The sequence below is a fragment of the Furipterus horrens genome, unplaced genomic scaffold, assembly GCF_987537825.1.
Source record: "Furipterus horrens unplaced genomic scaffold, mFurHor1.1.pri manual_scaffold_9, whole genome shotgun sequence".
NCBI classification, from domain to species: Eukaryota; Metazoa; Chordata; class Mammalia; order Chiroptera; family Furipteridae; genus Furipterus; species Furipterus horrens.
Genome location: NW_028327179.1, coordinates 6,498,200 through 6,570,288, shown reverse-complemented (window position 1 = coordinate 6,570,288; position 72,089 = coordinate 6,498,200). Strand labels below are relative to the sequence as shown.

The following is a 72,089-nucleotide window of genomic DNA, read 5'->3' as shown; positions in this document are numbered from 1 at the left end:
GCCGACAGGCTGCAGCACCTTCAAGTGGGTCCTGCTGCTCTCTGAAGGGAGATGATAAAACATCAGGACATGAGATGAGCAGGAGTCTGCTTCCTGAGATTCTCCTGACGTCCTTTTCATACCCCTGTACCAGCCTGTCTGTACAAAGTCCTCATTTTCGCAGGGAACCATACATATGTGTGTGCTTCTCAGAGATGGGACTCACAGGGCACAATCCCTCAAAGCTTCTTTCTTTTCATAACTAAAGTTACAGACCCAGACGCCGCTGCTTGGTATTCCAAACACCAGTGCTGCCTACCCTACCCTCAACAGAGTAAATAGGAGCCACTCTTCCCCCTCCCGCCCCAGCCGCCTTCAATGAGGGCTCAAGATCATGGAATTTTCCTCTATTTATCAAAATCACTTGTAAGTTCAAAATTGTTCTGGCAAATACTCTGATTAGTGGCTGCAAAATACAGATCGATTGATTGATTTAGACTTAGATTTAGAGGTGCTGAGAGAATACAGTAATGACCTGTAAATGGGACTCTAAGATAATGTCAAACTGAACAAGTTTCTGTGCCCAATATACACAGTAATTTCACAAGGCAGCATGGTAAAGCAGACCAAGACTTGGCTTTTTTGCTTATTAACTGTGCAACTTTTGAAAATTATTTGACTTCTCTGAGCCTTGTTTTCTGCCTTAATAAAATAAGAACAGTATAACTTGCCTTGAGAAGTTTTGGGGAGGCTTACGTGTAATATATTTAAAATGCCTGATAGTGCCTGGGACATAAAGGCTCAAAAATATTTGTTGAATGACTAAGTAGTAGATGCTCAATGAAGATAGTTGCTATTATTTATTACAGTGTTTGTCAAGCTGTATAGGCCTTAAACCTGTCTACCCCGCATTCTCTGAGGAATAATTTTAAAATTAACGGTTTCACTTTTAGTTATTAAACTAAACACATCTGTTACAAAAATTCAAATCATTTCAATATATTAGTATGCAAATAAAAAATGCCCTACTACAAAGCCCATGCCTTAGATGTGACCACTGTTAACAGTTCGATATATATCCTTTCAAACCTTTTCCCAGGCCTATACCAATATAAAATTTCTAAACCCGAGTTTGTACCATACATTGTACTTATAACGTAAGGATTTGACATAACATCTTTCCAGGCCTAGTATTCTTTTTGTATGATGAGACTATAATTTATTGTACAACTCTCCTGTTAATGAGCAATTGGGTTACTTACTGTTTTTGCTGTTTCAACTGGTGCTGCAGTGACTATCCTAATGTCAATATCATTTTGGTATACATACTAGTTGTTTTTCTAGGATAAATTTCAGGTAGGCAAGTCAGAGTTCACATGTGTAACGAGACTCTGCCAACTTGCGGGGAGACTATATAAGTGGGCTGAACTGCGTCCCCTCAAAATTCATATATTGAAGCCTTAATACCTAGGACCTCAGAATGTGACTGTATTTGGAGGTAAGGCCACTAAAGGGGGTGATTATATTAAAATGATGCCATTAGGGTTGGGCCCTACTCCAATCTGACTGCTGTCCTTGTAAGAAGAGGAGATTTGGACACACACACAGAGAGACAGAAAAGAAGAGCGTGACCCCAGGGGTGCGGGTGCAGAGGGCAGACCACGTGAGGACACCGAGAGAGGACAGTCACCCGCAAGGAGAGACCTCAGGAGAAACCAAACCTGCCGACACCTTGACCTTGGACTTCGAGCCTCAGAACCACAAGGCCATACATTTCTGTTGTTTCAGCCACAAAGGCTGTGGTATTTTGTTATGGGAGCCCTCGCAGACCAACACAGGGGGTTATTCTCAAAGCTCTGGTGGCCCTTCTGCTTTGAGTTGAGGTCCAAGTGGTGTTCTAGTCACTTGCCCCCTACTTCCTTGATCCCCGGCTCTCTCTGTCCCTTTTGTCATTGTCCTTCTGCCCTCGTTCATTGCAATTTATTTAATAAGGGGTGTTTACTGTGAACACTGGGGATTCTCGCGGATCTTTGGGTGTTTGCGAACAATTGTTTTTTTTTTTTTTTTTGATGTGCCTCATTCTAGCACAGCATTTAGATAACAGGAAGAAGCTAGTAAGGTATTTACCCATGGAAATATCCTCCATTTTCATGGTATGAGCTATGAAACACTGCGAAGAAAATCTTTCCCATGTCATTTCTCTCACGTTTCTGGTCTGATTGATGGGGGTAAATAGCTCACCTTCGTAAATGATTTGAAATTCATTAGCTAAATCTTCAGGTTAAGATGATTAGGTCACCCTCGACCAACCCAGTGGCTAGGCAGAGTGAACACATCCCCTGAAGCTTCTGTGCCACATTCTCGCTTCCTGACCACCCCCGTCCCTCAGCCTTCATGACATGTGATATCTGTGCTTCTGTGAGAAATTGTAGAAAGGAAACCTGAAATTATGCAGAATGATGATTTCCACTTTGCTCCGCAGCATCTTCCCATAGTTGACATCCCTTCTAGCTCCTGAAGAAGACTGGCTCACCAGAATGACTCGGTCATGGTACCTGGAATAATCGGCGTCAAGGTCTCCTCATATTTCTTCCTTCCTTCAGCAATTCCTCTTACGTGTAAAATGAAAGATTGCTTCGCTGGAGGTGGTTGGCTGCATGCTGGTAACAAAAGGAAAGGAAGAGGGAGGGTGTCAGCCAGTGACTGAGACGAGGGTTTTCCCTTTGGAATCTCTTCCTTCTCTTTCTCTCCAGAGTTCCTTTGGTTGCGTAAGCGCCATAGGTCCGAGAAGGCTTCTGCTTCCTTTTCCCCCCCGACAGGTTCGGACATCTTGGGAAGCAAAGGGTCAGGCGTGCCTGTTACCTGGAACTGATCAGCAGGGAGGGAGAAGAATAAGCAGTGGCTGCACGGAAACTAGAGAAGTCAGGTGGACCTGCTCCCTTGCCCCAACCCCGCCAATGGCAGGACCAGCTGAGCCTTTCATGTGACTGTCAAGGGGATGCCAGCCTCCTCCCTCCCCCGCAAACACACACTGAAGTCTCAAGGAGATGCTAAAGAAACAAAGAAATCTCTGCCTTTTGAAATTTGGCGGGAATTGGGGGGAGGGTATCACATGGAAAAGGGCTTTCCCCCCTTTCTCCTCAGTGTATTTGGATCTACGTGTGTGTGTGTGTGTGTAATGGAAGTTGGGAAGAAATTAAGGAGCAAATATGAAGATAATATAATACTTTCTTCATATTTCCAATACTCAAGTTCCATTTTTTTTCTTTTGCGCTTTTCTGGTGGCCCGAGCTACGGATGGACCGTAAAAGTATGTGCAATTATTTCCAAAAAAAATGTAGGTGCCTACTATGTGCAAGGCATTATGCTAGGTTTGAACAAGATGAAAAGAGAGCGAAGATTTAATCCACCTTCAAGTCCACAGTCTCATAGCAAAGGTAATTCACGGTCATGTTTGCTCACAAGTGTGCAAAACCAGCTACATTTTACAAGAGAAAACATTTTAATTGTCTAGTGCTCATTGACAGCATCTAAATGTCACTGACATTTAGCTCAAACCAAAAACATGTTTTGAAATAACAAACAATTCAATGAACACTTTTGTCAGAAACAAGGATTTCAGAAGAGTTTGCTCACTGTGTATCATAAATTATAAAGAGTTACACCCATGCCAGATGTGAACTACAGGACTCCAAAGTAATACGGTATCATCTGCAATACATATGCTTCATTTAAATAAAAATTTTAGCATTTACAGTTTTAATAGTTGGTATTGTGGCCTTATATATGACATGAAAAAAAGTAATAGAGAAAGATTTTGAATTTGGTAGGTAGCTGATTTATAGAGTCTCTCCCAACTCTTAAAATATTAGGTTTTATTAGGACACACATGTAGCCTTTTGGAATAAGAACTCCAAGGGGAAAATATCTGTAGCTCAACATTAGTCTTTAATTCTGTATTCCTACCATTGGGGATGATAAAGATGGCCATTGTTTTGGTTTCATAAAATCTATTTATGTTTTTAGTGGTTGACTGGAAAGTTGTTATCATTGACTGTCAAATTTCTGGAAGCGAATCAAGGAAAGGAGAGTATCAACTAAAAACCATAAATACACCTCACTCACGATTCCTTCCATGAAATGGATCACATCATGGGTAACAATTAACATCACCACTATTTGCTCTTTTATTTTTTATTAGATGCTTAACCGTCTCCCTAAAACAGGAGCCAATCGATGCCAGCTGATCAGAGACAGCCTATGAGAGAGGGCCTGGAAGCATTTCCCCTCCGCCCGCCAGTGTCCGTGGTACTCCGACGCGACCGCTTCATCTACAGCGAGCGTGTTCGTGCGGCTCAGGCATTTGTTTCCTCGCTAAACGTCTTATTTTCCTGGACACGAGGTCCTCTGAGGTGAACTTTCTGGAGACGGCCAGTCGCTCCCTCGGAGGTCTGCCTGGCACAGCGACTAGGAGAGGGTGGGTTCCAGCTGCGTGCCGACACGGTGGCCTCGCTCTAACCTAAGGCACGCCATCTACAGTCTTCCTGACGTTCAGCGCAGCTCCCTTTCGCTGGCCTCTTATATAGCAGGAGGTATTCAGTCATTGCCAAAGTCAATACATGAAGCCTGGTTGTTGAAGGCAGCTGGTTTCCCGTCGAAGCATGTGTCTCTATTTCCTACTTCAGTCGGTTTATGATTCAGTGGTGGAAAATGCCAAAGGGGGTTGGCAACAACCGCCTTTTCCACTTAGAATAGATTTTCTTTTATGTACTTTGGATTTTTCTCCAGGATTTTGCTCGGCATTTTTACTGCGTAATCAGATTGGATCGCTCTACAACAAGGTGCTGATGGGCAAGAAAACCTCAAGGTCAATGGCTTCCCCTCTTCCCTCAGTCCCAGAGGCCACTGTGCTGCCGGTCGATTACCAAGGACCTGGGGTCCTCGGAGGGAAGCGGGGCTCTCGTCTGCGGAAGAACTGGCTTTCCTGGAGAGCCTTGGAATTTGAAAATTCCTTGAGCCTCCAGTGATAAGTTGAGATAAATCAGGCCTCCCAGGGCAGTCAGGAGTCAGACATCCTATTTCTGCTCTGCTTTCTCTCCCACTCCTTCCTTGGCTGGTGGGAAAAAGCAAATTCCCTCCTTCTAAGGTAAAGAATTTAAGAGGGGGAGTTATTTGTTATTGGAATAGCTATTTTGCTGTTTGGTTAAATCTCTGGTCTTCAAGTTGCATGGTTCTCTCATTTTCTTTTCCTTTGTTTGTTATTACTACTATGTCTTTTGGCTTCTCTCCCTCTGTGGGGTGAAGTTTGATCTTTACAGAGGAAGAGGAAGTAGCAGGCTTTATTTTTTATCTACTTTTTGTTCATTAGTTGTATAACCTTGCAAATGTCACTTGACTTCCTGTATGGTATAGATTCTTAATCTATAAAAAAGCATGCCAATATCTATTCCATTTGCAGAACATTAACACTATCAAAATATTTCAGTTACATCTTTTGATCTCAACAGAACTTCCTCTACTAACTATCCTGTTTAATTATAAACTTAATACTAGTATGCACTATTCATTTTCAAATATTTAAAAGTTAACTACAAAATATTTAAACCATACTTTGCTTGATTCCCTGTATTTGTATTTCATGGCACCAAAAAGAGATTTTGTGGATGGTAGAGTATTTCTCTTGAGAAATGTCTTGAGTTATAAGGTTTCATATTCTAAATTTGATGTGATCATATACTCCAATATTCACTCACATCAAACTAAATTAGTTTCAGCTTTTGCGTAAGTTATATATTTTTCAATTTCATAAGAAAAAAATTTAGTTAATGGCTCTTTATTTTCCACATCGTTTTTCAATCCCCTCCTACTGTCCTTCAAAGGAAGAATGAAAAGCACTCAAGGGCTTTTTGAATATTACTGTTAACAAAGAAATATTGCAGATCGCCTAATCCACTTCATAAAATACACATTTGAAATCTCAAACTTCACCCCTACCACCCAACCCGACTACATCTGCTAAGTCTGTCATCATAAAAAACAGGACAGACTTGTTCTGAGAAGGGCCATCTCATTTACACTGTCAGTAGGGAGTTGGCCCTCACAGAAAACCTTCGTGTAGACCAAATGCCAACCACATGTCCTTCCGCTTGCACTAAAGGTATAAGTACCTGAAAACTGTGAAAACCAACTTACCCTTCCACCAGACCAGACACCCAGCAAATGACAAATGAAGAAAACAGAAACAAGTCTCTTCACCTGAGGTCTTGTGTGTTGGAAAAGCATGAGGTCTTTGAACCTTGTCTCCGGCTCTTAAAATTCTGAGGTCTTGAATAAATCCCTTCACTTCTCTGAGCATTAGTTTTTCTCATTTAAACAATGGAGAGTAATACCTAATATCTTTCATAAAATTGTTTTATAAATTATATAAATTAGATTTTTGTGCCATGGCTGGCTATAAAAATTCTCATCTTCAAGTCAGCTATCAGATTATAATAGGTAATTCTGGTTCTGCTACCAAAGCTAGAACATTGGTCGATGTTTATCATAGACAATTACTAAAACAACAGGATTTGTATAATATAGCATGGTTTACAAAGAACATTCACCTAGATAATACTTTCACTTATGCATATTCAGATACTAAAGGTATATTGTTGCCTATTCAGATATTCTGGGCATTTGGGGGGAAGTTCTGATTAGGAAACATTTAAGTAGACATGTGCCAGAGTTTTAGCAAACTGACATCACTCATTCTTTACCACATCTACATCGGACATCCATGTAACATATAACCCATGTTAGTGCAGCAACCCTCAAACATTTGGGCTCAGAGCCCTTTTACATTCTTATCAGCTACTGAGGACTCCAAAGTTTTTGTTTGTGTGGAACATATTTAATACTAGAAATTAAAACTGAGCAAGTTTAAAAATATTCATTAAAAATAACAATAAAGCCATTACGTTAAAATAGCACATTTTAATGAAAAAATAACCATACCTTCCAAAACAAAAACAAATTAGTTTGAATAGTGCCACTGTTTCACACTGTTGCAAATCTCTTTAATATCTGCTTAATTTGAGCTGAATTATTTGTTTCTGCATTCAATCTGTTGCAGTTATCACACTTCATGTAGTCTCTGGAAAACTCCACTATATGCTCATGAAGGAATGAGAATCAAAGTTGTTGTTTTTTTAAGTCTTAGTATTAGAATTAAAAATAATTTTTACTTCATGGATTTCCCTGCTCCTCAGAGACCTCCCCCAAGGGTTCCCCATTCCACACATTAACTGCTGTGCTGGTGCCCAGTACCCGGTTATGACTTAAGAAATATGTGCTGAATGAAATCACAAATACCAGCCCCTGAGCTAGGAGCTGGAGATGCACAGCTGAACAAGAGTCCCTGCTCTTAAGGAGCTCAGACCCCACTGAAAGACATAAGTATGGACACAACTGTACAAGATACTATGGGGGAGGGGGGGCAGGTAAGCGGGTATATTGCCCGATCTTGGGAGATCAAGGAAAGCTTTTAGAGAAAAGGATGGCTGAGCTGAGACTTGAAAGGAGGAAGCCAGGAAAAAAATGCAAGTGCAGAAGGAGTGACGTGGCCAAGACAGAGGGCGCAGCAAGGCTTGCTGGTTTATAGAGCGCCAGGCAGGGTAGATGGGCCAGAAATGTATCAGGTCAGTTTCCTGGGGGAAAGCCCGAAGACCCGAAGCAGGAGGCTCACACACACAGTTCAAGCTCAGAAAGGTGGTTCCAGGTAAAAGTCAAGAATGAACTGGAGCAGAATCAGGCTGAGAGGTGAGGCAGGAGGTGATGTCGGCCCAGCTGGAACAGGAGGAATGGAGATGGGGAGAAAGGAAGAGATCAGACAAACGTGAGAAGGAAAACACTGACGGGACGTTCCGAGGGCGGCAGGAGGGGCTGGGTACAGAACCCCCACTTCTGGCGGAGGCAACTGGATTGATGATGATAGCATTTGGAGTCGGAGAACAAAGAAACAATTGTACTGAAAGTGAGGACTGACTGTGGGATGAATCGTTCTGAGACTCCTTGGAACAGGAGGATAGATATCCTGAAGGTAGCCTGGTATGCAGACTTGTCTAGGAAGGGAAGAGTACTAGAATTTTATATTTAGGAGTCGTCAGCATAGAGATGGCCACTGAATCCATGGACGTGAACGGGATCACCAAAGGAGGGTGTAGGAGAACAAGGACGAGGACCCCAGTCTGAGGGGCGTGGACATTCACAGGTCGGGCAGAAGACAGAGGTCCTGGAAGTGCAACGACCGCACCAGAAAGGAGCCAGAGGGAAACCAGGGAGCTGGGGTTTCCCAGACCAAGGGGGGTCAATGCAGCAGGCCAGTCACTGGCATCCGATGCTGCGGAGGGGTCCAGCAACACAAGAAAGGGGGTCCCCCGCGTTGGCAAAGAGGTTGTTGAGGATTTTGCTGAGCATCTCAGTGGAGGGTAGGGAGGGAGCCCAGAAGCACGGAATAAATCATCCACAGAGGGAAGTTCCTGGGAAGACGGGAGGAGACAGAACCCAGAGGACAGGCTGGAAGAGATGAAATCAGGGGAATACACACAGAAATCTGTGCCTCTGGCAGGGCAGATGCGGATCCCCTATGACCTGGGACAGGGTGGGATGGGGGTGGATGCAGGTGGCCAAGGACTGAGGAGTCATTGCAGATCCTCCCCAATGGGTTCCACTTTCGCTGAGAAGAAACGAGGCGGCCAGTGAAGACTTAGGAAACAGCAGATACCAAGACACAAAATGAGCGGTTTCCTTACGTAAAATGTCCTCCATTAAAAAAAAAAAAATGCTTTGGAAACATTTCAAGTGTACAGAGTAACATAGAAAGTCATGAGACTTTAACACCCACGTGTCTTCCACCTGGCTTTAAGGTTCTGCCACAGGCTCGGCAGGAAAACACTGTAGATACAAGTGAACCCGATTCCATTCCCTTCTCCTCTCGGAAACACAAAGCCGTCACTTGGTGTCCATCACTTCCTTATAGAATTCTCCGTGTTTCAACTTTTATTTATGGTACACCGTGTACGTCTTTCTGCAACCCTCGTTCCGCTCGCAATAGTAAGCCCTGGCTGGTTTAGCTCAGTGGATTGAGCGTCGGCCTGCGAGCTAAGTGTCGCTGGTTCGATCTTCCAGTCAGGGCACATCAGAGAAGGAAAACTCTGACTCCAAAAAACCTCCGCTGCCTTGCGGCATACCTCTTCAGGGGAAAGGCTAAGGGAGTAAACCCCGACAGAAAATCCGGAGCCGGAGTCCCTAAGGCGGTTTGACGTTGTAGTCAACACCGGCAACTCCTGCGGCGCACCTGAAGCCAAGCTGTATTGACTCGTCTTTCCCTTGGACCCTTCAGCTGCGAAGAGAGGGGGGGTCTGCTGCATGGGCAACAGCAGACCCTCCATATCACCCTGCCCAGGCTCTGTAGCTTCAGCTTCACTGGAGAGGACACTCCAGCGTCATCGCAAGATGTCGATTCAACACGGGAGGAGACAGATACCGTGTCACTCCCGAGTCGGACTGCACAGCCATTCTCGGTGGTGCAGATAGACTCTTAAGAAGCTACACCATCGTCTCTCGAGACGGACGGCTGCCGACGACGACTGGAGGACGTTAGTGATCTCTGCATTAACACCCGTAGCTTTGGCTCATTGATATCCGTGCGGTATCCTGGGCATGTCGGTGTGCCCAGTCACGTAACTGACTCATCTCTTCTCCCTTATTGGGTATTTAGATCGTTTCGCTAATGTAGGCAATGCTGCTATGAACACAGTTATGCCAGCTCACACATGTTTTATGTATCAGGTAAATATATAATTCCTTAACATGTAGCTTAACGAGGAAGGTAATCCCTGTGCAGGAATCATACAAGTCATTCGTTTTCAGGAAAGGCAAAGGGCTGCTGTGAGCAACGTGACGCTCCTGCCCCCGAGAGCATTTGGAGAAGGGACACTCACTGCTCCTCCAGGCCACAGCACTGCAGCCCTCCCCTGCTGTCGCCCAGTGCTGTCACGTGTGCCCATTCATTCCCCGAGCTACGGTGCGAGCTCCACGGGGGCCGACCCGGGAACCGCCAGGTGGGACCACAGGGCGGCCGCGGGCCGGAAGCTGCAGCAGCCGGCCCCCGAAGTGACAGCGCCAGCCCAGGCGCAGGTCGGGGCAACCGGCGCCGCATCTCACGTCCTCACTAACCCGAGTCGAGGACGCGGAGGGAGCGGGGCGGACGCGGGCAGCGACACTCGCCTCCCGGCGTCTCTTCACTCGCAGTCACAATGCCGCCAGGTCGGACGAGACCCCGCCCGAGCGCCGCTCCCCAGCCGGGCCTCTCGCAGCGGCGCCCCTCTGCCTTACGCCAACTCCGTAAGGAGGTGCTACGGCCAACCGGGCGGCGTCCGCACCCCCAGACGTGACGCGAGCTCGCGCGGGGCGGCCCTCGCGGCGGCCATCTTTAACTCGGGCAAAGCCCCACCCTCGCGCCCCACCGGCCATTCCTTGTCAGCGTCCCCAGGCTTTTCCCTGACGAACGGAGCGTGGCTGACACTTAGAGACACTGCTGCAGAGACTCGCACAGAGGCCTGCCTCCCCACGACCCTCGAGGTGCCAAATGCCGCCACTTTAAACATGGCGGCCGCACCCGAACAGCAGAAGAGTGCGAACGCCCATGAAGTCATGCTTGCCGCGGAGCCGGGCAGCGAGGCGGGCAGGGCGTAATCTCGCGAGATCGGAGCCAGCCCCGTCGGCCCGGAAGCCTCGGCGGAGGGGGCGGGGGCAGCGGGCGCGAGCCCGAGGAGGAGCCTGCCCGCTCTGCGCTGCGTAAGCGGGGCAGCGACGCCGGGCGGCTACGCCGCGGAATTGGCGTAGGCGGCCTTGGAGAATCCGCGGGCTGCGCCGCTCCCGGGCTGGGCGCGGAGGGGGAGGGGATGTCGGTCAGTGCGAGATCCGCTGCTGCTGAGGAGAGGAGCGTCAACAGCAGCACCATGGGTGAGCCTCAGCCTCGGGCCGCCGCGGCTCGGGTCGGCGGCTCCGGCCGCGGGGGAGCTCTGCGGCCGCGGGAGCGGGCTGGGGGAACGCCCAGGCGAGGCGGGGGCAGCCGCGAAAGGAGGTGGGGTGGGGGCGACGGCGGGCCCGGGGCGCGGCGGCGGCGGCCCCGGGGGGAGGGGAGGCGGCGGCGGTGACAGTTTGAATTGAACGTGAGCAGAGCGGCGGCGGCGGCATTTCCTGTGCCGCGGCGGGCAGGCCCGGGAGCGGGGAGAAGCGAGCCGCGGCCTCCGGCGCCGCGGCGGGAGCGGCCCGAGGGGGTCGTCCTGGCCGGGCCCGCCGGCTCCCGCGGCCCTCCTTCTCCCGCGGTCGGCCGCAGCGGCCGCGGCTCGCTTCCCTCGTGGGCGCGGACCTGGCGCGGAGGTCGGGGCGGGCGGGCGGGCCCCTGGAGGGCGGCGGCGGCGGCGGGCGGGAGGAAGAAGGATGCGCCGGCTGGCGCCGCGCTGGAAGCGGCGGGGCGGCTGCAGCGCCCCGGCACCCGCGCCGCCTGCTCGCGCCCCCGCCCCGCCGCTCGGCGTTTCCTTTCCGCGGGCGCGGCCGGGGCGCCGGGTGGATGGCGGGCGAGGCTTGAGGACGGAGGATCCGCAGCCCGGTCTGCAGCTTGATTTTTAAGGGAACGGGGGAAGAACGCCGGGAAGGGCGCCCTCCCGAGGAGCGGAGAGGTGGGAAGGGTCGCGGGCCGAGGGAGGGACCCTGTCGGGGACGAGGCCCGGGGAGGCTTGCGGGAGTTGGGTTTGGGAAGGGGTTCGGTGTTTTCGGTTACTCTCGTGGGAAGCCCTTTGCTTTCCTGTCCGCCCCCGCGTGCTGGACAGAGCGCGAGGCCACGTCGTTCAGTTCCCGCCGCGCGCTCCGGCCCGGCCCGTGTCCCGCGCGCGGGGCCTCTGCACGCGGGCGTCCGCCGGGCTCCGTGGGGGGACGGCCCGTCCCAGGTCGCGGTGTTCGGCGCGTCGGCAGTGGCCTGTGCGTGCCTGGTCGCGGAGATAACCCGCTCTGGCGAGGTGAGTGTTCAGCTTGAAGGTTAGGTTTCTGGTGGCTTTATTTGTGCCCTCGAGACTCAGTGACAGGCAGGCTGCGCTCAGAAGCGTGCGCTTGTTTACATGTTTGTGTGCCTGCGGGTGACGGATGTGGTCGCCCCCCGCCCCCCACGGGCAAGTCGAGGGAGAACTTTGGGGGCGTTGGGCGGACAGGCACAGATAGGATGGAGTGAAGCGTGGGGCATCCCCACGGACCGAGGGATGTGAACAGTCACAGCTGCCTGAATCCCTCGTTCCAGCGCATAGCAGGCGGGAGGCAGAGGAGGGACAGGAAGCCGTCCCCACCCCCACCCCCGGCTGTCCCGAGGGTGCGGCTGAGGACCAGCTGTGAGGGCTTTACGGGGACGTCGCGCCAGCCTGGGATGAGACCTGGGATGGCACCGGGGATGGGACCGGGTATGGGACTGGAGATGGTATCTGGGTTGGGACCGGGCATGGCACCTGGGATGGGACCTGGATGGCACCTGGAATGGGACAGCGGTGCAAGCCAGGCCTGCTTAGTGCGGTCAGTCAGCCTGTCGCCTGCCCTCTGAGGCTTGCAGAGGACAGAGATTCACGTGGTAGGGGTCACACAGACTTTCACTCGCAGAAAAGATACATATTTGTCATTTAGTTAAAGATTCTTAGTTTCTGGTTCTTTTTCCGAGATAAGGCACTCAGCGCGCTAACTACACGAAAGGCAGTTATCAGTAGACTGTTTCAGAAGTTTGTTACAGAAGTGGCGTGGATTTACGAAGTTTCCCCACGGAAGTCATCTTACATGAGTCCCCGCCAGAACTTCGAGCTGGTCTGAGATGAGGTGGGGCTCCTGACAGGCCCTTAAGTGTTGTCAGGACCCCCCCCCCCCCACCTGTGGTTCCCGGGCTGTGAGCGCCCGGCAGATGACAGGGCCACAGGTGTCAGACTTCTCGTGACTGGTGGCATGGGGACACACTCGCTGCGCCCTCTCTGGGTTTTCCAGTGGATAGTTTTACCTGCTGGGTTACCAGCTGAGAGCCCCGTTTCACGTTCTGACTTGATAAGCCATCTTCAGTGTTTGATGAGAGGTTGAACATTTTTATTTATAACATTTATGAATTCTATTAAGTTTTGAGACAAAACTTTTGGTATGTTTTTTAATGTACTAACTTTGAACTGTAAAAGACGGAAGGTTAGTTGTACAGTGAAACTGATGTAGAAAAAATGCGTTTTTGCAGAGTTGAACTTTAAGGTAGCAGATTGTAGGTTAAGCCTGCTGGACTAGAGCATACAGTTAAATGTAGACTGGTCTCTATAGGGGTGTCCTGCACATTGAGATCTATTGGTCGGTCTTGAAATCAGTTTTGTGGCTTTCTATTGATGCTTTTTAAAAAGTAGGAAAGAAATGTAAATTAGCAATACAGTGATCCCTCACTTATCACGGGTATTTCGTTCTAGACCCCCTGTGATAGGTGAAAATCTGCGAAGTAGGAACCTTCCATTTATTTTAATACTTACGTGTATTTTAAGGCTTTATAAGCCCTTCCCACACACGTATAAACTGTTCCCAGTCCCTTATTAACCTTTCCCACTCCCTTATTAACCTTTTTCACACTTTTATAAACACTACTTATGTTCTTAAACATATTCTACACTCTTAAACCTATGTAACTTTAACAACATACATACACAGTACCGCAAAATCCCGCGATACAGCAATAAATAATTAAATATAATATTTTTAAAAATCCTGCGATAACAGTGAGGCTGCAATAAGTGAACCGCGATATAGAGAGGGACTGCCGTACATTGCACTTTGTGTAAATTTCAGCGGGATTAAATTTGTTTTATAAGTATTGTTTGGGATATAATATTTCTTTTTTATTAAGGATTATGGTAAAAATACAGTTGGTAAAAACACTTGGGGGGTATGCAGTATGGGGGATATGCAGTATTTACAAGAAGCTGGAGGTCTTGGTGCAAGGAAAAAAGACTTGACATGTTGTTAAGTCCATGCGGCTTTGCCTTATGTGGGCTCTTTTATTCTGCACTCTGTGTAGCTAGTGTGAGCAGAGAGATCTGGGGCCTCCTGTGTGAGAGGCGCTTGTCTGGAGCCACATGGGGAGCCGCTGCATGGTGACGGAGAGCCATGGAGGGATCGCAGAAAATGGAGAAGCAAGAAGTCCTCCTTAGCCAGCTAGTCCGTTCTTCTTCCTAGAACTCCTGCCACTTAATACTTAGAGTTTTTCAAAGTTGGGAATCAGAATCACCTAGGTAGCTTGTGTGTGTATGTGTTTATCATTTAATTTTTGCAAAATGTGGTCAGTAATTACTGGACATACAACATTACATAAAACTAGGTCAGTATTTTCCAAAGTATAACAGATGAAACTCATACCTGAGGGTCAATCAGGACCCCTTATATAAGTGCAGGTGTCATACCGTGTTTTTACTGTAACTTTTCCGTTCGGATGCTTAGATACACAGTTACTTGCCATGTGTACAAGGCCGACAGCAGTCAGCCCAGTAGCGTGCTGTGCGGGTTTGCAGCCTGGGAGCAGTAGGCTTAACCATGCAGCCTGGGCGTGCGGGGGGCTGGGCCGGCCGTCCGAGGCTTGTGTGAGTGCACCCTGTGGTGCTCCCACAAGGACAGAACTGCCTAACCTCGTTTCTCAGAACACATCCCCATTGTTAGTGGCACGTAGCTGTATAAGGGTCGGCTGTGATTTAACATGTCCTGGTATTTTATTTAACGTGTCCAATATTTTGATACATAAACCATGGCATGAGTAACTTGGGACATTGATCTTTTCACATGTGTTAGTATCTCAGAGCTTTGGAACTCTTGACACAAAACACTGTCAGTTAAAGTGGCAACATTTGATGATGTTAAGTCATGGCTTGCAACGTCAGCACTCAAGTTCATTCATTTAACAAATACATGTCTTACCAGGGAAAGTGAGTTAAATGCTGTGACGGTAGAAATGGAAGGCATGGTGATCAAGAGCTTAGATTTTGGAGTCAGGCCTGGGTACATGTCCAGAGAACTTAACTGAACCTTGGGCAAGTAACAAAACTATTTGTTTACTTCTCTGTAAAGCAGGATCTAAAGTTACTGAAAAATTAAATGAAGATTAAATGAGATAATACATGGCATATAATGAGCGCTCAGATCTTAGCTTTAGAAAAAGTTGTCAGAATATATGGCTGTTGACTGTTTACTTTTATGTCTTTACTGTAAGTTTCTAAAAGTCAAGGACTGTGTTTTGTTCACTTTTATAGTCCCAACCTGGAATTTACTTAGTATTTTATTTGTGATAAGATTTAAAGCTATGTGTACAGTGGGAAGAGTAGAGAGAGGGACACCTTTTCCAAACTGGGAAAGATGAGTCTTTGAAGGTGGATGTGAGTGATTGCGCAGAGAAAGGATAACTTATTCTAAGCTGAGGAATCATGGTAGTGTAACTTACAAGGCTGCAGAGGCAAGCAGAGATCTTGTGTACTATGTTGAAGATTTTTTTAAAGTCTTTATTGAAGGGTTTTAAAAGAAGGCTTGAAACTGTGAGCATCGTGATAATTCTAGTAGGGAAAGCTAGAGCACCGAGGTGGGCCAATGAGTTAAGGAAGGTTAATGTAGCAGTTTTAGTACTAGAAGGCGGACTTTAGGGCCATGGCAGAGGACGTGAAGTGTAGGGGATGGCTGAGGCATGTGGTGTGTGAGGGGATGCAAATGGTGGGTAATGACCCCAGAAGTAACTGAGCTTTCTGGAGTGTGTGGGTGATGAGGAGGTACCATTTTTTGAAACAGGTAATTTAAAACATGAAATTGAGAGGCTTGGGGACATTCTAAGTGGTCATGTGAGGTAGTCTCAATATTAGGAGAGATCTTGGGTGGAAAATAAAGGTTTTAAGATTATTATAAACTTAACTCGTTTGTGCTTTGAATTTTTATGTTTGATAATTAAATATGCCGTATCGAACAGAAGCTATACTGTAGTTTGGTCAATTAATTTGTTGGTACTGTTTTTTTTTTTCCTTAAATTTTCTTTTAAAGACTTGGTTGATATTTGTGTTTTGGTGAATAGAGTTGAAGGAAATTGGGGAAAGAATGATCTGTGTGAAACTTCTGCACTCTTCAAAGTTAGACTGAAATCACTGATTTCTTGAGTAGTATTAAAATATTTACTTATTTAAAATTTCTACTGGTCTATTTCACAGCAGTAGCTATTTCAAACCAAGGGTCACGCTAGTATTTCTTTACACAATGACATTTTCTATCTTTATATATTCAGATTTGTATCCTATGTCCATTCGGTTTGTAATCAGAGTTCTTTTTTGTGAGGAAGACTTTGGTATAGATTGGCAGTCAGTTTTAGAGAATACTGTAAGTATTTTGAGTGAGATCGCTGTTTGTTAAGAGGAGACAAAATAGTCATAGTAATTTTATCCTAGTGCCTTCTGTTTATATTATTAAAATAACCAGGGTACCACTTCATTTATTACATGTAGCATTCTGGGATGTGAGGTGACCTCAACAAAGAAAGTTTTTTCAGTAGCTAATATATCGAATACCTGTAAGCATCAGCATTTTAAACTTGCAGTTTTAAAAAGATTCATAAGTATATTTCCTTCCTTTTATGATTAACTTAAACAAATTAACCAGAAGGGGAAAAAGTCATCAAGTTATTCCAGACGTTAATTTGTGTTCTTTTTAAACTACATATATATTTTCCATGGTTGTAATTAGTGTATATTTGTGGTTAGCAGTTCGTAACCGTGGTCAGGCATTGGAAACGCTTCCATTGCTTAACACTGGGAGGCTCATTAATTTACCAGGTGTGAGGAGGGGGTTCAAAAATGCGCGTTTTCAGTGTTTTAGTTAATTATGATGAACCAGCAGGGTTGGTAGCCTCTGGCGTGAACTATGTATTATGAGATAATATACGCAAACGTGCTCTGTAGGTTCTTTTAATTTGATACAAAACCAAGATATTCACGTTAATGTAGTTTTTGGTGTAATAACCTATATGAATTAAATACAGATTAAACATATGTCTTAAATATGTATATGGTGTTCAGTGTTGATATCCCAATTTGTCTAACCATCTTATTGTAGTTTCAGTAGTTTAGAATTACTTTAAAGAGTATCTTTAAGCATAGTGCTTCTGTCTTCCCTCGTTACTTTCCTAGGGTATTTGTTAGTTTAGTACATTGACTTGTTTTCCTTTAAGTCTCTTGTATTACTGGAGAGAGTTTATTTATGAACTGATTAGCTTCCTTATTTTCAGGGGAGTACACCGAACTTCTTAAAGTCACTATCAGGAATGTTTGGTTTTGTGCTGTGACTTACGTAATATGGGACTATTAAGTAATGCAGTATGATAGTTGTTTTGCTTTTTAAATATATATACATTACTTTTCACATTTTTCTGCTCAATGAATGTACCTCCCCTCTTCTGTCCTTGAAGTTTGCAGCTGTCCAGTTTGCTGTTACAAATCTTGGTGTTTTGGTTGCTCAGCTTTTATTTCCTGATTGATTTCTGTGTTGAAGGTCTGCTGCCTGCTAAGCATTGAGTTAGATTTCCATTTCTGTTGTCCAGCTGTATTCTATATAGTTGATACACTGAGTGAAAACAAAGTACAGTAGAAGTGTTTCATGTTTTATGGGTGTATAAAATGTGCAAATAGAAAAGGACCTCAAAAACTAAAATACGTAGTTGTTGTATAATTTGCAAAGCCCACACATGCTCAGAGGACAATTTGTAGTCTTTCAGTTTTCTCGTTGCTGGGAAGGGTGGATCTAGTAGTTAACGTATCTCTAACTTAAGTTTGGAAACCCGATAATTTGGCAGAATGGATGAAATTAGTAATCCTGGATAGAGCTATAATCACTTCTGTCTTGGGTTTTGTATTAGAATATAGAAGTTGGTCTAATAACAGAAAAACCAGGACTTCCATTATGAGATGAATCGTTCAGCTGTGAGCTGAAAGGATAACTAGATGACTGAGCCGGCACGTGGACCCACCCGAGGTACTTACGTGTGTGTTGGACCATGGTGCTGTGCTGTGAGGAAGATAATCACCTAGATGCAGTTCCTTCTTCATTTTTGAAATTTTGGAATAATTTTAGACATGCTGAAAAGTTGCAGCCCCTTTCTTTATGAGAATTAAGTATTTGGTCAACATGGAGGAAATGCAGAAGTGATACCTTAGACTTGCAAGTACATAATATAGAGATACATGTACCATCAGTATTTGTACTGACCTAGAATAAGGGAATAAGGAGTTTTATGCTTGATGGAAACTTTCATCTGAACCTGTTAGATGTTTTGGGATAGAGCCTGAGAGACTTCATTAATATTTTTAATTGAAGGGCGAGTAGTCTAGTACGGTTTAGTCATTTTCTGGTGGATTCCATTAGTCATTTTCTGGTGGATTCCATTGAACAGATTAGAATCTAACCAAGATGAACAAACGACTGGCTTTCCTATTGGGCAGTTTCCTCAGTGGTCTTTCTGCTTCTGGTCTCTTCCCATTTCATTTACTAAATCTTTGTAAGATTATTGTACCCCAAATGCTACTTTTATAATTAGCCTATTATAGAACTTTAAATTTCTACTTATAGTATGGGCTTCTAAGGTCTTGTGAACAGTGCTATTTCCTGGGCCAGCAAGATTCTGCTTCTCTGTTTCTAGGCTGAGGACCAGGTATCGGTCTGTTTTTATAAAGCCCCCCAGATGCTTCTGATGACATCCAGGATGGGGAATCTCTTACCTGCAAGTTCAAAGCCCAGAGGCCTTAATAATTACGCGTTGTCCTTACTGTGGGTGAAGTAGCAAATTCCACATATACCTTACAGTGTCCCACTTCCCCTAACAACATTTGTATGGCAGGGGTTATATCCTTCTGACCACCATTGTTACTCCTCTGTGACCTTCATCTGGTACATATCCCTGCTGGCACCCAAGAACTGAGCATCTTGTGATCTTCAAATTGCACATCAGCATACAGCTATCTTTTGTCTCGTTCTGTTTGCTATGTAAGTTTGTGAGTGAGATCCAAACTTAAATTACCTTTTAAGAGTAGCTATTGATTTATGGAGCATGGTGGCAGCTAAGATGTCTTTGCTTTTTCCTCTTATGCTGCTATTTTATTTTCTTCACCCCCCCCCCTTTTTTTGTAATTAGAGGAACTTGTTGATTGAATCGCTAAAAAAATGTCTTACCACATCCTTATTTTTGTAGTCTCATTTTATAGTTCTGATCTTAACTGAAGCTTGTCTTCCAGATTCTGGTTTGGGGATAGGGAAAAAGGACATGGTTTAGATCCACATATTTCCATGTTATATTTCATTGCGTTCTGGGTGTGTTATACAGAGTTTTTGTTACCTTGCCAGTGTGACAGGTGTATCTTTCATGTTTTTATCAAAGTGTTGAATGATGTTATCTGGATTTAATTAAGGATGGATCCTTGTATAACTCTGTTGTATTTGACATAGAAGTAACCAGCTATGAATCCATCTTATTTTATAGTTTTCCAGCCTTTACTTTTCTACCTTGGCCCTGGCTGGTTTAGCTCAGTGGATTGAGCGTCGGCCTGCGAGCTAAGTGTCGCTGGTTCGATCTTCCAGTCAGGGTACATCAGAGAAGGAAAACTCTGACTCCAAAAAACCTCCGCTGCCTTGCGGCATACCTCTTCAGGGGAAAGGCTAAGGGAGTAAACCCCGACAGAAAATCCGGAGCCGGAGTCCCTAAGGCGGTCTGACGTTGTAGTCAACACCGGCAACTCCTGCGGCGCACCTGAAGCCAAGCTGTATTGACTCCGTCTTTCTCTTGGATCCTTCAGCTGCGAAGAGAGGGGGGGTCTGCTGCATGGGCAACAGCAGACCCTCCATATCACCCTGCCCAGGCTCTGTAGCTTCAGCGTCATCGCAAGATGTCGATTCAACACGGGAGGAGACAGATACCGTGTCACTCCCGAGTCGGACTGCACAACCATTCTCGGCGGTGCAGATGGACTCTTGAGAAGCTACACCATCGTCTCTCGAGACGGACGGCTGCCGACGACTTTTCTACCTTGCTTGTATTCACATCATGATTGAAATCTTGTCAGAATTACTTCCTGTAATTTTTTCCTCTTGTGAATATGACTTCATTTTTTATGTGATTCTTCTTTTTTTTCCCTTTAATGGAATAGCTTCAGATTTCTCAATAATAACTTGGAAAACAAAATATTATAAAACCAAATTACTTCCAAATCCAGTTAGCAAAATACAGCCAGTGTTAAAATTTGAATATATTTTCTTTCCAGCTTTTTATGGTAAATTTTTTTAAAAGCAATAATTGGCGTTGGCACATGATTACATTTTTCTTTGGTACTTAAGCTAAATCCTAGGTAGGTGTATTTTAACTTTTTCAGAGATCGCCAAACTACTTTCCCATCAGCTGTGTGTGAGAACTAATTGCTTCGCATACTCCCCAGCATTAGAGATGGTCCCTCATTAATTTTAGCCACTTTAGTGGAATTGTAGAGATAATGCATTGTGATTTTAATTTGCATTTTCCTGATGACTGATGAGGAGGAGGATCTTAATCATGTACTTTTTTGCCATCTATGTCTTTGGTGGTTTGTTGAAATGTTTGGTCCATTTTTAAGTTGCGTTGTCTTACTCAAGTTGTATGTTTTACACATTAGTCCTTTGTTGAACTATTCAAATAACTTATTTCTCATTATATTGTACTTCTATCCACTGTCAATAATTCTTGCCTATCTCAGTTATTACTGCGCTGTTTGCTTTAAGGGTGATTTTCTGTTTTCTATTTTGCTACATTTTAAAAATTGGATTCTTTTGTAAGGAAGAGCTGTTCTTATGTATTCTTCATTCATTTGGTTGTTTGTTACTATTGGTATGGGCACATGAATATTAATTTTGTCAGATTGCCCTGGTTTTGACCATTGAAAGCTATTTCAAGTTGGCTCCTAGTCATCCTTTCAACATGCCCCATCAGTTTTTTTGAGCACTTCCTTACTTTCTGGTTCATCTTATATTTTTCTTTTCTAAGCCCTGGAATCAGTCATTTCTCCAAGGCACCCAGGTTCCTTTTATTTGGGAATAGTATTTAGAATGCACAGTCTGTGCACTAGACGTGGTCATTGCTCTTGGGGTATCATTGCTGCTGGGTGTCTTTATCAGATCTAGGAAATTGTATAATTATATACATTTACACATCTGTATTAATTTCTGTATGAATCTAAGTGTGTATAGAGCCGTAGAACTGCGCTTGGTTGGAGCAGGTCCCATCCAAAAGGTCCTTCAGAATCTGGCTTTTGCTTAACATTCCTGTGCTTTAGCTTCTGGGCCATGAAAATAAGTTTTATTGAACTATTGCAATTCCTGTGAAGAATCATGAACTCCTCTTGCTTTTGGGCCTCTGCAGTTACCACCTAGTCTGCCCAAGACCCATATTCTCCAGCACCTACCCACATTTTTTGTCAGATCAAGTCCCACTTGCCCATCAGGACTTAACGGATCTGACCCCCTATCCTGTGGTCAGATCTTTCCTGTTCTGTTCTCATAGCTTTCCTTCTGTGTTTATCACTGTGTTACTAACTTACCTGACCTTAGATTTCTTAGTTTCCATAGCAGGGACCTTGTTTTTATCCACTTCTACCTCTCATTGCTAGTACATACATTGTAAGGGTTCCGTCGCTATGCTGAGTGAATGAAAAGTGTGGTCAGTAATTCTGTCAGTAGAGCTCTAAATTCCAAGTTCAGAGCATAGGAAAAAATACTTAAATTTTAAGTTACCTCATACTGACATAGAATTAAATATTAAAATCTTTTGAGCAGATTAACCAAGAGTCCTGGGTGCAAGTAAGAAAATAAAAGTTTGTTCCATCAGCTACAAAGTCACTAATCTTAGTAAAAAGAGAGAAGCAGGGGTCACTCAAACTAAGACTTGAACGTTTAAAAATATTGGAGGAGAGGGGACATCAAAACTAACATTTAGGATGTGCCTGTGTAATCTTGTAACATCTTAGTGTTCTTGTTACAGTAAATCTAGAAGCTAGGTGTTTTTATACCACTTATATTTAAAATTTTTTAAACATTTGAATGATGAAGTTCTTTCACTTTTTCCTGGGGTTATGTAAGAGATGGAGAGACTTTTACTAAGCAGATGCTAGACACTTGTATTTGTGTGTATGATGTGAGGCTTCACTTGAGAATACTAAGTAACAGACCAGGAAACCTCGGAATTAATAGCTTTTCCTTTTGTGCAGTGTGTATTTTTTGTGTATTTTGAATTACTTTTAGGAGAAAGAAACATCAATCTGTAAAGCAATATACAATATACCTATGTTTTAAAACCTAAAGGGGTACAAATTGAACTTGTATTTAGGAAACACTAAATGTTTATCTTATAAATTTAAAGTTATTGACATAAACCTTAGATCTTGGTAGCTTGATTTTTTTTTTAATTGCAGTTACTAAGGAGAGAAGTAGAGTTCTGGTCATATTAAGGTAATTTAGGCTGAACTTTTTATTTTGTAAAGATGATGGGATTAAAGACTTTTTTAGTAGATTCTACCAGGAATGTATCTTAATTTTCCTCAAATTCTGATTTTGTCAGGCTTCCAATGGGTTACAACACTCCTTGATCAATTTTGTTGTTATTGAAAATCATATTTAGCACTTTACAAAACCAGTTGCTGCTTTTCCCTTTGGGAAATTTTATTAAAGCAAATATTAATATTCAAACCTTTAAAAATGATAATAGGATTTTCGATGTCGTGATTTTGGTAACTTTATTCTTTGGAACGGAAACAAATGACGAGACTGTAAAGAATTCATAAGAGTTCCAGTAAACTACCCATTGGTACTTGCATAAAGCATCTCGTTCTTCAAATATAGTTGGTTTCTAGAAATAAGGTTAAGTAAGTTCAACACTGAAATTATTGGAGGTTATGTTTATTGTGTTGACTTTTCCACAGGCAGAAACAACAAGCAGTGGAGTTGTAGTGGGATTTTCTGTGAATTTTGACTTAGAGATTCGGCATCTCTATGTTTTGGGTTGGCCTAAAAGTCCATATATTTTTTTCTGTTTAATAAAAGACACATATTTCACTTTCACCAATACTGTTGATTTGGATATTTTGAGTAGATTACCGATCTCCCATGTGGTGCAGTGTTGCTTGGTCTCAGTTAATGTCTTGATTTTATCGCTGTCCACTTCAACCAGCCATGGAGCATCGTCCAGCTAGAAATCTCCAGCATGAAACTTCATAAACCACTTTTGACACTTTCGGTCAGTCACAGCACCTTCTCCATACACTGCACAGACCTTCATTTGCATTTCAGTTGCGTTTTTACCTTTTTTGAAATAATAAAGCATAATACTCCAAAAATGTTATGTATTTTCCTAATCCTCAATATTAAAATGGCTACACAAAAAGCCCCACCAATCTTGATAAGTTTTTTTTAAATGCACTGATATGTTACCTGTCACAAAGCAATCTAACAAAATTGTTTCAAATGAAGTTAAAGAGAACTAAGTGCTACTAGAGCCATCGTACAGAAAAAAAAAAGATGACTTCTGGGCAAGATGGAGGCGTAGACAGACAAGCCGCTCTCGCTCCACAACTAGGAAGGAATACAACTATCTCAAAACTAGAGACAACCGGAAGTCCAGAAACTCAAACTGCATGGAAGTCCAGCAAACAAAGATATAAAGAAGAAATACTCATCCAGACAGGTAGGAGGGGCAGAGCCGGGGTGGAGAGGACATGGTGTGCAGGTGGTGGTGACAGCAGCTGTATCCACCTGGCGGAAAGTGCAATCACACGTTATAAAAGTTGGGGAAGACACCTGGGTAGCACTCCCAGCACCAGACCAGACCACACAGCTCATGGTCCCAGCACCGGGGAGAATCAAGTCTCATTGCTTCTGACTGCAAACCAGTGGGGTTGGGGCGGAGGAGGAAACTGCCGGTCTCTCAGCAGAGTCTGCTTGTTCAAAGGGCCCCCACAGTCCTAGAACATCTGCAGACCCACCCACTCTGGGAACAACGGCCAGGGCAGCAGCTAGAGGGGCGCCAGTCTGGTGCACGAGTGGGAGAGATGCCTGGAAAAGGGGTGAGTGCTGAGCAAGAAGCATTGTTCCCTCTCAGACCCCTCCCCCACATACAGTGCCACACGTGGTGAAATGGGTCACCTCTTACTGATGACTCCTTAAGGCTCTGTCCCTTACAACGTAACAGGAGCGACAGCTCTACCTAAGACACAGAGGCAACAAAGACAGGAGGCTGTCAAGTTGAGAAGACAGAGAAGTATGGCCCAAAGAGGGAACAAGAGTGAGTTTCCAGTGGGAAAACTAAGGGACAAGGAGATAGCCAACTTAACAACCAGGAGATAGCCAACCTAACAGATGCAGAATTCCAAACACTGGTGATAAAGATGCTCACAGGCTTGACAGATATGCTTAAGTATGGCATATCCATAAGGGAAGAAGTGAAGGCTATGCTAAGTGAAACGAAGGAAAATCCACAAAAAACCAATGGTGAAGAGAAGGAAACCGGGGTTCAAATCAATGATTTGGAAGATAAGGAAGAAATAAACAGTCAACCAGTACAGAATGAAGAAACAAGAATTGAAAAAAATGAAGAGGCTTAGGAACCTCTGGGACAACTTTAAATGTGCCCAACATCCAAATCATCAGAGTGCCAGAAGGAGAAGAGGAAGAGCAAGAAACTGAAAGCTCATGTGAAAAGATAATGAAGGAAAACTTCCCAAATTTGGCACAGGAAATAGACATACAAGTCCAGAACACAAAGGAGTCCCAAAGAAGCTAGACCCAAAGAGGACCACACCAAGACACATCATAATTAAAATTCCAAAGGTTCGAGATAAAGAGAGAATCTTAAAAGCAGCAAGAGAAAAGCAGAGAGTTACCTGCAAAGGGGTGCCTATAAGACTATCAGCTGATTTCTCCAAAAGAAACTTTGCAGTCAAGAAGGGACTGGCAAGAAGTATTCAAAGTGATGAAAAGCAAGGGTTTTACAACCTAGACCACTCTATCCGGCAAAACCATCATTTAGAACAGAAGGGCAGATAAAGCGCTTTCCAGATGATGTAAAGCTAAGGAGTTCACATTATCAAGCCCTTATGTGAAATGTTAAAGGGACTTATTTAAGAAAAAGAAGATCAAAACTATGAACTTTAAAATGACAACCTCAAAACTATCAACAACAGAACCAAAAAATAAAAACAAAACAAACTAAGCAAATAACCAGAGTAGGAACAGAATCATAGGTATGGGGATGATTTGGAGGGTTATCAGCTGGGAGGGGGAAAGGGGAGAAATGGTGCTGGGATTAAGAAGCATAATTGGTTGGTACAAAATAGACAGGGAAAAGTTAAGAATAATACAAGAAAGAGTGAAGCCAAAGAACTTATACGTACGACCCATGGACATGACCCAAGGGGAGGTGGGATTGCTGGAGGGAAGAGAGGTACCAGGCAGAGGGAGTCTAGGGGGAAAATTGGGATAACTGTAACAGCATAATCAATTAAATATACTTAAAAAGAAAAAACCAAATGAACTTTTTTGCCAACCCATTAACTAAAAGATTTTGTAAATGCGTGTATATGCTTTTAGAAAACATGATTTGATAATTTTCTTGTTATATAACTGATGCTTGAAATCAAATAATACTCGAGACATAAAGGTATTTTAGAAAATATATTTTTGCCTATATTCACATGCTTTTAAGTGTCAGAGTTATATCACTCACACCTAAAAATAGTGTTTCTTTACCCAGAGATTATATTTCATATTGGCACTGTGAACATTTTATTTGTCCAGGAAAAAAGAATCAGTGGGTGGTTAAGTCTTGTGAATTACAGAGTGTGTCTGATTTTAGAATCTGGGGTAAGGAAAGATTCTTAAGACATGTGGAAGATCTGTTTGTCTCTCCTCTTTGGTCACACTTTCTTCCTGTGAAAATGTATTTTAGTCATTCAGCTTTTCACATCACCTATGTATCAGCACTGTGCTAAGAATATAGAGATGACATGGACCTCTCCCTCTGGAAAATCAGTCACGTGGGGACTGACAATAAGTTTAATTTTAAAATAACTTAAAATATTAAATTATTTAAAATGTTATAGTTACATGCAAATTTTTTACTCTCAACCTAGTCACTCTTCTTCCTTACTGTGTTTCTGATTTTATAGTCACATCTTTGGTATTTCATTGACCTTTGATAGAGCTTAATGGAGTTGAATGACGTTGAGCCAATGCTGGTTCTTCCTCACTGATTGATCTTTCTCATTCTTTCTCTGCCTAATATCTCACCTACTACTATCTATATGCTTATGATCGCAGTCTGTATTTTTAGTACCAACCAACCCTACAATTTCTGGATTCATCTATTTGACTGCTGGACGTCTCTTCTTAAATACTTAATAGGTGCAATATTTAACATGTTGAAGAGTGTTTCTGATCATGGCAGCTTTGGCTCTCTCCTCCCATCCCTTTCCTTCTCTGCTGTTCCCTATTCCCAGAGAGCTACGTTGGAGTTGTTCAAGTCTCAAAACTCGGGAGTTATGGTCTCTTTTTTCCTACACCAGTCAAATCCAGTCCATCAGCAATATGTTCACAATTCTACCTTCAAAACATATTATGAGTCCTTTTTATCTCTTCTTGGTTCTACATCATCTAAATTTAGTGTATCCTTTCTTTCTTGGACTATTGCAGTAGGCTCCTTAGTTCCTTATTTTCACTCCTTCTCTTAGCAGTGAGAGCTATCTTTAAAACACAAATCAGGTCAGGTCACTCGCCTGTGTGAAACCCTCCAGTGACTCCCCATCATACCTAAAATAACATCCACATTTCTTTTGTCTGCATCTCACATGATCCGGGTCCCTGACTACCTTCCTGACCTCAATTTTTTATCACTTACCCCTGGTTCACTACTTCACATCTTTGTAGTTCATGTACCCTCTTTTTGTTTCTAGATATAATAAATTCATCCCCACTTTTAGAGCCCACCACTTTGAATACAATACTTCTCCCCTCTTCTTAATCCAGACATCATCGTCGTCGGCAGCCGTCCGTCTCGAGAGACGATGGTGTAGCTTCTTAAGAGTCTATCTGCACCGCCGAGAATGGCTGTGCAGTCCGACTCGGGAGTGACACGGTATCTGTCTCCTCCCGTGTTGAATCGACATCTTGCGATGACGCTGGAGTGTCCTCTCCAGTGGAGCTGAAGCTACAGAGCCTGGGCAGGGTGATATGGAGGGTCTGCTGTTGCCCATGCAGCAGACCCCCCCTCTCTTCGCAGCTGAAGCGTCCAAGGGAAAGACGGAGTCAATACAGCTTGGCTTCAGGTGCGCCGCAGGAGTTGCCGGTGTTGACTACAATGTCGAACCGCCTTAGGGACTCCGGCTCCGGATTTTCTGTCGGGGTTTACTCCCTTAGCCTTTCCCCTGAAGAGGTATGCCGCAAGGCAGCGGAGGTTTTTTGGAGTCAGAGTTTTCCTTCTCTGATGTACCCTGACTGGAAGATCGAACCAGCGACACTTAGCTCAATCCAGACATCAAATTATACTATATACCGAAGACTGTTCTAGGAGTTGAAGCAATGAATAAGACACCCGGGCATTTTTCTTATGCTTTTGTCTTGTGGGTTCCTTGAATATGCAACCTATAATATTTTCTCTAAAACTTCTTCACTTCTCCCAGATGGCTTTTTCTTTTTTGATGCCACAATTCATATAATTCATTAATCTCTACCTTGATGATGCTTACATTCTAGCTGGAGGTGTGTTGGGGTGGGGATGGCAGTAAACAAGATGAGTACAATGTATGTTAGGTGGTGGCAAGTGCTAAGGAGAAAAATCACAAGTCAACAAAGTGCCAAGTGATGAGTAGGGTTGTAATTTTAGATAAAGGTGGTCAGGGTGGGCCCCGCTGTGAAAGTGACGGGTGAAGAGTTAGCATGAGGACTTCCAGCCAAGATGGAGGCATAGGTAGACATGCTTTGCCTCCTTCCACAACGATAAGACAGATCACATCTACCTCAAAACAAAAAACCAGGACTACCAGAAAATCAAACTGCCTGAAAGTCCGACAGACAAAGATATAAAGAAGCAATACTCATCCAGACAGGTAGGAGGAGCAGAGCCAGGATGGAGAGGATGTGGTGTGGTGGCAGCGGTGGCAGCAGCAAGGCAGTGGATGTGCCTGGCTGTCAGAAAAAGCAGTCACAATTTAAAAAGCCAGGAGGGACACTGGGGAGTCATCCAGGTCCCAGGCCAGACTGCGCAGCTCATGGTTCTAGCACCAGGAAAATAAAACCACGTTACTTGTGGCTATGAAAACCAGTTGGGGTTGGGGTGGCAGAATAAACTGTCCTTCTCTCATGAGAGCCTATTTAGAAGGCCCTCCATCCTAGAACGTCCGCAAACCCACCCACTCTGGGAACCATCACTAGGGCAACAGCTAGAGATGTACCAGTTGCATACAGGAAATGGGTGAAGTGATGGGAAAAGGGGTGAGTGCTGAGCAAGTGACATTATCCCCTCTCAGACCCCTTCCCCACATACAGCACCACAATGTGATGAAACGGGTTGCCCAACACTGATGAATACCTAAGGCACTGTCCCTTACAACAGAACAGGTGTGACAGCTCTAAGACACAGAGGCAAACACAGGAGCCTGTCAAAGTGAGAAGACAGAGGTATGGCCCCAAAGGGGGAGCAGATCAGTTCTCCAGTGGGAGAACTAAGGGAGGAGGAGCTAGCCAACCTAACAGACACAGAGGTCAAAACACTGGTGATAACAATGCTCACAGACTTGAGAGATATGCTTAAGTACGGCAAACGCATAAGGGAAGAAGTGAAGGCTATGCTAAATGAAACGAAGAAAAATTCACACAAAACCAATGGGGAAGAGAAGGAAACTGGGGTTTATATCAATGATTTGGGACATAAGGAAGAAAAGAACAGTAATCAGTTTAGAATGAGGAAACAAGAATTGAAAAAAACAAAAGAGAGGCTTTGGAACCTCTATGACAACTTTAAATGTACCAATATCTGAATTGTAGGGGTGCCAGAGGAGAAGAGGAAGAGCAAGAAATTGAAAGCTCACTTGAAAATCAATGAACGAAAATGTCCCAGATTTGACAAAGGAAATAGACATACAAGTTCAGGATGCACAGAGAGTCCCCAAAGAAGCTAGACCCAAAGAGGACCACACCAAGACACATCGTAATTAAAACGCCAAAGGTTCAAGATAAAGAGAGAATCTTAAAAGCAGCAAGAGAAAAGCAGAGTCACCTACAAAGGTGTTCCTATATGACTATCAGATGATTTCTCAAAAGAAACTTTGCAGGCAAGAAGTATTCAATGTGATGAAAAACAAGGACCTACAACCAAGGCTATTCTGTCCAGCAAAGCTATCATTTAGAATGGAAGGGCAGATAAAGTGCGTCCCAGACAAGGTAAAGCCGAAGTTCATCATCACCAAGCCTGTATTATATGAAATGTTAAAGGGGCACATTTAAGAAAAAGAAGCTCAAAACTGTGAACAGTGACAACAAACAGCTATAATAAATGAACCTAAAAACAAACTAAGGGAACAACTGGAACAGAAACAGAACCATAGATATGGAGATCATAGGGAGGATTGTCAGTGGGGAGGGGGGAGAACGGGGAAAAGGTGCTGGGATCAAGAAGCATAGCTAGTAGGTACAAAATAAACGGGGACGTTATGAATAGTATAGGAAATGGAAAAGCCAAAGAACGTATGTGCATGACCCATGGACATGAACAAAGGGAGCTGGGGCATTGCTGGAGAGAAGAGATGTACCAGGCAGAGGGGAGCAAAGGGGAAAAAACTGGGACAACTGTAATAGCATAATCAATAAAATATACTTAAAAAACAAAGTCAGCATCTTTTTCATCATTTCAAGTTGTGATATAACTCAGATTCATGTCCATATAGAATAAAGATGCACACTTTTCATAGACATTTTGGTAAAGGGTAGTCTCTTGGCTTCTCTGTGCTTCATTAGTTGCCTTTTAGTTTTCACGGCTCACATTTCCGTCAGCTTTCTGTTACTGCTTGCCCTCTCGAGCTTCCTTCCCGTTCACATATCAATCCAGAAGTGCGCATTTCTTCCAGTTCTGTACTTTAGTTTAAGTAATAGAACTAGAAATACAGCACCGTGTAAATATTTTACCTAAAACATTTGTCTCTATCTGATCTGCGCTGTGGGTTTTTTGTTTTGTTTTGTTTTGTTTGTTTGTTTTCAGTTGAGAAAAAGAAATCTCTCTTTGTTGTTCTACTTCTGTACGTTCATTGGTTGCCTTGGAGTAACAGGACGGTGCTCTGACCATGTCAGCTACCTGGCCAGGGCTGATCTGGGCTCTTAATCAGTGACTGACAAAGCAAAATTTACATTTTTTTTTACTAGGTTTTAAACTTCAGTTCTGTTGCCTTCCTGAAACTTTATTCTTTACAGCTTTCCCACCATTTTTGTAAGACTTCAGGTGCAGGGCAGAGTAATGGACTTTTATAAAAAGATAGGAGGTCTTTTGATCTATATTTCATCAGGAGAGCTGCAGAAAAAGAATTAAACTTACTGGGCCTTGTATTCCACACACAAAAATGTATTATTGATGTGTAGAAAAAGTCTGCCTTCCATTTATTTGTAATTTACCTCTGATATGTTGAGTTACATGTAAGTAACTTTTATTTTTCCCTGTCTTTTGCTGTGTTCCAATGGATTGCCTGTCCTGGTGGACTAAATGCGTCATATACAATTCTTGGAATTCCTTGTTTACTGTTCCTCTGTGGATCTGTTCTGTTGGAATCTGGAACACTGGAATGATGGAAATGTGTTCTTTACAAAGTAGCCGTGAGTATACAAATTAATTTATACAGATACTTCTTTTCAGTCTAAGTTAACTTAAATTTCACTTATAGTTGGATGATGAAACCTTAAATTTAGTACATATTTTCAGTTCTATACATAATAAATAGGCTTTCAGATATTTGATTTTAAAATACTATATTCTGATCAGTATCCTAATTATTATATTTAAAATTAGGTTTTCAATTTAATTGGCTTATTTAGTCAACATTTGGTTTAAAAACGAATGAGAAAAAGGGTAAAAGGTTATAAATGGAATATTTAGCTACATATGTGATACTAGTAGGGAATGCAGATTGTTCTTTGTTAAATCCAAATGTGTTGAAATAATGCTTTAAACTCATGAGGTTTTTTAAAATAAGAATTTAAATGTGACAAAAACTGTTAAGAGAAATGAGTACTTCTTAGGAATATTTTGTCATTGTAGTTTAATGATGAATAAGACCTATCTAAGTAAAATTATCCAGTAAGACTACACAGTTGGTCTGAACGGTGGACAGGTTTTCTCCCCAATGGGTAAGTTAAAAATCAGACTTACTACACAATTTTAGAAGTAGGTCTCTTTAAATTACTCATGAAACTGTTGAGGTTATCTAAGAACCAAAAAACATACAGACAGCTGAATTATAATGTAAAACCTGGATAAACCTGATGTCTCTGGTAATGGAGGCAGCAGGATTGCGTGCAACCTTGCCGTGACATGATTGCACCTGATGCAACAGCGTGGGGATGCTGTTTATTGGTTAACGCTGATCATGAGAGCCTTCAAGGATTCCTGGAAAAATTGCTTTAAACTCAACGTTTTAATTTCATTTTATGAATAGGAAGACAAATTTCAGGAAACTCATAGCTGTGGTAATTTGTATGAACAAATGGGATAATTAGAAGAGTTCTTAATATAATTTTAAGGGGATTTGATTTTTAAAAAGTTATTAATAGGCCTTTTTTTTTAAGTTGATCGGTCAGAGTCTTATTGTAACTAACTTACTATAAATTGAAATCTTTGCTCTGAGGCAGGTTTAAAATTTTTTATTTTATTTCCTTGGGTTTTTATAATTGACCATTATATTGTCAGTCAACTCATGTTCAGTTCATTTTGTCCATTGCTGCAATTAATTAATGTTTTTATTGCCACCATTATAAAATCAGTTTGATTTTCCATGGATATTTCTTTGTATAGTTTTCTAAAGTAGGTTGATAAAGGAAATTTGAAATGTGTGACATAAGAGTTTTGTTGCTATATGAATAATTTGACCGCTTTTTCTTTGCTCAGCAACAGAAGAACCTTGAAGGCTATGTGGGGTTTGCAAATCTCCCAAATCAAGTATACAGAAAGTCAGTGAAGAGAGGGTTTGAATTCACACTTATGGTCGTGGGTAAGATATTATTTCTCACTAAAATTGAATTTTGATCTAAATTTTAAACTATTAACTCTGAACGAATTTAAGAAAACAATAGTCCAGATAACTACACCGATCATATGTTACATTTTCCTTTATTATGTGAATACATTTTAAAATTTAGCTTGGTAGTATAATGGGATTTATATATTTTCTTGTCTCCTTTTTCAAGATGGCACAATTTTGGAAACTAAGTAAAAATTAGAAACAGTTGAGGGGGAGGGATTAGAACAGTAGAGAAATTCTCTTCAGTTGGTAACGCTGCGACCAACTGGTGATGACTCATTTCTCCAGGACAATCCCCCCCCAGCCCCCATGCCTATGGCTTACGACTGAGGATCTATCTAGCACAGGAGCATTTAACATTTAATTTAAACCTTCCTGCTCTCAATTTGGAAAAGAAGGATAGAGTAGAAAGGGTCATAATCATGCAAATGACTGCCCCAGGAATTTATTCATTGATGGAAGTCCTGGGATGAGTGAAGTGTGACCCTCCTCATTCTCTCATTCAGTCCCATTTCCCTGTGCTTTATCCTAGGAGCACATCACCCTGTCTGTAGTCCAGTTTTAAGAGACTGCTCAAGGTTATTTTGACTCTAGGTTGGTAACATCATTCTGTATGAAGAAACATGACCATATATAAGATTAGTAATCTCAACTGACAAATCTTAGTCTTAAATTAGTATACTATTTCCCCCTTATATAGGCTGACTTTCAGACATAAATCCTAAGTATAATGCAACTTTATTGTATTTCTCTATGCTGCTTAAGAAAGTTAAAAGCAGGATTAATGGATTGGCTCTCCTTGACAAAGAAAATTGAGTTGATATTGGGACTTTATGTAGCATGCATTAATTTTTACTAATACATTCATTCCAGGAATTGGATTAGATTGATTAAATTAATTATGAAATACTCCTTCATTGGAGGGAAGAATATTTTATCAATTGACCAGAATATTTTGGTTTGTTAACTTGCCTGTCTCTGGTTGAGTAGAAGCATAATATACCTAGCTTGCAAATTACTGCTGTGGAGTAGAGGTGGGTCTGGATGAATGAATAAAACATCTATAGAACATCCCTTATCTTTAGTAGGTTGGTAACATCATTATTCTATGTGAATAAATAGTACATCTTACCTTTACATATGTGGTGTTAGTGATCTTAAATGAAAAACTGTAGACAAATTTATTATTATTACTCTTATTTTTAATTTGTAAGAAAACTTCCTGGGTCCATTAGGAGAATCATAACAATTTTTAAACATTTCTTTAGTATTAAAATTTTAGTTTAAAGAATAACTTCTTGACCATATACTTAGTAGAATGGTATCTGGGGGTAAAGGCCAGATATTGGGTTTAAAATCCCTGTGAGATTTTTCCAGATAAAAAATTTAAGAGTCATGTGATCTTGATTTTTAGAGGAACCATGCAATCTCTGAATATCTCTTTTATTTGTTAGTTTTTCTGGTCAGTCCTTTTGTGAACAAAAGGTTTTGTGTTTTCCTTGATAAAACTTCAACTGAGGATAAAGGAAAATAGTGTTAAGATCCTTGCTCTGTTTTCCCCACTGCACAGTGAACATCGTTGTTTACTTAGCTGTCTTCGCACAGACTTGCTGAGCAGGGACCAAGTCTGTTCATCTGCATAGTTGCAGTGTCGCCTTCTAAGCAAGTGTCTAGTACATTGGTCTGTTTTTCAAACTTTTGGCTAAATCTAACATCATTGTTTGGAAACCTTGCTCTAGTATTTTTAACTTAGAAAATGCAAGCTATTAGGAGCGAAGTCCTCATTTTTGAGGTTTAGACTTAGAGTAGTGTTGGCTTTTATAACAGTTCTTGGTTTAGGACTTACACATTGGCACAGAGTGAGAATTTATATTTAACGCTTGAGTTCTTTATGACACTCTGTCCTTTGTTGCAAAAACCTCTATCCAGTAACCTTGCCTCATAAGCAATATTTGTTGAGTACTTTTCTTGAGTGACTTCTTTAAAGAGACATAGTGTGTATTCCCATATTTTCTCTCTCAAAGGAGCCTGTAATTTATGGTAAAGAAAAAATAAGTAACATTTCCAGGAAGTAAGTGTAAGTCAGTAGAGTCGTATAGCAATTACGAGCATAGAGGTTTGAGGGATATGGGAGAGCCTGCCCCTGGCCAGAGATTTTATCGCTGTATTTGAGAAAGAATGAGGGCAGATTTTTAAGAATAGAATTGGGATAGACATTGAGGGGGCAGTCCAGTTGGAAGTAACAGTCAACACCTGCGTACTGTTAGTGCCAGGCGACATTCTAAGTAAATCCTAACAAGAACCACATGCAGTAGGTGGTGGTGTCCTCATTTTAGAGATGAGGAAACCAAGGCACGGAGACATTTGCTCACTTGCCATGGTCACATTGCTAGCAGATGGCAGAACCAAACCCGGTCTTTCTCATTGAGTCTGGTGTGTTCTTAAGCACTAAGCAGAGGCTAATTTGAGAGTACTGGATATAGTGCAGAGTTTAGTACAGTGTATCCAATATGCTATAAACTTACGTGATTTTTTAAAAAGATTTACTTTTAGAGAGAGGAGAAGGGAGGGAGAAAGAGAGAGAGTGAAATATCAATGTGCGAGAGAGATATCGATCAGTTGCCTCTCACGCGCTCCCAAACTGGGGACCTGGCTCGCAACCCAGGCATGTGCCCTGACTGGGAATTGAACCAGCGACCATTTGGTTCACAGGCCGACGCTCAGTCCCCTGAACCATATCTGCCAGGGTGAACCTATACAATTTCAACTAGATGTTCTGTTTTCTGTAAAAAGGCAAGAAAGGGAAAGACAGTGAGATGAGTGAATAAGAATGAGAGGCGTGGGAAAGGTGATTTTTCTATTCCCCAGGCATCATCAGCTTCCACGTCCTTTCATACTGTGAGCATCTCACTTTGCTGAGTGTTAGCCTAGTGACAAATATGGCACCTTAATATAAACCAGTTAGGGTTTAGTGGATGATATGAAACACTTTGAAGATAGCTTGGCGTTGCTCATTGCTAGGATTTGACCTCTAAGATGTAGCTTTTTAATCATTGGAAGTAAGGCTGGAAAACCTAGCCTGTGTTTTGAAGACCTTCATTGCCACCAGGACAAGGAGATTGGAATTCTTGGTTTAAAATAAAAATAAAACTAAAAGATTTAGTTCTACCTCTGCCTCAAGCAGAAGCACCATAAAAAGCAATTACCTATCATGTTTTTGAGTCCAGTTTATGGAGAGGTACCTTTTGTACATAGGCTGTATGATACGGTGGTAGATAAATAAGAAGCATTTTTTGTGGTCCATTTTTATCTGAGGTTCATTGTGATTAAATTCACTTTTTATCAGCAGCTTCTTATTTTTCATAGCTGTACTATTTCTTGCTTCGGGCATTCATTACTGTATTTATACTTCTAGGTTCTATTTCACTAAAGCAGCATGTATAATCCAGTGTTTCCTTTATGACTAACTTTGATCTCCAGGAATACATTACTCTTAAAAATGGAGGCTATTGCATCAAATACATCACTTTCAAGAAACACATATTGTAAAATTATAAAGCTAAAAATAATCCTTGGAAACATGGGCCTAATTTGATAAGAAAATGAGGACAAAGAGTTTATAATAATAGAAAGTTTTTATAGTATATTTTTGAATGTCACTTTCTTGTCCCACTAAGAAGTATCAACATAATGCAAGTTTGATTATAGGATTGATTGAATATTAAAGTCAATAACATGGCTGAGTTTAACAGATTCCCCCCCCCCCTTTTCTTTTAGGTGAATCTGGATTGGGAAAGTCGACGTTAATCAACTCATTATTCCTCACAGATTTGTATTCTCCAGAATATCCAGGTCCTTCCCATAGAATAAAAAAGACTGTGCAGGTATGTATATTAGTATTGTTAATTGATGATAAGCTGGAGTAATGGTAACACACAAAAATCAGATAGTATAACGTTTATTATGCTTCCCTAGGGGTAGGTTTCAGAGTTGCCCTCAGCCAGTGTAAAGTGGGAAACTCGTTAATAAGAAAGAAAGAAGTTTAGTCAATCAAAGGAATTATGTTGAATGAACCCTTCTAAATTTAACCTGAAGATCCTAATAGAGATTATACTGTGATAATTATAGGAGTAAATCATGCTCCTTGAGTTACACTGTCTTGATGAGTTAGCTGCTAGCCATATGTGGCTATTTAAGATTCAGTGAATTAAAGTAAATGAAATTAAAGTAAATTCATTTTTTCCCTTGCCAGTGCAACTTAGTTGGTTGGAGCATCATCCCATAAACTGAGAGGTCGCGGGTTCAATTCCTGGGTAGGGCACGTGCCTGGGTTGCGGGTTTGGTCCCAGTTGGGGCGCATGCAAGAGGCAACCAATCCATGTTTCTGTCTCACATTGATGCCTCTCTCCCCACCCCTCTTTTTTTCTTCCCCTCTCTCTTAAAATCAATAAGCTTGTCCTTGGGTGACGATAAAAATAAAATTCAGTTTCCCAGTTGCAGCAGTCACATTTCAAGTGCCCAGTAGCTGTATGTGGCCAATGGCTGCCATGTAGGCCGTGCATATGTATTTTCACGAGTGCAGGAAGTTCTGTTGGACAGCAGTGTAGAGAAAAGCTGACTCGCGCGAAAGCCATGGTTCTTTTAAGTACAGTGTCCTGTGTCAGTAACATGCTACCACACAGAAGTTGCATGGCGGTAGCAATTTGTTAAGGCTCCCAAGCTGTGTGTGATCTAATTCAGTGCTTTTCAGTCTTGCGTGTGCACGCAGATCCCTCGGGGAGCTCGGTAAAATTTAGTTTCTGTTCTAGTAGGTCTGACGCGGCCTGAGGTTCTGCATCTCTAACAATCCCAGATGGTGGCTGTGCTGCTGGCCCATGGGCCTTACTTACTTCATGGAGACTGGGTCCTCACTGTCCAGTGCGGGAGCTGGGAGCCACACGTGGCAGCAGGGCTCTTAAAATATGGGTGTCCACCTGGAGGTGTTGTGCAAGTATAAAGTACACCTCTGATTTTGAAGATTTAGTATGTAAGCAAGAGTAGAAAGGGTCTAGCAGTGGTAATATTTTGGTTATATTGGGTTACTAAAGTACACTAATCGTACCTGTTGTTTTTAAAGTGGCTAATGAAAACTAAAATTACTTTGTAGCTTCCACTTTTGTTGGGTAGCAGTGCTCTGAACTTGATTGAAAAGGTTGTTGGTGGAGTGATGCCGCACATAAGCAGAGAGAGGGGTGTGAGCACTGCTGGCGGGTGCAGGCTTTACTGAATTACCGATGCTGCAGCTGGGTTTGAAGGGTTCGCAGATTATCTCTGTGCAGAAGATGGAAATTCTGTCATGGGCAGAAACATATGAGGTGTGTCTGGGAAAAGTCCCGCCATTATTAATATAGTGAGAAAAGTGTGCGCCACATCAGTGTAACCTGGCAGCCAAGGAGGGTAGACTGGAATGCGCAGGCGTGAACAGTGACGACTTCACTGCACAGGTCTTTGGGGGCAGTAGACACCATTGAGGGAGCATGTGTACTGTGTGGCCGGTACATTAAAAATGACTGAGCAAGTAGAGCAATGAATCTCCATCAAATTTTGCGTTAAGCCTGAACGTTTTTCCACGGAAACCATTTGGGTGATTCAGAAGGCCGCAGCTCTGGGCAATTGGTGATTGCCAGCTTCATCATGACAACATACCAACTCTTGCATCTCATTTTCTGCAGAGTCTTTTGGCAAAACATCAAATCACCCAGGTGACTCATACCCCCCCGCCCCCCCCCCCCCAAGCCCAGATTTGGTGCCCTGAGATTTCTGGCTTTTCTCCAAACTTAAATCACCTTTGAAAGAGAGGATTTCAGACCATCGATGAGATTCAGGAAAACATGACGGGGCAGCTGATGGCGACTGGGAGGACTGTGTGAGGCCCCAAGGTGCCTGCTTTGAAGGGGACTGAGGCGCCATTGTCTTATGTACAGTGTTTCTTGTACCTTGTATCTTCTTAAATAAATGTCTCTTTTTCATATTACATGGTTGGTTACCTTCAGGACAGACCTTGTATATCAAACTGCAAGATGCAGTGTAGAAATTAGATCCCTGAGAAGTAATTCTGTGACATGACTAGTTTATTTCTCCTTTAAAAATTTTTTTCTGTTAGGAATATTTTTGTATCCCTCATAAAGCATCAGATTTCAGATTGCCTGCAAACGTGTATTCTAAAAACTTGATACCACATTGATTATTTTATTTTGTGATCACTCTAGGCGAGAAGTTAAACTTAAAAAAAAAATTCTCACCTGAGGATATGTTTTACTGATTTTAGAGAGGAAGGGAGAAGGCAAGAGAGAAACATTGCTGCAAAAGAGAAACATTGATCAGTTGCTTCCCGTACTCGCCCTGACCAGGTATTGAGCCTGCAACCTAGGTTTGTGCCCTGACTGGGAATTGAACCTGTCACCTTTTGGTGGATGGGATGACGCTGCAACCAACTGAGCCACCCGGCCAGGGCTAAATGGAATAGATTTTAATTTGAGGTCCTTATTTTCATTTTGTCTTGAGCAACATTTTAAAAAACTTAATTTTTAATTGTTGTGTATCTTGTATACTGAAGGGTACAATAATTTAAGCAGAATTTTGTATGTATTTTTATACATACCACCACCCAGATAAAGATACACACTTCTGATACTCCAGAAGGCTTCCTTGTGCCTGCTCTCACGCTCAGTATGACATACACACTGAAGTAATACCTTTTTGACTTCTCTCTGTGGATGTTCTTGTTCATTTAAGTATACTCTTTGTGCTCGATTTCTTTTACTAAAGATTATGTCTCTGGTATTTATTCATGTTGCATAGCAGTAGTTTTTTATTGCGATTTAATATTCCATTGTAGGAATATATCAGCATATTCTTTCTATTGTAGATGAGCATTTGGGTTTTCAGTTTTTAACTAATATGCATATTCTTATACATATCTTTTGGTGGGCATAGGCACTCATTTTTTTATGAATGTGTGTGCACACACATAAAAGTATTACATTGTTCTTTTTATTTCTTGCATGATTGAATGTCTTTTATACTCATTAAGTGTTCAGATATTGAAGTACTTTGACCATCTGAATATTTTCAGTCTTTCCCTCCTTGATCTGGCAGAGTTCTTTTTCTAAATAATGGTCCCTTACATTTTAGAAGTTACAGATAATTTCTCCCTAGCTAGCATCTGCGAAAGACATTGCAAGAGGCACTCAGTTTAAATGTTAGAATTCTTTTCTTTCGCATTGGCCTATATCCAAAATAATCCAGTCCAAACTCACTTGACCCTCCTTTAAGGTAATACTTCAACAGTGTCCTCTTTCATTGTGAATATCTTCCTCTCTGTTTTTGTTTTTAACACAAAGGAGTCATTAGGGCTGAGAGTATCTCTAGTAAGATTCTTGAGACAAAGGCCTGCATACCACTGGTAAATCTCCCCCTTTTTGCCAAAAGTAAGACTTAGAGCATCTCAGAACTGAATTGATCCTGACTTAGAATCCCAGAGAAGTCCTCTTTTCTGACTGTATCATGGAGGTATTACTTGATGTAATGAAACAAGTTGAAGATGATTGAAACTCTTGCGCAGGAGAGAACATACTTATTCCATGTCATTCAGTGTAGTTAGAGAACATAATGGAATTTTCTTTTGAAGTTGACTGGCTCTTCACCAAGCCTAGTAATCTATCAGATGATTTGCTCTTGGATGCTCATAAATTCTCTCAGTGGAGAGTGGTAAGAAGTATTGTATATCAGCTCAGCCATATCAGACCAGGAGAAACATACAGTCTTGAATTCTAAAAGGCAAATGTCTGCAATTTCCCTGCCCTGAAGTCATTCTGAACATTTTTTACTGTTTAAAAGAAAAAGGAGGAGGAGGTTGGGGAAAGAAAAATCATGTGATGTGGCAAAATAGGGAGTGAAATTTTGATGAAGACCACCGATTTCCTCATCTCCTTCCTGAGAACTATTTACTTACAAGAGACGTGTTTTCAGAAGAGATTCCTCTACATTCACATTCTTGGAAGGAAGAGGAAGCTGTCTGTCTACACTGGACAGAGAGATGATTCTGGGCTTCCTGTTACATACAAGTGGTTCTGCCCTGAGTGAAGTTTTCAGTGTCAGGTAGAAGTTTCTGAGATTAACGCGCACCTAGCGTGGGCTGCGTGACCGTGAGCTCTGTACTTCCCAGTGGGAGTGGACGCTGTAGTCCTGGAGTTCTTCGTACCAGGGCTTCTCAGACCCGAGTGTGCGTTACAGTCTCTGGAAGGCTCGCTAAAACAGACTGCGGAGTCTGCCCCCAAGAGTCTGCTGTTTAGTGGGTTTGAGGTGGGGCCCAGAGAGTTTGTAACACGTTTCGAATGAGTCCCGAGACTGCGGGTGCCGGTCTGGCGCGGCACGTGGAGAACCGCTGCTCTGTAGTGTCTCCGGCCGGCTGCGGTCTGGTTTCACCTGTCTCGGGGAAAGTAAGAGTGAATTGTTTTTCCTTAGTTCTTTTAGAATATTTCCAATTAAATGAAGTAGCATCAAGTTAAGTCGTATTTCATGTCAGTGAAAGGTTCCAACTATCTGCTAGGGAAAGACCGTCTTTTTTCTGAGACTAAATTCATTTTAATTTCTTCTGTGAAATGATAGTGTTAGATTTTATTTTTTGAGCTCTTAGTTGGAAACTTTTTGTTGGTTCCCTTTAAAACTTTTCTTGGTCAGTGAAGTTCTGTAAATCACTATTGTAGGTTAAATGGAGTAAGAAAAGGTGAAAATAATGAATTCTTTCCCAAAGATACTATGTTATAGACTCTTTGAAACATTTTTATAGAGTTCCATTAGGAAACTCCTGTTAATGTTGCTCCAATTTTGGTATTTTTTTGAGCCAGTCAGTCACAGAACAGACATTTGAGTGCTTGTCTTAGACCAGGTTTTGCAGCTACAGTGATGGTGGTCAGAGTCAAAGTTCTTAAGAATCTCATAACCAAGCGAAGGATGTAGCATATAATTATGGTTTAGTGAGAAAGCTGCTGCTGTGAGGTGCTGTAAAGGTGACCTTGACAAAGCGGGTTTTAGCGAAGTCGTGGGAATGGAAGACGAGAGGGCAGTAGGATGGAAAGAGAGTGGGAAGTGAGGCGAGGAAGATGGGGCGGCTGTGAAGCAGGACGAGGGGAAGTACCTGGAGGCTGAGTGTAGGGCACTGAGAAGGTCGATTGGTTTTTATTTCCAAAAAGGATCTGAGAATGTTTATATCCCGTGGAGTCGGTCTCTGAGGCATGAGAGGCTGACAGTGCAGGGGGGGTAGTCTAAGCATGTGTCACGGTGACTCAAAGGAAAGGGGTCATCAGATCCCCGGCACAGGCTGAGAAATTAGCCTTAGGAAGAGAGGGCTGTATCCCACTGAGCAGGAGGGAATGGTCAGTACTGCTTCAGACAGGTTGGGGCTCTTGTCTGCAAGGACAGGCAGGCACTTTTCAGAGCATGGTGGCAGACGTGGTCGGGTAGGGCGTGGGAAGAGCCATCCTGGGAAATGGGAGAGCAGGAGACGGAGGGCCACAGGAAAGGGTTATCCTGCACCGGGGAAACTCCTGTTGCGATCGAAGTTGGTGAATGTTACGGAACAGAAAGGTATCTGAGCCGGAAGGAAAAGAAATACAGAGTTTGGGAGGGCGCTGCTAATAGAAAATGAAAGCAGCAGAGGATTGAAGGTCTCAGTGTAGGGAGACGGGAACGAGGCGCAGAGGGCAGAGGGCAGGATCAGAATCTTTAGATCAGTTTGTCAGCAGACGAGTTCTGGGAGTTGGCGAGAACAAAGTGGGCCTCAGGCTTAGCTTTCGGTCGTTGCCTCGTCTAGATTCTGGTGACACATAATGAAATATTCAAGATGACGTTTGTCTTTTAAGCCATTAAATAATTTAAATAGCTTTTGTGTTAGAGCTGAGTGAGACGGCTCAGGCTGGGGTGTGGGAGTGTGTGCAGAGCTTGGGCTGTCGTGCTGAGCAAGCACAGGTAGAGAGAAGGTCTCACCAAAAACTAACCCTGTCCTCAAAATGCAGTGCAGGTAATTAGGTGACACTTTTCATTTACCGTGACATGGCTCTTATCCACCAGGTTAGAAAGTTTTATTGCATTTAACAGTCTTCGAAAATGAAAGAAATGAAGCAGTGTAAACACGGAAGGTTTGACTTTCCTTTAGATTGAAAACCAGAACACTATTAGAAAACAGAGTGCCTTGGGTTTTTGGAATCTAGGAATCCAAAAGAGGCCTCAATAAATTAATTACACGTAAACAGTGTAAGGACTTCAGTCTTATTTTTCGAAGAGAAGCAGAGCTGCAACTGCCCTTGATTCATTCCTTCAGTATTAAGTTATGTGTTTAATCTTAGAGAACTCCGAGTGATGCCATAAAATATGCTGATGTGACCCGCTTAAGGAAAGTGCATGGGAAAGTGGCCATTTGGAATAGATTTGTTAAGGAAAGTTTGAAATTCCTGGACTTGAACTGATTTGTTTTCCATGGATCCCAGGAGGATACTTGCAGAATCAGATGATAGGATCCAGTTGGACCCTGTGAAGGGCACTCGTTTGCAGTTGTTTTCCGGATTTCTTCCATATGTTGCCCTTGTCTTTGTATCTGACCATGTATGGGTACACAGAGTTTCATAGGCCGGGGGAAGAGAGAAGCTTTATAAACAGACTCGTTAAAGTATGTAAGATACAGATCTTCATTTTTCTTATCATGTCAGTAAACAAGTTATTGCACTAATCTGTTAAAATAAAAGCAAGGAAACAAAGATCTTTAAGCTGCTGGTGTGTGTAATTAGTATACAGTTTATTTCTGAAGATAGAAATGGGTCTTGTTTAGTAATAAGAGAACCAGAAATGGTTTGAAGTAAAATTGGGAGATGATTCTATATGGGAAACTGCATTTATATATCGGTTTCTAATATACAGTACTTTGTCATTTAAAAGAATTATTAGGTAAAGGGGTGTTGTGATTACTTTGGATATTTTTGCTTCAATGACTATTTCCATAAATGAATGACCTGTTTTTAGGAAGGAGATGGAGATGAATTCAGGATATATTGAGTTGCTAGATTTGACCAAATCGTCCTTTTCTTTATTTTTAAAATATTTTTTTAAATTTATTTTTAGAGAGAGGGGAAGGGAGGGAGAAAGGGAGAGAAACATTGACCTGCTGCCTCTTGCACACTCCCTGACCGGGGGCCAAACCCGTCACCCAGGCATGTGCCCTGACCAGGAATCTAACCGTGATCCTTTTTGCCCTGTGGGATGACGCTCAGCCAACTGAGCCACATGGGCCAAGGCCAGATCTTCCTTTTTTTTTTTTTTTTTTCAAAGAGAGATATAATTGACATATAAACACATTGTCCTTTGACTGGAGGACCACCAGGCATATGAAATGTGAACTTTTTAAGCCACGTGAGATAATATCACTTATTTTAGTTTTGATCATCTAACACTGATATGTCTTGATTATTTTCTGCATTATTTTGCCTCCCTCACATTATTAGAGTAACTGGTATCAGACAAGCTGGAATGTCTTGGCTCTGTGGTGTGAAGCAGTGTTCTCCCACGTGATGTCCTCACCATCGATACTGAAGACCCCAAAAGATTACTTCTTTGATCTACAGAGAAATGAATACTTACTGATATTTAATGTTCAGATTGCTGATTGTGTATACTTGGTAGATAAATACATATATTTGAGAGTGTGCACCAGGATTAGAGCAGTCTAAAAGATAAGACCTTTGCCTTTCTTGTCTAAAATATTAGAAGGTCCTCCGTGGACTTGCATGTCCAAATCTCAGGAAGTGTTTTCAGTTTTAACAAGATTCTTTTTTAACAAAATAACTTGATTACTGTAGACCTGCATTGTCCAATACAGTAGTCAGTAAGCCTCGCATGGCTATTTAAATTTAAATTAATTCATATTAAATGAAATTAAGCATTTCATTCCTCTGTTACTCTGGTCACATTTCAAGTGCTAAGCAGCCACAGGGGCAAGCGGCTGCCATGCTGGACAGGCAGATGGACAGAGTTTCTGTCATTTCAGAGTTTTCTTGAGTAGTGCTGCCACAGGCTGGCTCAGCAATCTCAGTTTCAGCCCCTCAGCTCTTCATGCATCTAGGACCTGTAAGACATGCCAAAGGAAAATGGAAAGACAACATCGTTTCTGTAATCTCTAAAGGGGCACCAAACTTCTTTACCCAGAAATTAGTAATTTTCTCTTTCCCATCTCTCTGAATCAACATGAATAACTGAAGTCACTTTTCACATGTCTGTGATTACATTTACCCTAAGTCTGGTAGTATTGTACTTAAGCTGCACTGTATTAATGGCACTTAATGCTCAAAATTTTAATATAATTCTTGCCTCTTAGGTTAGTTAGCCTTTATGCATAAGTGGAGTCTCTAGTCTTAGTAAGCACTTGGCATAAATGTGCAGTGAGTTCTTTTCTGTTTAAATCACTGTTCGCTTTATCTAGCAGCATTTGCCCCAGGTGAATGATTTACACATTCTGATACGGAGCTGAGGGTTCCAGAAAATCTTAGATTGTAGAAAGCACTGCTGTTATTGCTGAAGTCCAACACTTTCTCAAATACAACATTTTTACACGTTGTACAGGGAACTGAAGGTTTTAATCAGAGTTTATAGGATTTAACCCTGCCAGAACACATTTTTTTTCAGTGTCTGGACCTTTGCTGATTGCTTTGGCCTAAATATACAATATCACACTTGAAAAGAGAACTGTATCTTAGCCATTCCTTAAACACGAGTGTAAATAATTACAGACATACTGAGAAAGATTTGGGAATGGTAATAAACTGATGATAGTAATTGGGTTGGCCTGAGGCAGATGGTGATAGTCCAGGAAAGCTTACTGTAAGTGGTAGATTAGATGGACCTGTCGGCTTACCCACATGGCGCCTCTGAGTTACTGCATCCTGTGCGCGCATTCTTCGTTTGTATCGTTAGATGGGCGTTCGGGTTATAAGTTCTGCATACTTAGTGATTCTGGCTGTTCATCCGCTCCTGCTCTATACCAGTTATGAGCCGGAAACCCACTATGTATGTTATGCTTTTCTTTCACGTAACCAGGACTTCCTTTGTCCGCAGTAATGGATTTTAACGGAAGCATGGGGGTGGGTGGGTTCAGTTCACAAAAAGCTTCTTGATGGGTTTTGATTCGTCTCCCTGCCGCATACCTTGTAAGGGAACCACGGGTGTAATGTCATGGTATTAATATCGCACAAATTACTCCTACAGGTGGAACAATCCAAAGTTTTAATCAAAGAAGGTGGGGTTCAGTTGCTGCTCACGATAGTTGATACCCCGGGATTTGGAGATGCAGTGGATAATAGCAATTGGTAAGAAGGGGCGTCACCGCTGCTTTCCACTGCGTTGGGGTTCGGGGTGGTGGGCTCTGCCTGCCTACCATTCTGCAATTTCGCACCTGAGCAAAGGCCACTGAACTCTAAATGCTAAGGCTTGGGGTTCGTGCACCAACTTTTCCACTTACTTACAATGCTGCTTAACTTCTTTGAACTGAATTTCTTTTCTACAAAATGGAGATAATACCTATCGTAGAATTATTTTGAAGACAAGTTCTAAAACAGCATATATACATGAATTTTCATTATAAGAAATTTAATACACTTTTCTCTATTAGAATTTTATCCATTTGTATACATTATTTTCTGTCACATTCTAATTTAAACCTGACTTTAGACCTTCAGTTTTCCATATGAAGAAAATGTCCATTACATTTTAGTTGGAAGTAGTTAGTATCTTAGTATCATATAAGCAATATTTAAAATGTTTTTTGAGTTTCACCTTTTTAAATTAAATTTCTGTCAGCTTTTGAAATACCCAAATACATACATTATGAGGTTTCTGTATTGTTTACTAATCTTTTTATTTAAAATGTAAAGTGCTTTGGATATAATTTTTCATACTGTAAATTGTCTTAGCATTGATATACTTATTGGTGCAAATGATAATGGTAATAATGTAGTTACTTTTTGACTAAACAATTTTCTTTCATAAAATTTAGAAATAATAAAGATTTTCTTAATATAATTTATACCTGTTTTTAAGTCAGTATATATAGAATAATCTGAAATATCTTATGGTTAGATTGGCTTTGCCAGTTAAAAAGTATTGGTTTTTGCCCTGTAATGAAGTCATCAGGTGTTCGTTTCTGTGTAGAACTACAACGTAACTTCTCCGCTTCTCTGCTTTCCGTAGTTGGCAGCCAGTGATCGACTACATCGATAGTAAATTTGAGGACTACCTAAATGCAGAGTCTCGGGTGAACAGACGTCAGATGCCTGACAGCAGGGTGCAGTGTTGTTTATACTTCATCGCTCCTTCAGGACACGGGTCAGTACCGTGATGCTTCTGGTACCTTTCCTTTTGTTGTCGTCACTTATTACTCAACGTCGGGTTCCTATTTTACCCTGTTTGTCTGGTGTACGTTGAACTAGACCAGTTGTAAAGTCCCAAAGTCCATGTAAAAATGTCTTATAAAAAACCATTTGAAGTCCTGGGTAAGCTCACCGTGATTTTATTTAGTTTCTCATGCATAGGCCTTTTGTGTCTGCTTCATGGAGAGGAGCATGTTTCGGTCATGGTCATGTGCCTCAGTGGGGCTAGTTTAGCTTGCTTCTGGACTACTCTGTCGCTGGTGAGCCACTCAGTGGGAGAAACAGCCATTGTAATCAGCTTAGATATGTTCTAGGAAACCCCAAAGATACTATTTACAACAGATCTGCTAGAAAAGGTTACAGAAAAGCCTACGTACCACAGTCTTCACTAAACCTGTTGGCCTTCTGTTTCCCCGCAGCCATCACAGTCACACCGTTTCAGTATCATCATTAGCACCGACCTTCTACTTACCAGGAGTTAAGGACTAAACATCGAGACATTCATCTGGTGTCATTGTCCTGTTTGTTAGGAGAGGCCACCCTGTACCCCCTTGTTTGTTGTTTGTACGTCCTCTGTCGTTCTGAGTAGATGTGTGTGTCGTTGGCACCTGCAGATGTTTGCAATTACTCTTCTTTCATCTTTGGGTAAATGACTCAACATCAGGAAGTCACTTGATTATTGTAACCTCCCCATCTCTTCACCGAAAGGAACTGAACTCTTAAACAGAATCAGACTTGTAATCCGGTACCCAGACTACTGTGCACCCCCCATAAAAGCACCCTCTTTTCTGTTTCCTGCCCCTTTCTCCGCCTTCTGCCCGTTACGGCTGCCGTGGCTGAGCATTATCCTACGCGCAGCCTTACTGTGTACTTGACTGTTTTGCGCTGTCAGACTGTGGTGGTGCGAATGCTTCTTTTATTTCTCATACTTGTCTACAGTGAATGAAGCACAAAATTAACTTCTCTCAAAAGGCTTTAGAAAGATAATCTCGAAAATACAACCCATGCCTTGCCCGGTGTGGCTCAGCTGGTTGGAATGTCGTCCCATAAACTGGAAGGTTGTGGGATCAATCCCGGGTGAGGGCACGTGCCCAGGTTCTGGGTTTGATCCCCAGTCAGAGCATGTGGAAGGCAACCAATCGACGTTTCTCCCCTCCTCCCCACAAAAGCAGTGGGAAAAAAATGTCCTCAGGTGAAGATGAAAGATAGAACACACTGTATGGCCTTTTATGAGTTCTGGTTAGCTTCTTGCTGAATTTATGTATTTTTTAATCATTCTGGCTTAACTGGTTCGAGCTCTTGCCTGGACACCAACAGAGTAATATCTTAATCTGCAGCTAAGTCAATAGAAATTGGTCAGTTTATATCCACTTTTATTATTTTAGGTCGTCTGGACTCTCTCCAAGATTTAGTAATTCTCATGAAATCACATTTCTTATATCCCCCAGGGGAAAGTATATTTCTTAAAATTGCATGGGAAATAAAGATTTTTTTTAAGCAAAAATGTTTGATATGATTCAAATGATGTGTAGTGGCTTTGGGCCATTTATTGTTTGTCACAAGGAATGGGAGTTCAAAATTTTTATTTCCGATGCATAAAAATGTGCTTTTGAATAGTTTCTCAGCTTAACTATTTTTGGAAATAGACCAAAATTCTGTCCATTTGTATGTGCTACTATGCATTAAGTGAAAGAATATGACCCTGAATTTTATGTCCAGAGTTGCAAATCGCCTGCTCACCACACACTGAAATTCCAGGGAGTCTGATAGATGAATGAGGGCCTTTATCTTTTAAGGGTAGTCCCTGGATTTCCTTTTTAGTGAGATTCTGTTTGGGGAGTAATTATAAATTGTTCCATAACAATTATATTTTCATTGCCCCCCACCTCACCCCACCAGGTGTCATCACTGAACACACAAGGGTGAATTTATGATTTCAGTTATTGTTGCTTCAGTTTCTTTGTTCAGTGGTTGGTAATTGCTATTAAAATAAAACACTGACTTGGAATTTGAATTTTAAAATGGTGTTTTTACCCTTTTGAATATTTATTGCGACTTAAAATGTCAGTGAGCTTATATAAGGCTTTTTTCCTTACATACATAATACATGTTTATTATAAATATTTGTCATTTGCCCCTTATTTATTTATTTTGCTGTAGGCTTTGAGGTTAAATTGCCTTTTCCCTCTGATGTAAGTTTATCCTCTATAAATTCTATAAAGGCTTTCCATTGTTTAAAAACTGAATTTGTGGGGAAAGATGACCTGAAATAAAACTAAATAGAGGAAAAAATTTCAACCAGAAAATAATCTACATATGAACTAAATGTTTTTTGCTGTTGGCATTTTGTAAGCTTCTGAAATTTGTATGCTAATTTAAAAGGGCAAAAGGGTGTTTTTGGGGGGCTTTCATAAAAGGTTTTACCTTTTTTTTCTGAAATTTAGTTTTTGAACTGATTTAAATGTCCTTCAGCCCTGTTTTCTCTCTCTCTCTCTCTCTCTCTCTCTTTCTCTCTCTCTCTCTCTCACACACACACACACACACACATATACACACACACACTCTTTGTAGTACTCTTAAGAAAACCATATATATTTATAAATATAGAAGATATATATAAAACTGTAGTACTCTAAGAGAACCCTAATAAGGGCTTTCTCTTAATTTTAAAATATTAGTAAAATCTATAACATAATTAGATCTTTATTTCATTTTTCTCGTGGTTTTATAAAAATTAAGGAATACCACTTCAGAATGCTATTTTATGCAAAATATTTCCATTATCTTGATTTACTTTTGTAGAATATTAATGTTTAGTCTACAGTATATTCTAGGTGTGATGAACTGTTTTGATTGTCATTTAGAGCTCTTCAAGGACAAGGAAAAGTACAGGAGCTTACTTTTTTATCAGTAAATATTTGGGCACCTTCTCAAGTGTTGACACTGTACTAGGCATTGAAGATACGGATGAATGAGACAAAACCCTTGCTCTTGAGGGTCTAGTGGGGAAAATGGGAAAATCTTATACACAGGCAGGCAGTTATTATATGGTAAATTAAGTGTCTTGACTCCTCAGAAAGGTACTTGTCTAGATGTAAGTTAAAGAAGGGTTCCCAGAGGAAGTGAGAATTGTAGGACAAGTCCTAAAAATGAATAGGAATTAGGCAGGCCGAGGAAAAGGGGGTGGGAATAGAGCGTGCTCCAGGCCGGACGTCAGAAGTTCTGAATGGCTGGCTTATTGGAAGTAGGAGGTGGCAAGAGACGCTAACGAATGCTGAGAGATGGGGACAGCTGGGGAGGTCATGTCTTCCCAGGCCTGTGGGCCACAGGAGCTAAGAAATCGGTAAAGGTTTTCAGTCAGGGAATGAGTCAGTCAGATTTGGGTTTTATTGTATTTTTACTTATTTATCTTAAATTATTTTAAATTGAATTTATTGGTGACACTGGTTAGTAAGATCATGCAGGTTTCAGGTGTACACGTCTATGATACAGGATCCGTGTACCCACCACCCAAAGGGAGGTCATCTTCTAGGCTTGGGTTTTAGAAGGACTGTTCTGACTGCAGGCTGCACGGTTTGAAGGGAAACCAGATAGATTCTTGTAATCATCCATACCAGAGGTCTTGGTGGCCTAACCAAAGTAATGGAAATGAAGATAAATACATTTTTATTTGTTCAGCAGGTCTTGGTGAATCTTTGGAAGTAAGAGTTAGAGAAGGGAAGAATCTGGGCTTCAGCCTTGAGTAATTGGGGTGTGTAGTGCCATTCACTACTGAAGTAGAAGCACAGAAGCAGGATAGTTAAGAGCTTCAGATGAGCTTTTGATTTTGAGGAGTTGAAATGGGATGTCCAAGTATGTGTTTCTACTGGGTGAGCCCAAGTCTGAAACGTAAGAGCAAGGTCTGGGTTTGGTGTGAAGGTTTGGAAGTCATTGTCCCATAGAGGATAATAGAAATTATTGTAGCTGACAGTAGGCTTGTGTAATGAGGGGTAAGGAGAGAAGAAGACCCAGTAGAGAATACCCCTTAAGGGACTCGCTTAACAAAGGGGATCCGGAAAGGTTACCCTAAGGGAGCAGCTTGTGAGGGGCTGATGTCAGATGCTGCCTAATGAGCGAAGGGAACAGCCATGGTAAGCACGTGGTCTCGTCAGTGCTTCCCATGGCATGGTGACCCTGCAAGGACGGTGTTGAAGTGCAGCTCTGTTATAATGGGTTAAGGACGGTGAAGAAGATTCTCCTTTGTGCCTTTCCTCTGAGGACTAAAAGTGGTAGCAAGAACTTGAATATGGGGTTCTTAAAAACAAAGATTTCTCAAATTTTGAGTCATAAATATAGAGGCACTTCTAGGAAAACGTATTAGGAACCTTTCAGGTTTCCCTAATTCCTGTTTAGGGCCAAAGCGCTATGGCCAGGACGCAGGACAGGGGTGAGTCAAGGCCTTCCTAGCGACCGCGGCACCACCTGAGGTCCTGTGGTCCCTCACCGTGGCCCTTGCAGCGCGACCTCACGGGCTGTTCCTCACACCCAAGCATAGTCATTCCAGGGTATTTCACTTCGTATTGGGGGCATGAAGAACCTGCTTTTCCAGACATCCTTTCAGTCATGGTACATATTGTGTGTTTCAGACTTAAACCATTGGATATTGAGTTTATGAAGCGATTGCACGAAAAAGTGAACATCATCCCACTCATCGCCAAAGCAGACACGCTCACACCGGAGGAGTGCCAGCAGTTTAAAAAGCAGGTGGGCCGGAGGGGCGAGCGCTCGGGTCTCCCACCCCAGTCTCACACTCCGCAGTCGCTCTGTTTTCCGCAGAGTGTTACAGTGTGCGTCTCTCGCTGCTCTTCTCTGCGGTCGTGTATGTTGTATCACAAGTAACTCTTGAAAGCAACCCTCCGCCTTCGTTTTCTCCTCAAAGGCCTTATCCTTTGTCACTTAAGGTGGCTCTAGATGTGTCCATGTAGCCTCCACCGGCGGCTCCCCACGCTCTTTAGGTCCTTTTCATGGGCTGGATTTCAAGAAGATTACTTTTTGAAAGGGTATGATTATTTTATGCCTGTCCCCGCTCCCCCCATTTTGTCATGATGCTTTCCCAATAAAACCATCGAATTTCTGCTCTAATGGGTCTGTTTGTTCTGGTGCCTTGTTAGCACTGTTCATCATTTTTATTTAAAAACTTTTGGGAATAAAGTGCTCCCTAATCATTTCTTTAACTTTTAATTTTCCATAAAAGCTGAACACTTGAAAGCATGGGTTTATTTTCTTCTCATTGTCATGTTTGGTTTGTTACAATTATTTTATGAAATGTAGGGTCAATTTCTGGAATTACCCTCCTATTCCAGTATCCAATTTTTATTTTAGGCTAATGCTATATCTTTTAAACTGCAGCTATTTTGTATAATATTTTTTTAAAATATAGATCTTAGAGTTAAATATCTCTTACTTTCCTTGTAGTCCCCTTTGTAACAAGAAACTTTTTTTTCACCTTTTTCATTGTGAAATTTAGAATACCTTAAACCTGTTACAAAAACTAAAACTGTTGAAATTTGCTTTGGAATTGTGCTAAATCTGTTTCAATTTTTTGGACTGTTTTAGTACATCTTTTTTATTACATTTGTTATTTCCACCAGGAGTATATGTTTCTCTATTTTCTATTCACACCCATTCTTATTTTGTAATGTGCTATTTCTAAGTTCAAATCGTAATCATACACATTTCTCCCTTTCTATCTTGATTTTTATGTATTTTGATTTGGAACAGTGCTAAGAACTTAAAAACAATGCACAAGCAATGATCTCTATTTCCAAATTGGTTACACAGTGGCTGTACAAGTTTTTTTCCATATGCTTAAAAATCTGGTTCATAACCCAGGGCACCTATCAAACTCACCTAGAGAACCTTTTCAGAGTGAGTTCTTGTATTATATCCTTAGCAGTCACTTCTGCAGATGAAGATGGGGCTCTGGCATTTGCTGTTTTGAAGTTGCTCACTCAGGCCCTTTTAATATACAACCCCAAGAACATCTGCTCTTAGAGCTAGCTTTTAGTGGTTCTTTTTCTCTCAGTCGCGCATTTGACACATTATTACTTAGTTCTCATGTTCTTTTCCTATGTAGATACATACCCAGCAGTAAAACATGTGTGGTCCGGTGCTTTTTTCAGTGCCAGTTTTATTTCTACCTGGTACAGTAGCCATGTAACACATTTTGTATAGGGTCCCTTTCCCGCTGCTGGGGAGCCCCCTCAGGGAGAATAGCACTGAAATACCGTACAGTTGGGGAGCTAGTTCTAGGTCTGTTAGGTACTGGTCGGTTTCGAGTGTCAATAGGGCAGGTAGTTAAACATTATTTGGATATTCATGTTGTTTCGAGTTGAGTGGTTGGATGAGATAATTTAATCTGAACTAGGTTATTTCTGATGTTAATAAGTCACCTTTCTTTGCTCTGCATTCTCCTTGTTCGTGCCTTAGCTTAGCCCTTTCGTTTCCAGGGCATGTTTCCTCCGTGTGCTTGCCTGATCTTGTGTCTGGTGCTCCTTGGTTTGTGCATGTACACATGTTCGTGCGAGGGTATCCCTGACAGTGTCAGAGTTTTTCTCCTGGAGCCAATACCATATTTAGTCTTACTTACCTTAGCAAAATTCTACTAAAAATTGTAGGTGAGTGTAAGCTTTGTTGATTCAGCTGCGTAAAACGGAGAGAACTCTATCTAGGGAAAGAATCTCAGTCCTTGTAAATAAAGGACCTAAAGCCATTATAGTAGAAATCATCTAGAGAAAGCCCTTTCAGGAATCTTACAGGGTGTTTAGAACTCTCTTGATATTGTAGCCACATGACTTTAACACTTCTGAAGTAATCGAATTTTGGCAATGGTGTTTATATTTTAACTTTATAGCTTTTTTAAGGATCAGCATGGTACTTTGTTTTTAGATTACGCTTTTTACATCATTGAAAAACAGTAAAGGACCTAAAGCTGAGGGCTCATAGGAACTTAAGCAAAGTATAATAGAAGTAAAGCTAATGTACTAATTATGTGTGGTGCTCTTTTGCTGATTTTCTCTTCCATTTTAGATAATGAAAGAAATCCAAGAACATAAAATTAAAATATATGAATTTCCAGAGACAGATGATGAAGAAGAAAATAAGCTTGTTAAAAAGATAAAGGTAGGTTTATTCCCATACACATACTAAAATGTTTTGGGGCCTTAAAAACACTACTATCCACTAGAAAGATATCAGTGTTTTTTAAGTCTTTGGCTTACAGAATGAATTGGGAGATTATTCAGTGTTGAATTCAACTTTCAATTAACTTTGTTGGGTGACCATATTATATGTAATAAGGCACTGTGTGGAATAGAGAGATGAATAATATAATTCCAATCTTCGTATGGTTTTCAATTAACTTTTCATATACTTTTTCCCCTTAAAATGCAGGTAATGAGAAAAAGGAGAGGATTTGTTCTTAAGCATTATTATGCTTACTTAATCTTTGTTTTTAAGAGCCAAACAAAAATATGTGGGGTTTTGTTGTTGTTGTTGTTTTTGTAAAAACCAGCCAAAAATCTATGCCAACATAATTTTCTGTAATTTTAATTTATACTGGTTTCTTAAGTACCCTGACCTAAAAATGGTGTATTTATTAATGGCATTATGTAAGCAAATAATTATCTTGGAATAATAAAATATTCATACCTTACCAATAAAAATTTTCTGAGGTGTTCTAAAATATCTATATTTTATATAAAATTCTTATATATTTCTGGGAGCTACAGAATTTTGAAAGACTGTATTATGATTTATTGTGGCTGAATACAAATCAGTCCCCCGGATCTGGTATTCCAATGCTAGATTTTAGGAAGTATAATATTTCCTGCTTCCCAGGCTGTTAGGGTGTTTTATGATCAGGTAGGTGGGCTAATCACAAGCCTCATTTATTTCTGTCTGCCAGTATATTTTTTACCCTTTTTAGTTTTTCTAGTATGGGACAGCTTCTTTTTGGAATGATCTTCTAGCAAATAATTTGATTAGTGTATGCTTTAGTGCTCTAAAACTCTCAGAGAAAATATAATTTTATTCATTGTTTACATTGATGAGAATACCATGTAATGGCAGTTTACTAAATAGTAATCGAATGCCCTATAAAGGTGAATTTAGAGACTGTCGAGGTAGTTTTTTTGCTAATCCGTTGCGTAATTTCTTTATTCTTGAATCTGTGAGGGCTGCAGAGATGTACTTGAGCAAGAATACTTTGTTTTATAGGACCGGTTACCTCTCGCGGTGGTGGGCAGTAATACCATCATTGAAGTGAATGGCAAAAGGGTCAGAGGAAGGCAGTATCCTTGGGGGGTTGCTGAAGGTAAGGTGTTCTTTAGTGAATGACTCTCTATAAGAGCTCACTGTATTGATGCATTCTAGATTTTCAGAGATAGTTGTGAATTCAGTTTCATCTCGTCTCATTTTCTCAAACATTCCAGCTTCTCAGGTTTTGTGTCCTGCTAAGGCAGGCAAGTGAGCGTTCCACCCTGACACTAATACTTCTGGAGCCACTGGTCAGTGCCCCGCCCGCCCACCTCCGCCCCAACACTAGGCCCGTTCATGTTTTCTTGTTTGAAAACATGCTTATAACACAGGTGTTCTTTATCTGGGGTCCCAGTACTGCTTCAAGGGATCCGATGACCTTTCTGATATTGAAAACAGTTTTGGAGAAAAGGCCTCTCTTTTATCTTAAGTCTCAGGTGGGTCTGGGACCTTGGAAATGGTTGAGAACGCTTTCAGAAGCCCAGTTAAAGCCCAGTTTCTTCTCCTCAGGACAGAAGTTACCTTTTTTTGGCATCGGATCTTTAGAGTAAAAAAATTATTGAGAGACCCTCTACTAATTTTGTAAGGAGTTTTTTTGTTGTTTTTAAGGAGTTTTAAACACCAATAAAATTGTAGCTGTAACATCAAATCTCAGAAATCTGCTGGCAGTATAGGTGTGTTTCCCAAGTTTGTGTTTATTATATTGGTTTCACCTCATAAAAAGATGAATATCTCCTGTGTTCCGGTAACTTGGAACCAAGATTGAGTCATGCGTGTTTTATGTTTGTTATTACTCTGAATAATTCACTAATTTTTAGGGTATCATTCCAAGTTACTGTCTTATCAGTGACTGACTTTACCAGTGACACTATACTCATTCCTAGCTCCCTTCTCCCCAGGAAACCTTCAGTTGCTGAGCTGAGACTTTAGAACTTGAACAGCCCTTAAAGTCTATGCTGAAGAATTTGCTTTGTATCTTTAGTTTTAGGGTTTTCTCCCCACAAAGATGTTACTGTAAGTTTCATTTTGGTTAGGTAGCTTAAGAAGGTTTTCCTAAAGTGATTCCCTCTTACCTCCCCCAACACTAAACTTTTAAAATGCATTTTATCACAAAATAAATGTATTCTCTGAGAAGAAAAAGTGGTGATCTCCCTTTTCAGAATATCAGAAGTGTTGTTCTGAAGAGCGTCCTTGTCAGGTCTGTTACTTTATCACTGAGGGTTACACTTCAGTGAAGCAGCGCGGGGGCACTTAGCTGCGGGTCCCAGTGTCGAGCCCCCGCGGCAGCACTTTCACAGGTCCTGCCCCTGGCAGTGGGGCCGGGATTTGGTAGCTGGTGCTGACAGAAAGTCCTTGGTGTCATCCTTGCCCTGGGACGGTGCCAGCGGCAGCTGTGACTCAATGGTACAGAGGAAGAATAAAGCCTTCATGGAAAACTGATCCGAACTCTTTTGCGTATTTTCTTATTGTTGTTACCCCCATTTTTTCTGTGAAATTTTTTTTGGAAAGCCTGGGGTTAGTGAAAATAATGTATGTGGTCTCTTTCTTTTTTATAGTTGAAAATGGTGAACATTGTGATTTCACAATTCTAAGAAATATGTTGATAAGGTAAGTGTGAGCAAAGATGAAAATAATAGGCTTTTTCCCCCCTAAATAAAGTTAGAGTTGGACAGATTAGTTTGCCTTCTATAAATGTAGCTAATTTAGATGATCTTCATTCTAGCACTGAGGTAAGCAAGCAGTGCATGGAGACAACTCGGGTGATTTCACCAGGGTTTTCAAGTCATTAACAAAAATACAAAATGACCTGTGTGGCCAGGGATGTATAGGAAAAAGGTCTGTCTCATTTTAGTTTCTGTTGAGGTTTTAACACTGACTGGGGTATGGAAAGTAGAAAGGAAGACTTGCTCTTTAGCGTGCAAGGCTGGGAAAAGCGCAAGGGAAGGCTAGGTTTTGAAGGCATGTTTCTGTAACGGGGAGCTTATATGGTGTCACCTATAATGATAATGGTACCAAAAAAATGAGTGACAACCAAGGAGAGATTGTCATGAGTTAAGAGAGGCTGAGAGTAGCTCCCAAAACACTGGAACTCTTTTAAGTTTGGAGAATCGGTGACAAATTAGCACGAGCTTTTTATTCTCAGCCGCTGGCTGTGCTTGGAGTAAGGAGCTGCCTGACTTGGCTGAAGGAGAGGGGTAGAGCTTTAGGTGTAACTGCGGTGGCCAGAGAGAGGGGATAAAGAGAGGAGACTTGTGGGAAACCCAGACTTGGAACGGGGCGTGGGGGTGGTAAGTTATCAGAGAACAGAACGGGGTGGTGGGTAAACGATCAGAGAACTGCATGGAAAATGTGAGATAGTAAGAACTGAACATCACATTCTATTCACAGAGGGGAAGTAGCAGTAAATGTTTCCTGGGTATGGGGAAGAATACAAACAGATACGCCTTTACGTTTGTTTCCATTTTATTAAGGTGGTAGAGACTGCAGGTGGCAGGTGCCGGAATGGGTGGGTGGCGAGGAGAGGGCGGGTCAGGTGATGCCCAGCCCTGCCACACCACGTGTGTCCACGGGCCTGCGTTTGCGCAGGGGTCTCGTGCGGCCGCTCAGGTTGTCTGCCGCCTCTCGAATCATTGAGGAATGATGAAATTGTCTTATGTATTGTACAGTTTATTCTGTATGTATTGATTTTACGTTTTATGGAAGTGTTATATGCAAACATTCATTTAACCAGGATACCACAGCCACTGGACAGTTTGAATAAACAGAAATTTACTCTAAATTAAAATTCCTGTTTGAATTCAACTTGATATGTGCATCTAAAGTGTCCCTGGGAGTTTATTGCCTTAATAAAAACTCAACTACTAATAATACTGCTGAAAGAAAAGAATTACTTTTAGGTTTTATGAGCTTCAGTAGCAGCTAATCTACTTTCCCCTCTCTAGTAAAAGAAAATATATACAGCAGATCCTTGAATAATGTCATTTTGTTCACTGTTGTTTTGTGATAATGTAGGAACTTAACTCTTGTTTATATCTATTAGGCTCTAGTAAAAATGGTTTTGTTATATTTCGTTTTGCTTAAAGTCGCAGAACCTATATCGCTGACGTTAAGTGAGGACTTACTATAGTACAAAGGTAAATACTCTTCTGTAGAAATGTCATCTTTAGAAACTGCTCTGAGGGGATTTATGGCTCTTAAATTCTCATTTGGACCCCAAATTTCCGACGGTGCCAAGTTAGTGCATTCTGTGTGTCCTGCTCTGCTATTTAACGGAAGCAAAACCTTGCTCTGTTACTTATTTATGGCAGAACCCACATGCAGGACCTGAAAGATGTCACTAACAACGTGCACTATGAGAACTACCGGAGCAGAAAGCTGGCCGCCGTGACCTACAACGGGGTGGACAACAACAAGAACAAAGGGCAGCTGACCAAGTAGGTGTCCATTGCTTCCTTCAGAGAAGGCATTATTTTTTATGTTCGTTTATAATTATATTGTTTCATTTTCGTCAGATTCCTCCGGTCTGCTCAATAGAAAATCGGGATGTTATTTATGCACAGCAGGAGAAATTTATATTGTTAGGCTTTGTTTCAGCAGTTTTATATTTTACTGTTTAATTGTTGGAGGAAGTGTTTTATTACCTTGTTTCTTAAGAGAAAGTCTTGTGTTCCTTTTTGGTCATTTGCCATCATGTTTATAATCCGTAAACAACACATTTGATAGATCCCCAGTGAGAAATCAAACAGCTCCTTCAGGAAATACTTCTATTTTAAGTGAAGAGAAAAGTTACTCTCAAGGTCTTTTAACCCGTTTTACTTGTAAACATCTCATTGTCTTTTGAAGGAGACTGAACATAGAGCTTCTGCCTTTTATTGTGTCTTTTAAAAATAAACCTTTTTGGTAGTAGTTGTCACTAGAAACAAGGGACAGGACCAGACAAAAGAGATCCTGAGATGAAGGTGGTCACAGTCACCTCCTCTGCCTTCTCTGTTCCTGTTGTGTGTGTACACGGAGCAGCCTAGCTGGCGTTTCGCTTGCCTCTGTTGTGGGCAGAGTGTGAGTGACCCCAGGGGGCGCTTCCCCTGCGGGGGTGAGAGCATGCTCGGGCAGGTGGGTTAGGGGTGTGTGCGGACACCGGGGAGTTAGCCGGCGTAGTTCTGGGGGAGTGTCGTCTCTGCCCTGTTTTCTCTTTACTTGGGATTGTTGAGGATCCGAAGTGATAGGAAGACCGTTGAACGACGTGTGCGCGTTTGTAGCCAGGTGTTCCTGCCATTGAGGGACAATCTGAAGGGTCATCTGCGTAAATAATGAGAAAGGCAAGTTCTCAGTGCGGCAGCGCTGTGTTACAGTGGCCAGTGTCCCTCCCAGTGGGGAAGAACATGCTTCTTTTCTCGTTTTGAGTCATGTCTCACGTGGCCTTTACATTTCAGAAGAAAGCACACAGCATGAAGAGTCTTTGGCCGTCCGTCACACACAGTTCCCTTCTAAAACTGATCTCAGGCCTGCTTCCGTGTTTATTTTCTTCCCCGTTTTCCTCATCGTTTCTGGGTCCTAGGTCCTACTTTCTTACTTGGCTTTGAATTTCTCCTTGTGCTGATAGCATGCTTATTTGAGGAACTTCGGTCATCAATTCCTAGCTTTTCTGGTTTCAGGGGTCTTGTGAGAGTGATTTTTAAAAGTAAATTTCCAGGTTCAATAATGAGCAAGTGATTCTCATTCAGTGGGTGGGGGTGGGCCTGAGGGCTTGGGTTTTTAATAAGCTCTCGGGCTGGTTCTGACCCCGGTGATCATACCGTCTGAGTAATTCATGCTTTGCAAATACTGACTTCTAGGGAAATTGACTTGGTTATTTTAACAATTTAATATTTAAAATACAAGAGTATTTCAGGTAAGGGTCAGTGCATGAGAAAAAGACAGGACTTTTTTTTAGCAAAACTTGCTTCAGCTTTATCACAAAAATGTAAGGATCCATTATCATAAATATTGTTAATAAGATCCTAATCCATTTATTTTGTTTAATTTTTTAAGCATATTCTTAAAAGGCCAGTAAATTCTTTATATTTTTATTTTATTGTTATTTTTCAACTACAGTTGACATTCAACATTATATTAGTTTCAGGTGTGCAGCATAGTGGTTAGACAATTATATAAATTTCAGAGTGATCCGGCCCTAATCCATTTTAAATATTTTTCACTAGCTTAAGGACTTTTTAAGTTTTTAAGAAAAATATAGATAAATCTGACATTTTTATATGTTAAAGGGAAATGTAGTATCAGTACATATTTTTCATTAAATGTATGCACTTAATGCTTATTTTTCTTCTTTTAAACATTTGTTCCTTACCTAGAAATAAGGAATTCTTTGTTTTCATATTTCAAAAATAAAGCTTTTCAAGTAATGCTGGAATATTTCTGCTGTTCGTTGTGGGTAACATGTAATTCAGAGAAAAATAGTAAAACTTACAGTGTTGTTACAAATTCTTCTGCACATATAGAATTGTAGTGTAGATTGCTTGCGTTAAACTGTAACCCAGGTGAGAACATAAAAAAGTAGAATTCTGTTGGAAATGTATTTCTTAATGGGATGAATCATGTCCTAACTGCCCGTGAAAATAATTTTTAAAAGTTTGTACTGTTAAAAAGCAAATTGCCCTAGGAGTTAGTACATTATTTTATGTTGCTAGTAAGTAGAAAAACAAATATTTTTAAGATTGAACCAGCCGGGGAATGACTGTCATAATAATATGTTATGTTAAGTTAGGTTTTTATTGCTTTATTGCATAACACGTACTAAATCTGAAAGAAGTCACTCGGAACTTTTGTCCATAGGATATATCTTATATTGTCTTGAAAATTAACAAGTTTAGAAAACATTTCCAGTTGACTTTTTTAAAAAAAGGTCAGTACCAGCAACTTACGATGCTTTTGCTGATATAAGGGTGCTTTTCGTTGTAGCTAAAGACCCATCCATGAGCAACGAAGAGACGGCTGTGCTTACACACATGAAGTAAGCCAGGGGGGTACAGGCGTCCTGTTGATGTCCTGTGTGTGGTCCCTCCATGGGCTCTTCCCTCCATAGCTGTGCACCCTTTAATCTGATAATGGTGCAGGGAGAGGTTGGGGTGGTCGGGAGCTTGGCGTGGAAGAGGTCAGGTCGCGAAGTGGAAATGGCCAGTTATCCAGCTGCTTCCCTCTGCTGTGTATTCGAACTGAGAGCATCCCGACGTGGACCCAGACACACGTTTCTGACACCCAGCACTACACTTTATCGTTAATACAAACACACTCAGTACTGGGGGACACAGTCTGTGGGTTTATATAGTAGTGCTTCGATTAATCACTGAGGGAGACTTTCCTGTGGTCACCTCGAGGGCTTCACACCTCCAGGTACACCTACACCTAGGACAATGTACCTTACTTAGGTAAGGGATGGCTAAGAAAGAGTAACTTTTCTTTTGTGAAGTGAGAGGTGGGCTATTTATAACTTGGAAATTTTCAGGCCTGTCACTTTAGGCAAGACTATGAAAGCTGGGAATCTGGAAACTGATTTCTCTTAAAAGTGCGGAGGCTTGAGTAACTCTTGGAAGGTTTCATATAAGGACCTCAGTTGGAAGAGCACTAAATTACACCATTTCTGTGGCCCTTTAAAAGAAAGGGGGGGTTCATTTTTATCACTTTATTACTTTGTATGCCCTCTAAGTAGCATCTACAGGCAATTTGAGAAAGAAAAAAATTGATATATATAGTCATTTATCTGATTATTAACAGACCTATGTCTTTTCACTGCCCTTATGCAATATATATACATATACTTCTGACCCTTGAACAATGGGAGGGTTAGGAGTGCTGACCCCTATGTAATATACACATATGAATGTTGACTCCACAGAAACGTTGGTTCTCCCTCAGTGTCTTAAGGGGATGTTTCTAGCTCCCCTGCACCCCAACATCTAAATCTGTAGATGCTCATGTCTCATGTAAAATGGCGTAGGTGATGCATACAGACGGCCTGCTGCCTCTGTAGACTCCCAGCCGGTGATCGAAAACAATTTGGGTATTTATTGGGGAAAAATATTCATGCATAAATTCAAAACCGTGTTGTTCCATGTTGTTCAAGGGTCAACTACATGTACATACGAATCTACTCAAGATTTATAGTCATACTAACCTTTGTATGGCACTGTGAGCTCCTCTGAGGGCTAACCACATTTTGGTTTTAGAATATAAGCTAATTTTTTTAATATTATGTATTGAGGAGTAAAATAAATGGATTCATCTAATATTTAATTTTCTGAGGCAGTTTTGGATGGACTGTAGAGTGTACTGAACCATGGATTAAAGATAAAAATATTTGGTCTTTATGTTTGAAAATATATTTTTCTGTTACATGAATAGCCTGTCTAGAACAATGTTTTTTGGAAGGACTTACAACAAGATTTAGATAATCACACGTACACCTTAAACTTAAATAATATTTTATGTCAGTTGTATCTTAATAAAGCTGGGGGGAAAGCCAACATTTAGATTATGCAGTCAAAATCTGAAAAATTGCTGAGCTTGTCTCATCAAATACTAATTTATCTCAAGTTATGTTATAGCCTTTCTTTAAAATAAATAAATAAAACGTCACCATGCCCTTCATGTCTTTGAGTCGTTTTAACTTTCTCTGACAAGTTTAACAATCTGCTATAGTGGATCTGAATGTGAGGAAGAGAGTCCCATTGAAAAGCAGGCAGGTAACATAATTTAAATTTTTGTCCCAGCCATCTTATTAAAATTCACCGATTAGAATACAAAATTCAGTGGTCAAACCTGTTTTTGTGGAGGCCAAATGAGCATGTTTTATCAACAGAGCAGAGAAGAGCCTGCCTCTTCCGCTGTCACAGTGCTGAGACGGGTTCTCTGAGCCCTCAGAGCCACGAGCACGCTTTCCTCTGCTCGCCGGGGCTCTCTGGCATTCTCTCAGGTTTGTAGATACACTAGCTTTAACATAGAGCCCACGTGTATTCTTTTTCAACCTGAAATTTTAAACAAAATTGTGCAGAGATCTGAGCCTATGGACTTCAATGTCGGAATGCTGAACTACTTTAACTGTGCTTGTATCTATTTTCTGGCATATCAAAAATAATTACCCAGATACTTATTTGCTTCTGATCCTCTGTGTGTGTGTGTGTGTGTGTGTATGTTTTATCACTGGGAATATCTTTAAAAATTAAGAAATATTTGAGTTAGGTGGAATAAATTTTTAAGTGCATCAAAGTTACCAAAGTGGACTAGAAATATTCTGTATCTCTAAATGAAGAATGTTCTGGGTATTGACTGGCAGTCTTTTCTAGCATGTCCTTTCAGTTACCAAAATAAGTTTGAATTATTCTCAATTAACAGTATAATTGTAATGTCAGTAGTTGTTTTAGAAGAAGAGATTATAACACTTGGAGACTCAAGGAACTAAAAATATTCTGCATAAATATATTAACTTTATTAACTCAGTTCCTTTTTTCACATTAAAATTTTGTTTTAAAGAAAATACAAAATGAAATAATTTGTTTAGTTTTTCATTTTGTGAATGTATTTTAGAATGTTTCCATTTTCTTTCTACACTTTATTATTGGGTCATCTTTAGATTTGATAAGCACTAGGTTTAGAAAAATATCTCACTAATAGTTGCCTTTGTTATTTAGATCTACTTTCATAATAATTATTTACTAGAGATTCAAGGTTATATATGAAATTTTGTGGAAGTTCTAGATTTTAAGTATTTATGAATTTTAAAATTTCTGAAGAATTTTTAATGCATTTATATATTAAATCTCAAATTTTATTTATGATGGTGTCAGAATAATTGAAGAAAATTTTTGAAACTTATTTACACAAAACAGAAAGCAGAGATTTAGTAATGGCATATAGTAACCTCATTTTCACCTCTCAGAGTTTTGTGTCAAATTTTTATTTCTGGACGTGTGATGATGATTCTTCATGTTCATAAACAGGAGCCCCCTGGCACAAATGGAAGAAGAAAGAAGGGAGCATGTAGCGAAGATGAAGAAGATGGAGATGGAGATGGAGCAGGTGTTTGAGATGAAGGTCAAAGAAAAAGTTCAGAAACTGAAGGACTCTGAAGCTGAGGTGATCAGCCTAATATTTCCACTTCTTATGGACACAGTATTCCTTGTCAGAATAATATTGTTAATAAAATTCATAGCTAATATAACCTTTCTAGAAATATTTTTGCAAATTGAATGCCCTAATGTCATGAAATGGAGAAATGAAAGCAAGCAGTATCTTTATAATAAAATATATACTTCATTATGTAAGTGGGCACAAGTGTACCTGGTAGAAAGACATAATAGAATACTTACAACGAATTTTTAGTCATAATGAGCAGGCTGTGAAAAATGCAATTATAAGCCATTCCATATATTCAGAATAAGAAAAGATCAGAGTTTTGAGCGGATTTAGAATAAAAATTAGTGTTAGGATAATAATAGATCAGACTTATTTGCACATACATGAGAAAGAAAAAAACCTTTCTTAATTCAACATGCCAGGGTAAATTACAGGCAAAGGGGAGAAGATGAAGGAGTGTGATATTGTAAAGAAGCTGTGGGTAAGCACAAAATGATCAGTGACTTCAGCATAGGTGTGTTGTCATTGTGCTCAAAATTACTTTCAAATATATAACATTAATATGAAATGTTTAAGGAGATTCAGGTCTATTCTGTTACACCCTTACAGACTATCTTGTTGCTTCTGTAATCCCTGCATAAAAAATACGAAACCCTTCTTGATTTAACATATGACCAGAAGCACTCTAACCCAGCCCACTGAGTAGGCAGGATGCATGGTGTGAGTAAGGTGTGCAGGGATTTTAAGGAGAGGTTTTTATTTCACATTAGAATTTTCTTGTTACTGGGCTTTTCATGCACTCCAGGTGATTTCTGTGAAGACTGACATTTGAGAACCATGTTTCAGACCAATCGGAGGACCTTACCATGATCTTGGAACTCTTAGGTCCTTATCTCGCTGCTTTCTTTCCATTTGTCTCAGCTTTCTGAACTTGTAATTAGGGTCAGAATCAAATCCTGATTTCCTGCCACTTTCTAGCTCATGATCATGCCAAGTGGCTTAAACTCCAGACTGTGCTCATTTAGACTGTAGGAGGGAGTGGCTGTGTCTTCCCTGTGGGGCTTCCTGCATGTTTGTGAGCAGCGAGAACAGGTGGGGTAGGTCTGCGCAAAGGGCTGTGCACCTGTAGGCTTGTTGCTCTTTCCCCCGCTTCTCAAGGTTCCTCTCCTGGGTCGGTGACCTTCTTAGGGGGCGGCAAGTCCCACGGAAAGGGGAGTCTCGGGGCCCCCAGATGGCGCTCTGAGCGGACAGCACAAACACTCGGTGCTCGTGCTCCTGGCAGGAACTGGGGTGAATAAAGCGTGCGTCCGCTCCTGGGTTCTTAACCAGCTTTATCTCACACACCATGCTGTGGTTTAGCTCCAGCGGCGCCATGAGCAGATGAAGAAGAATCTGGAGGCACAGCACAAAGAATTGGAGGAAAAACGCCGTCAGTTTGAGGATGAGAAAGCAAACTGGGAAGCCCAGCAACGTATTTTAGAACAACAGAACTCTTCAAGGTAACTACTGTCAGATTCCCAAGAAGTGTGTGTATGAATGTTTTAAAGAATTATTTTCCTATTTATTTTAAAACATTAGAATTAACATTTTAGGAGACATAACCCACTGTCATGCATCCAATTATTTTATGGATGAGTATTTTTGTATAAATGAATGCAACCTGTCTAATCATTTTTTCCCTACATTTCCCATCACTTAAAAATCTTCATAACTAATTTAGTGGCTCCCTAACGTCCTCCCCGCTGACTCACCACAGTCAGTGCCCCCCCCCCCCCCCACTGTCAGCTGCAAAGGCTGTGTTCCGTGGTGGCTGAGCACGCAGACCGCCGCTAAAAAGGTCTTTCCTACATCAGAGCTGTGTTTTCATTGTGCTGAATTGTTTCTTTAGGATAAAATTCTTAACATAAAATTTTGTGTATCTAATTCCTAATACAGTTAATAAGTTGCTTACTTTTTATTTATTATAAACTCCAAAATATTTGTACCTTGGGTTTTTTTCCTCATTAGTCTCATTTAACACTGAGAAGTTGAATTGCTATAAGGATTCTTCCTTTGACTCTCACTGCTAGACATTTTCAGGATTAGGTATTTGTTCTATCAGCTTTTTCCCCAAGAAAGAGGAAAATATTGTAAAAGCAAACGAACTTCAGAATGCAAAGGGCAATAGGAGAAAAGGATAGATACCCTGTTAGATGTGAGTTGATTCTTTTTTAATTTGCAGTTTTATTTCAGAATTGTTCTCATATATTGAAAATGGTGTTTTCTCAGCTATTTACTATATTTATCCTGGAACTGTGTCAAATATCTGATTGTCTCAGGCAATACTGTTAGGGACCAGCACTGTCCTCACTCTTCACTTCTAAATCTTTTAAGTTTTTCCAGTGAGAAAAGTGGTGTTTCAAAACTTAACCCTGTTGTAGTTGGATTAGCTGTTCTACCATACGTTGTTTGTAATGTTCATAAGGAGTCAGTCATTCTGATTGTTTTCCTTTCATCATTCAGAACCTTGGAAAAGAACAAGAAGAAAGGGAAGATCTTTTAAACCCTCTGTTGACCACCAGTTACGTATTAGTTGCCAATATGCCAGCTTGGACATCAGTGTTTGTTGGATCCGTTTGACCAATTTGCACCAGTTTTATCCTTAATGATGGATTTAACAGCATGACAAAAATTATTATTATTTTTTTGTTCTTGATGGAGATTAAGATGCCTTGAATTATCTAGGGTGTTGTGTACTTAGAAACAAACACCTCTAAGTACTTTCCTACATTTTCTTTTCTTCCTTTTTTTTTTTTTTTTTATTGAACAGATGTCTTCAATTGAATGCAAGAAAACATTTTACTATTGTACAATCATGTTCTGGTGGTTTGACTGTTTACAGGATATTCCAAAATAAAAGGACTCTGAAAGGTTCTCGCTGAGGATAAATTGCCATAATATGATACAAACTATGCTTCTCTGTGACAGTTATAACACAAAGGCCCCATCCCGCGCAGCGTATACAATAATGTAATTTAGTCCGACACAGTTGACCCTATTTTTTGACACTTCCATTGTTTAAAAGTACACATGGAAAAAAAAAAAGTATATGCTTACAATGCACCTAGAGCTTTTTTATAACAGCCTTTTTTGTTTGTTTGTTGTTTTGGATTCTTTAAATATATATTATTCTCATTTAGTACCCTCTTTAGCCAGAATCTCATTACTGCTTCCTTTTTGTAATAACATTTAATTTAGGTATTTTCCATATATTGGCCCTGCTAAAATAGAATATAGCATCTAAAGGAAACTTTCCTTAATTCCCTTTTTACACTTTATGGTAAGTAGCAGGGGAAAATGCATTTATAGATCATTTCTAGGCAAAATTGTGGAGCTAACGACCAACGTATTTCTATCTATGTGCAGTCCCTTTCTTTTACTAGAAATGGGAATCATGGCCTCTTAAAAAGGAAAAAAAGTCACCATTCTGCTTTTAGCTGTATTCATATATTGCATCTCCGTATTTTTTTGTTTGTATTGTAAAAAATTCACATAATAAACAATGTTGTGATGTAATAAAGAGTGTGGGTCTTAAATACGCTACAGTTGATGTAGAGACTGTGTTTGGGAAGAGACTTTTCAGCCTAAATTTTGCTGCGTGGTTGCAGCTGTTTGTTTGGTTTTATTGTTGCTGTTTTTGTGTCTGTTTCCCTTAGAATGTGTATGCATTGATTTTTTTATGTGAGATTCAGTGTCTCTCTGCTCTCAGTACTCTTATTAATATGTTATTTCTCTGAGAACAGACTCATTCATTAGATAAAACTTCTTGTCTCTGGAAACTGAAATTTTTATCTGGAAAGAAGATGGTATCACTTCTTTTCACCAGCGTCAGATTATGTAGATTTGAACATAATGCTTAACGTAGTCCTATGTTAAGTATAATGAATGTATAGCAGCTATGTTTTAAAATTAAGAATCCTAGCAGCAGGAAGTAACTGATAATTCTGATTAGTAGTATTTTTGTTTTCAGAGGCTAAAGGATTTAAGGAAATTAGTATGCTTGAAAGATACTATTGCTTTTAAAAGAAAGGTAGATCTAAAGTGTAAAATGTATTTTAGGAAGACTGTTTACATTATAGAATCCTGACTGCACATGTAAATTCACCCCAGGGTACTATTTTTAAGGCATTTTTTATATGAGGCATTTGAAACATGGTTTAGGGCTACCACAGTGAACATTCACCCTTACTTGATGGTCGTCACTAGTTAAAAATAGTCTTGGAAAAGTGTTATTACCTAAAATGTCTTTTGCCAGGACAGTATAACATAGTGCACAAGTCTTTTAAAAAGTAAATTGGCTGTTATTCCAAGGCCAGAATCCGTCAAGAATAACACTAGTTAATATGCAGGGTTTTTTGTTTGTTCGTTTGTTTGTTTTTATTCTTGTGTTGAGAGATTGGGTCAATACCTCGAAGGAAAGGTTTGGTCTTAGGGAGTTGGGAACAGTGTGCTGCATTTGGAGAATGCAGGATGAAGACATTTATATAGACCAGCTGGCCAACCGCTGAAGTTCTCAATGTTACCGTTAAGCATTCGGTAGCTTGTGGTGAATCACCCTTATTCTCCCACCCCAGTGAGAAAGTGCACAAATCTCTCCACATCTCGCCTAAGGTTCTGCTTGAACCTGATACGGGAGCTGTGCAGCTTCACTGGGTCTTCTGATTGACGTTGGGGCTTTGCAGACATATTGAGGCTATTTTTGCCATAGGCCTGTGGATATCTGAGCACTGCCGATGACGGCTCACAACACTGATAACGCCCAGGGACGCATGGGAAAGGTCAGCCCATGGGGCAGGCCTGGTCCCCTTGGTCAGGGGCATCAGCTCAGTGAGGTAGCTCAATGACCGCTGTCTTCCTAATTTTCGGGAATCAGCACTAGTCCCAGTGCAGTTTGGGCACCGCGTGGTAGAGTTTTGCTGCCACCTAGTGGAATGAGCTCTCACGGTTTCATTGTCAGGTTCACAGGGGAGGGGCGCTGACCGTGAATCGGACAGATGCCTTATTGCTGTGTCGCTCAGTTTGTAAGCTCTGAAGCTGAAGAGAGACAGACTTCCTGCCCCTTGAAGCCATTAGCTTATCACATGTTCTAACTCCCCACACCTTTCATGCCTTTAAAACCCTCTTGGAGAAAGTGACCTGAGAGTGTGGAGGTGAGGGCACAGCAGGTGAGGAAGAGGAGGAAAGGGCGAGGTGGCCTGGCAGTGCAGCCGGAGCAGGAGGAGGGGAAGGTCAGCGCTCTCCCCAGGCCCCAGTGAGTCACCCAGCACAGCGCACCTGGAGGCCATTGATGTGAGTAGTATGGAGATTCGCTGGTGGTTGATTGTTAAACCTCCAAGGACGTCCCGGTGAAGACTGCTGGGTGTCCTCTCCGATGAAAGGGAGAATTATCGTCTGCCACGTAAGTACACTGAAATTCTTTCTAATAAAGAGCTTGCAAATCTAAGCAAAACTCAGTGCTAACAGTAACGACCCGTACACTGACCGCTTCCTCTGGGCCGCAGTAAGCCAGGTAGTGTGTGCGTCATCTTCCTGTCATCCTCACTGGGCCCCAGGTGCCGGAGTGGGGACAGGTTTGTGGGCGTTCCGCGACTTCTCCAACAGACGGGTCGGGGCTGGCGGGGCTGCCGTTTGAACCCGGCTTGGTGCCACCGGGGCCGGTGTCCCCCCGTCATGCCGTACGGCCACCTGTGTGCTCTGGAAAACACGCGTCCTCTAGATTCAGATCCCGGCTCTGTGCGAACTGGGCCTGTGACTTCTCCATTAGCTCTGAAATGGGGCCTTGCCTCCCTTGCTGGCTTGGCGTGAAGGTGACTTCTGACTGCCTGGGCGGGGGTGTCTGCACTCAGGAGATGACCTTTGAATGTTGTGTAAGTTCAGATCAGCAGTGGTTTTTCCCCACTTTTAGGGGAGGGCTCATTTTCAGTGAGTTTGCACGGTGCTGCAGTAGGTCTCTAGAGCCCATTGTAGTTACTAAGTAAAAAGTAGGTTTCAACAAAACGGCACGCCATGGAAATAAGGTAATTTGGGGGAAAGCAGGATTTAAGGGGCTAGTAATGGGAGTTTTAAAAAATGTCAATCTTTGTAAATAATGCTGAGATGGTTTATCAGGGTATCTCGGAGGGAAACATGGATGCTTTTCCAAGCAAATCTGGTTCCCATGATGTGGGATCAATCCACAGAATGTTCAAAGCTTAGTGTCAGCTGTTCTCAGCAGAAAACAGGGGCCGATAATTTCCTGTGTTCTTGAGAAGCCTTTCAAAGCTTCGTGGGAAGAATGAAGACCATTCTTGGCGCGAGCATGTGCCCCGCGGGGTGCTGGGCCCAGCCAGCCGGCCTTGTATTAGCAAAGGAGGGGCGAGTGAAAGGAGACCGTGCTGTGTGCCAGGCTCTCCGAGGGGAGCCCGGAGCCCCGCTGGCCACGCACAGCCGCTGTTGGAGACGCAGCGTTGGCCGGCCGGCCTGCCGAAACCGCACGCCGCTAAGCTCTCGGAAACCCTCCCGGACCCTCGAGAACGGCCACCCGTGGCGTTGGGTGGGGCTGACAGAGGAGGGGGTGGTAAGGCCCTGCCAGCAGGTGTCAGTCTTTTCTCTCCCTCCTCACGGGGGCGAGGGGAGCGGCTTAGCTTCCTGGTGTCCCGGGTGCTGCGGAGTAGCTCGCCCTGGGCGCTGACAACCAGCAGCGAAGCCCAGGCTGCTGCACGGACCGGGGCGAGCAGGACTTCTTTCCTCACTTTATTCTGTTGTCTGTGCGTTTCGCGGGTCTCTTTCCGATTTAACTATATGCTCCCTTGACTGTGGGCACAGGAAAGTTTTTTGTGTCTTGGATAAGCCCCCCGCCCCTTACCTGTCACAAGCCAAGGGATATGTGTTTTGTCGGGTTGGAAGGCGGGGAGCCATCCGTGAGTTTCCTTGGGAAAATCTGTGGCTTAGTGTGGTTTGCTTTCAAAACAATAGAAAAACGTGTTGTAATGAACATTTCAGGAGCACAGTTCTTTCACTCAGACACCAAAATAAAATCCTCGGGCCGTCGGGTGGCTGGGTCTGGGCACTAGGAGCTGAGGTTGGCATTTTCTCCCTGGACCCCCCGCTTCCCTTGAGCCTCATTAGACCCCGTCTCTCCTAGGAGCTCGGAAGATGGAGCAGAGGCCAGCTCACCTTCTGTGATCGCTCTGTTCAGGCGGATATGGCCCGGTTACAGATGATGTCCTAGAGATGGGCTTTCTCTCCCCGCAACACCCCGCCCAACCCTCTTAGAAGAAGGTGAAGGAGGAAGGGGCAAGCAGGGGCAGGACACCCCTTGGGAGAGCCAGGGGCACAACTCCCAGTGGGCACCAGGGGGCAGCAGCGCCCAGGGCTCACGTTTCTTCCCTGGTCACGCTCCCTGGCCTGCTTGCCTCCGTGGCGGCCGCACCACAAAGTTCCCGGGGCTGCGTTACTCTGTTTGGATTTTGAGAAGTAAAAGGAATTTTGAGGGCCGTCAACTTGGTGCAGACCCTCACAGCAGCAAGTGGCAAACTTGGTCTGGGGTCAAAGCACGAGGCCAGGCCCTGCTCTCCAGCTCTCTGGTGAAGACTGACGTCCTTCAGCCTCTGCCTCAATGTCTCCGTTGGTCCGACTAGAACGACCTCTTCCCCAGCTCCGTGCAGTTTACGGGACTCGTGCTAAAAGGCAGGGTGGGTGTGAACCACTTGCCACTTGTTCAAGGCAGGTGGCCTGCAGCGACGGGCGTTCGTTCCCACGGTGAGGAAATGCCAGTGGCACACCTGTGGCAGGTGAGGGGTGCTTCCCTGCTTCTGCCGGTTAA

General features: G+C 41.7%; 1 protein-coding gene and 1 non-coding gene across 2 annotated transcripts; both read left to right on the top strand.

Moving 5' to 3' along the window:
• Positions 1 to 32,248: 32,248 nt before the first annotated feature.
• SEPTIN7 (septin 7) lies at positions 32,249 to 67,159 on the top strand. Its single transcript, XM_090287026.1, has 12 exons — positions 32,249 to 32,345; positions 36,153 to 36,259; positions 45,666 to 45,766; positions 46,647 to 46,781; positions 51,451 to 51,568; positions 53,894 to 53,986; positions 55,082 to 55,178; positions 56,677 to 56,728; positions 58,429 to 58,554; positions 64,111 to 64,246; positions 65,606 to 65,745; positions 66,749 to 67,159. The coding sequence occupies exons 1-12, from the start codon at positions 32,336 to 32,338 to the stop codon at positions 66,786 to 66,788; spliced, it is 1,155 nt and encodes a 384-aa protein (XP_090143152.1). The 5' UTR covers positions 32,249 to 32,335; the 3' UTR covers positions 66,789 to 67,159.
• On the top strand, positions 56,404 to 56,532 carry LOC150001225 (small nucleolar RNA SNORA30/SNORA37 family). Its single transcript, XR_016513222.1, has one exon. It is a non-coding gene; the product is annotated as a small nucleolar RNA SNORA30/SNORA37 family (small nucleolar RNA).
• Positions 67,160 to 72,089: the final 4,930 nt, after the last annotated feature.

Coding starts and splice junctions, on each gene's coding strand:
- SEPTIN7 (XM_090287026.1), top strand. Junction 45,767..46,646: donor GCAGTGGATAATAGCAATTG/GTAAGAAGGGGC, acceptor TGCTTTCCGTAG/TTGGCAGCCAGTGATCGACT. Junction 65,746..66,748: donor GAACAACAGAACTCTTCAAG/GTAACTACTGTC, acceptor TTCATCATTCAG/AACCTTGGAAAAGAACAAGA.